The 72,089-nt window shown below is 38.7% G+C and overlaps 3 pseudogenes; all 3 read right to left on the reverse strand.

The window, feature by feature from the left end:
- LOC149161248 (L-type lectin-domain containing receptor kinase IV.1 pseudogene) overlaps nucleotides 1–1,363 on the reverse strand; it is a 1,992-nt pseudogene extending 629 nt beyond the window's left edge.
- A 33,693-nt stretch (nucleotides 1,364–35,056) lies between these two features.
- LOC149161249 (disease resistance protein RPS2-like) lies at nucleotides 35,057–44,282 on the reverse strand (annotated as a pseudogene).
- A 5,573-nt stretch (nucleotides 44,283–49,855) lies between these two features.
- On the reverse strand, nucleotides 49,856–51,449 carry LOC149161250 (L-type lectin-domain containing receptor kinase SIT2 pseudogene; annotated as a pseudogene).
- Nucleotides 51,450–72,089: the final 20,640 nt, after the last annotated feature.

Raw genomic sequence — 72,089 nt, forward strand, 5'->3', positions numbered from 1 at the left:
CGCCCTTCAAGATCGCGTATCGCCGAGGCCATGGCAAGATGGTCTTCGGGTTGCCGAATAGGAGTTTATCGAGGCTGCGGTTTGGCATGTAGTCGTAAACGATGAATAGCTGCTTGTGCTTCCTGCACCACCCGAGGAGAGGAACCAGGCTCCTATGCTGCAGGCGCCCCATCGTCGAGATCTCTGCGACGAAACCCTTCATTCCCTCGTTTAACTCCTTCGTTATACATTTCACCGCCACTTCCAGGCCGCTTCCCGGGAGAACGCCCCTGTAAACTCTGCCGAAACCCCCCGCGCCCAAAATGTTTTCATCCGAGAATCCGTTTGTGGCGGTGTCGAGCTCCTTGTAACTGAATCTATGTGGCCAGAACTCATGCTCCCATTCTTCTATTATTTCTCTGTTCTTGTATTTTATGAAAAACACGGCCGCAACTATCAGGAAGAAGAGAACCAGAGCGGCCACTATAACGCCGGCTATCCATCCCCGACTGGGACGCTTGGAATACATTTTATCAAACGAAGGGAGACGCGAGATATCTAGGGGGTGCGCCATGCCTTCTGTGTTAAAGCTCCACGCGAGAATGTAATGGTCCTCAGCCAAAGTCCCCGTAGCCGCTGAAAAGCCAACGAACATCTTCTCTTGCAGAACGCTCTGCAGATCGATTTTCTGAGATATAAGCGGCGTCTGCGGTCTGGGCAAGCCGGCCAACGTTATGGTAACGTTGATCTGGCTTTGCAAATGGTCGTAATCGATCCAGGCCTGTATGTTGCGTCCGCTCTTGAGGCTGATTCTATGGAACTTCTGCGTGCCATTCCAATAGCCGGCAGTCTCGGTCTGCACTGAGATGAGGCTGTTAATGTTCACCCCCACGTGGTTGTCGTTGCGGTCATCCATATCCACACTTTGGACCGTATCGAACTCCACTGCGAGCAAGTGATTGTATTGTTGCCCGTTGCTAGTAATGTTGAGCAACCCCAGATACTCGGATGACAGACCGCTGCTAACAGTTGCGCGGGGCGTGATGACGAAGGTCAATCCGTGCCCCCCTTCGACAGAGGGGTGTTGCACGATGCAGAAAACGAAGGTAGTGCTGAAGGAGGAAAGCGTGTCGTTGCGTTTCATCGACACCGGAGTTGAATACAACGCCCTGCCGAGCACCCAGCGCGTTTGATTTGTGAGGGCTAACACAGATTGAGAGGGGATAAGTGAAGCACCTGCCTCCAAAATCAAGTTGCTTCCATTGAATCCGTCGAAGACAAAATTTGTAGGCAAAACTGGTATGACAAGGAAGAAGAAGGCTATAAGAGTAAGGCTGCTCACACAGCATGTCGGAAAAACAGGAGAGACACAAACTCTCGCCATTTTGTGTGTTCTTTACATATATTATGAGCTCGCCATATTTTTATATATACACTTTGGACACAATCAACACACAACGATATCAACAACGCAGGGAGAAAGTCGACCACACAATCTCTTTTATCAGTTCCGTCAAAGCAGGGACACGCTCGCCATGTTATTCAAGCAGCCTGCGATAAGCAAAAGTCCCCCCCACGTTTTTGAAAATAATCCCCGCATACTAACTTTCTAGAACCACAACATTGCGAATTCCGGAGACACCCTTGACAAGGGCGAGTTTAATTATTTGACCTAGACGAATTTTAATTATCTGACCTTGCTCATTTTCGTGGGATACTGGATACATTGGAAACAGTCAACCACACAATGATATAAGCAATCGGGAAAGGAAAGTCGGCCAAAACTCCTTTCCTGAAGAAAGGCACTTCATTATAATCAAATTTAATTGAAATAATGTCCAAGAGTAAGTTTGGTTTCATCCTATAATGATGAAAATAGCTTAATATCTTTCATTTATACCTATAAAAATCAAAATTAAAATTAAAACAAATAATAATCTACACATATTTAATAAAAGAAAATACTTTTTAACATACCAACACACATTTAATAAAAAAATTGATTTTTTACATAATAACAAACTAAAAGAAAAATCATTTTACGAAAATAAAAATCCCGACAAGATAACATTTTACAGCTTTATGGATACATGCAGAATCAATGGAGTCACTAACACAGTGAGTTTGATGTGTAGGGCTGAGATTGAAAGCCTTTATCAGACAGGGACAGCATGTAGAAAATGGAGGTAGTGATGAGGGAGGAATGTCATTGCTTTTCATCCCCACAAAAATCAAATACAACTCTTGACCAAGATTAAAACAAGTGTGAGTCGTGAGGACGAAAATGGGAAGAGGGTAAGTGAAGCACGCGACCACAAGTTCGACTTAGTTCCAAGGAATCTACGGAAGACAAAAGTGGTAGGAAAAATCCGTTTGATAAAGAGAAGAAGCCTATGATTGTGAGGCTGCAGATGCATGGTCTGGGAAGAAAAACAAAAATGGTAGGCATAATCCGATATGATAAGGTTGAAGCATGGAATAATTGTGAGGTCACATATGCATGGTATAATTGTGAGGTTACAGATGCATGGTCATAGAAGACAAACCAGAGAGACACAATTTATATATATATATATGTGTTTTTAATCTTAATTTTTTTTTTGCAATTGCCCCAAAAGTGACAGAAGTGGGCTATAAATTTTAAAAAAAGAAAAATTTGTATTTTAATTTCCATAATCTAGTAAATAATAATAATTAAGAAATAACAATTGATATATTAAATTTAAGTTTTTTAGTATTTTTTTTAATCTTTATAGACTGTATTTTTGGTTTGAAATCTCTTCTCAATATTAGGATATAGCATATTAATGTTGAATTGAAGATGTTATCTTTTGACAATGTTTATTTACAACATCAAGTTGCCAAAAGATTTAATAAAGTTACTTGTGACCTGTATATATAAAAACAATAACTTCATATGTCCATTTTAGCTACTTTCACCACCATATCAAAATCTAGATAAATCCTATTGCAAAGATAAGACTCATACCAAACTTCATACCAAACTCGCTATGTAAAAGATTTGCATATATAATGAATAACATGAAAATATATAAAATGGATTTTATTCATATTTGTTTTGGGAAACTTTTTCTAAAACATTAAAATAGAATATTTATTAATTTATTCTCTTTTAATCATTTAATGATTATATAAATTTGATTTTTTATTAAATTTTTGACTCTCTTATTTATATATATATATATATGTAAACCGTTAATGTGAAATATAACTATATATATTCCCTTATATACATGTCTGATAAACAAACTAGTAATTAACAAGGATATATTGATCCATATCAATGTTTATGAAAGCCTTTACTATTGGATTATTTCCATTAATTTCTAGATTAACGGATACCACTACACTTCAAGTCAATTACTAGAAGTAATGGCAGATCTGTTTGATGGAGATTTCTATAATAATAAATTATCTTATCCTTCTCCATATTGGACCCACAATCATAGCGAGTATGGGGTAGATCTCACGTAAACAAGTAAATGTAAACATAATGTTTAACATTTAATATTTGAAAAATCAATCTAATTATTATTATCTATAAACACAATATAAATTTAAATATAAAGAAGTTTAGGAACAATAAAAAAAGAAATATTTAAAATATAAAGAGGTTTAGGAACACTAAAAAAAAGATATATTTAAAATATAAAAAGGTTTAGAAACACTAAAAAAAAGGTATGGTAAATAAATAAAGATATATATATATATATATATATATATATATATATATATATATATATATATATATATATATATATATTAATTTTTATATTTACTCCAGGCGTATGGTAAATAAGTAAAAATATAAATAAACTAGAGATATGGTAAATAAATCAGACCTTTTCTTATATTACTCCATAAAAAGAGGTTTTATTTAGGTGAAGCCTATGGGCCAAATACCATAGGTCAAATACCATATTTATAAAGAGGTATGGTAAATAAATAAATATAAAAGAGCTATGGTAAATAAATAAAAATATATCAAATAGGATTAGAAATCAACATCTAATTATATACCAAACGTGTGGACCAATGCCATGGGCTAGATTGTTATTAATACCATGCAAAAAATATTATTAACCCTAATATTAATATTAAAAGATTAAAATTATTACTATTATTAAATCTAATATTCATATTAATATATATATATATATATATATATTAACTTTAGATATATATGGGATGGAAGAACAAAGACATAGAGTGATAGAGGTGGAGAGATAGGGGGAGTGGCAAGGGAGAGATGAAGATAAAATGAAGGAGAGTGGAGAGGAGGAATTAAGAGAGAGAGAGAGAGAGAGAGAGAGAGGTAGAGAAGGGTAGAGCGGGAGAGGGAGTGTTTCCAGGTGTTGTGCTCTACAACAACCCCCTATTTCTTATCATTTTATTCACAAAATTATCATATGCAATGGGTCCCTTTAGAGTATGATTGGTATCAATATTGCATTATTTAAAAAAGGTCTGAAAACCAAATGAAAACACTATAAAACCCTTTTTGGAAAATCCCATTTTTATCAAATAAATCAATCTTTATCATTGTGATAAAGCGATCGCAAGATCGCATATCGCAATGACATAAGGTACATAAATAAGTGGCACATTGGTCTCCGCCGATGCGATATCGCTATCGGCTATCGGCAATACTCTATGCACATTTTAAAGCGCCCCCATGCCATTGGCCCCGATGCGATGTGATATCGGCGATCGACGATATACTATATATGTCTCATATGATGCCAATACTCCTGATGCGATGCGATATCGCTATCGGCGATCGGGGTTTTCAAAAGATGTCAATATAAAAGGTTTAAGCTTGCCCCGATCGCCGATTGCGATAAAGCGCAGATTTCAAAAAGCCATTGGAATAAAGGGATATCACGATTTATTCATATTAAAGGCTTGATCCGTCCAACAATGATTCACCTGCGCTCAACCGCCAAAACATCTACAGCACGCTTAAATGAATCATTCGGCCGATTAATGATATAATGGGCATTTAAAGAATGGCAGGTTTTAAACAACCATTTAATGTGATTGTAAGTCCTAAAATCCTCCCATGGATTGTATCCGCGCCCATTTTAAAAGCTAATCCCTTATCACGCATCAGTCAATATATCTCATCACTTTGAAGTTTTCATTGCCAATTCTCCGTGTTACGTTTATTCTCGCCTCTGTGCAGAATTCATCCAAAGGAGAAAGCTCAAGCAAAATGGGGAAGAAATCCAAGAAGACCACAGGCGCTTCCGTTGTGCCAACTGCAGGACAAGCTGTCGCTGACAAAAAGAAAGGATTGATTTCGGATACCACATGTTCTGGTCTCGGAAGAACTACTTGGTAGAGTACCTACAACTTGATCGAAATCGAAGAACCTAAAGTGACAACAGTAGAAGCTACTACAGATTCTACTCGGAAATTTGAGGGTACTCTTAAGGACTTAGCTGACTCCTTCCTTCACCGAATAGTAGCTAGGGAACAAATTCTCCCATACATAGATGTAGTGCGGTGGGCAATTGAAGAAATCCCAATCCTGGATAGAACCTTCAGCACCAGAGACGGGAGAATTTTCGGGTCATTCAAAGCGGATGATCTGAGGCAAATGTATCATTTGCCTGAGCCAGAGAAGATATACAATAAGGCGTTCCTGGAAAAATTCTCAAACGAGAACGAAGTTGAATCCGAACCCATCCGGGATTGGAGACAAAATCCGGCAAAGCACAAACATGAGTCTTCTGGTAAGTACTCGGTTGATTCCCTGGCTTCTCCTTATTGCTACGCTGGAATAATGATGTGTAGATTGTGGGGATTGCATGACTCTTCTAATTTCACTATAGAAATGGTCCCCTTAATGGAAGCTGCATGCAACAGTATAATAATGGATTGGGCCACTATTCTCTCAGATAAACTAGCCAAAGCTGTTCTTGAGTTTAGGAATAAAACTTACATCTCTGAAAGGATAGTTCCCCCATTCTATTACAGTGCATATATTTTAGATACATTGTGTTTCAATTCTGAATTTCCCGTGCTCGGCTGGAGGTGGACGCCACAAGACCCCACGGCTATCCACATATACCATCAGAAATTATGGAAATCCTCTTACAAGCACCATCTGTACCAAGTCTGCAATGGCTTTATGGTGCCTATTTATTATTCTATTTTTGATAAACCCTTTCCCAAGATTTCCTACCAAGCTGGGATTGATTTAACAGCGGTAAGGAGTTGGTTTGGAGAGGAGAAATTCACTTATATAAGAGTTTTCGGTAGCCAAGCCGAACCTCATGTTCTCCCTTTATACATACCGGATAAACTGTTGGCAAGAGAAATCTCTTACCAGATTATTGTTGAGAGTGTTACATAGACTCTCAAGAAAAATAAGAAGCAGGCCTGGCCCTCTTTTCCCTTGAGATATGGTGTCTATACTCTGCATGATCTCAAACATGCAGAAAAGGAAGCCACGAAGATTAAATCATTAACTCTGGCGACTCTCCCAAATAGGCAGTTTGATCCAAACAAAGTTTCCTATAATGCACTAGAACAGGCCAAATTGTCAAAATTTGAGCATAAAGAAGATATGTTTGATGACCTGTTCTCTTCAGCTGAGACAATAATGCAGGTTAAAGCATTGGCCAAAATGAAATATAATGATGAAGGGCTGACTGAATTTAATAAACTTAGAGAACAGAGGTTGCAAACTCTGCCTCTAGATCTACTAGCGACAACCCCAGCGACATCATCAAGCGAGCCTGATCGGCAACAGTCAAAGGAACCTCTGGTTATAACGAAAGAACAAGAGAAGCCACAGGAGGAAAATCGGAAGAAAGAACAAGAGGAAAATCGGAAGAAAGAACAGGAGGAAAAGCAGAGAAGAGAGAAAGACGAAAGGCAAAAGAGAGAGCAGGAGGAAAAGCAAAAGAGAGAGCAAGAAAAAGTGCGGAAGGAGACCCAAGCTGAAAAGGAAAAACAAACCACCATTGATGTCAATGTGGATACTCATATTGACCCTAAATTTCTCCAGGAATGGAAGCAATTTGATTCCATTATTAGTGGTTTGGAATGTTCAAAGGACACAGACACTTCTAAGGTAACACACACACAGGAAGTCACTTCACCACAGGTTCTGAGTGGAACCAGCGGCCAACCCATTTCTAAAGAGGTAGAGATAATACCAAAGGACCCCTCCGACCAAATCATTTTGCAAGTAGAAGATATTCCTCCCCTGGATGTCTTCTACAGCGCAAGGCATAAAATGGTGGTTAAACGACAAAGGAAAAGAAGAAGGACTGATCAACCTTCCCTTTTCCCAGAGCAAACTGTCACGGGCAATGTGGTTTGGAAGGAGGAATTTGATCCCTCCGATGACCTGACAAAACTGTCACAGTATGCGGGAGCTTATTCGGCAGCGACAATAGATAAGGCATCGGAGGTAAGCCTTTTACTGAAAACAAAGGATCAAGAGATTTTCTTATTACAGGCACAGTTAGCTGAAACAAAGCAGAAAGCGGAGCAGGCAGAGCAGCAATTGTTGACGCAACAACAATTAAACAATCGACTAACTCAACAATTGCAGGCAGAAAAGCAAAGGATTGACCAAAGCACGATCCAGAAGCATAAAGAATTATCAGAGGCATTGGCACAATTAAAGGCAGCAAATGAGCAAATGGTGAAAACAAAAGATGAGCAAATTGCTCAATTATCATCACAGCTCGAAAAAATAAAGGGCGTTCCACAAGTGGCTGAATTTAGAGCAGAAGCATTACAAATAAATACTGCATTAATATCCCAAATTAAGCTTCTGTGTCAACAAATCGCCCAGGCAGAGCCACTATGTGAATTAACGGCATCCATAAATAAGCAGGTAGAAAAGGCCAAAACTGAATTGGATCAAGCCGAAGAAACAATAGCTGCATTTCTCGACTGGCAAGATTCTGATCAAGGACAAGCGGCGAATTTACCCAGGATCTTAGAATCACATAAAGATATACTTTTCACAGAATGGCAGTCCCAGTTAATGAAAGCAGAGAGGGAGGCTTCAAGATGTAAATCAACTTCTAGCAATTTAGTTGAATTAGTCAGTAACACTCTCTACTTATCAAACATGATTTCCCAATGCACACCAGGAAAGTTGACAACTATGAAAACATTGGAGCAATCATGTTATCCAGATCTAGAAGAAAAGGGGAGATTAATCACTGGGATTAACAGTTTAACCTGGGACACCTATTGGTTCTTCCTGGTAAAGCCGCACACACAGAGAGCCGCCCTCAAATGCCTTACGGATGCAATCGGGTATATTATCCCTGATATTCAGGATGCCACCTATGCCGCCCAGCTCAGCTCGCGCCTCAACAAACCACCTGAAGTGGAGCCAATGCTTGCGATAAGTCAGCTCAGATATAAAGGCAAGCAGCCTACTTGATGAATCATGCTGCCGACTGCCAGATCGCTAAAGAAAATAGGAGCAAGATTTATTGATACCAATTAAGTAGGATTTCTGTTTTATAGATAGGTAGATTAGTTAAGTATTTATAGACCCTTTCATTTTTTTGGAAAGGGTCGTAAAGTTTTGTACCTGACTTAAAGACTAAAGTCGCACTATTGTGCTTCAGTCATATTCTTTTATGAAACTGGACCAGTTGGTCTTAGTTCGACAAGGAAGCTTTTTATGCAATTGTGCACTATTGTCTTTGTTTGAAAGTGTTTCTGCGTTGAAGGAAGAATTACAAGTAGCGATTGATATTGGGAGTGTCAAGCAGCTCATATGGTATTTCTATCTATGTCTGAATTCATTCCTTTCATATGAATTGTTATTTGATTATCCTTGCTATTATCGATTATATGCATGTGCTTTAACAGCAGTTCTATATTCCTTCCACTATTGGATGTTTTATGATGTGCTTTTCTTTTAATCATGTATGTGTCGATGATATAAATGATGAGTGTAGTAATATCGCTTTAATCGCTTTGCTTAACTATTTAAGCACAGTAATCCCGAATGAAATAATGTCCATGTCTGTTAGATGGAGTCATCTATATGCCTGTTTATAGACACAGACTATCAAGCGCTACACTTTAAAGCTCAATAAGTTCCCGGGATAGGTCATAGTTCTTGTATTCTTGTTAATAGATTTAGTTATTCGCCCATCATTAGCTTAGTTAATCAATCATCCATTCATCCCGTTTATCCACTTTTGGGAAACTGGTCCCATTATCCCCAGTCGGAGCCACCATTCCAAACGGAAAAGGAGTTGTACTAAGGTCCGGACCGGGTGGTTATCCCCAATGTTGTTGCAGCGATTTTCGAGGCATCAACATTTTTGGCGCTAGAAGGAGGGCCTGACTGTGAATGGCACATAAACCAAAATCTATAAGCCATTCTAAGAGTAATTCTCCCTCCGTATCCCCTCAAACTTCTCATTCGCATGCTGGTTCTCCAGTATCCAAACAAGAAGAAGAGGAATCAACTACCACTTCTCAAACCCATCATACTCCAGAACAATTAAGTCTTGAATCACCTGAAGTCCAGTCTCTTATCCACAAACTTCAGAGCTTCTCGATTTCACCATAGAAATCTGAGGTATCACAAAGCAGTGCGACTTCGCAGTTCAATTTACCTCACCCTCTCACCAGACTTCAGAGCGAAAAGCTCGGTATTGAACCCACTGAGTTCCCTTTACCCAAAAGGAAAAAGGCGAAGAAATATACTGAAGGATCTAATAGTGAAGAGCTTTCATCCACATCCTCCATTGCATCTTCCCCTCTGCAAAGTCAACCATCCACCCCCCCCCATTACATATTCTTGTTTACCAGCGATTAGGATCTTCAACATCCCAACCTGCTCACTCCTCAACATTATTTCCTTCCCAGACATCTGGAGTCCCAACAGTAGTATCAACCACTACTGCTATTATAATGGCAGATCCATGGACCAGACCTGGTGCAGTCAATATGCCTGCACCATTGCATCCATTACCAGATGCTCCTAAAAAATGGCTACCTAAATTTAATCTAGATGATGGGACCCAGGCTGAGGAACATATTAATAATTTCATGTTGGCAGTCAATTTGAAAGGAGTAATAGAACAAGATGTTGTTGTTAGACTTTTCCCTTACACCTTGCAAGGATCAGCAAGATCCTGGTATTTTTCTTTACCCTCTGGTTCCATTACTAGTTGGAACACTTGCCAAGAGCAGTTTCTTACCAAATATGGAGATGATAGGTCTTTGGCTACCCTAATAAACGATCTCTCCAATCTTAGGATAGAGCCTAGGGAACCAATTAAGGAATTTAATGCTTGATTCAATAAACTCCTGAACAAAATCCCGACGACCTCCAAACCAAGTGAACAAATTCGAAGCGAATGGTATATAACCGCCCTACCCGCCAATATAGCCATTTTTGTGGATATGGCCGGGAAACCTACCTTAGCCGAAAACATGAGGGAAGCACTTGCTGTGGAGAAACGTATCAATGCTCTAGAAAAGAAAGCTGCTCTGGAAGACAGAAAAGCGAAAAAAGTCTCGTTTAAAGATGACTCAAGAAAGAAAACCCCAAAAGATCCGTATGACATGGAGGGTTTGCAAAAAGTCCTAAAAACTTTATCAAATGAAATGGTCGAAATAAAGAAACAGGTAGCCGAGACCTCAACCAAAAGACCCTTTAGGACTTATAAGAAAAATGAATCAAAGCCACCGAATGTCATATCTAATGCAGATTCAGAGCAAGAAGAAGAAGAAGAGGAAACATTCTCACCAACTGATGATGAAGAAGAAGTAGTAGAATGTCATGGAATGTGGGATTTTATACTCCCCAACTCCGATACCGATAATGAAGAAGAAGCGTTCCCGGTTACTACTAGGAGTAAAAGTACTTCCGAACCTGTTCAGGTAACGTCAAAGAAAAGGAGTGCAGGTGCCGCTACAACCAAAGAAAAAATACCTGCAAAGAAATCACCTGTAGCAGTTCCCCAAAACCAGCCTTCAACTTCTAATACTCCTTCAACATCTAAAACATTAGTGGTATCCGATTCAATGGAGTACAACATTGTTGATGACATGAAGAAAAATAAAGCAAACATTATTATGTTTGAACTTAGTAAATTAAAACATCAACAGAAATTTCTTCTCAAAGAATTGAATGTTGTTCCTTCTACACCTCTTCCCAGTGCAAAAGCTGCTAATGATTCAGGCCAACCTCCTCCCGGTATGGTTGAAGCTACCGATTCAGTTCTGATTGGAGATAGATCTAATTCTCATACTCCACCCTTCCTTCTGACCTATGAGATCTACAACAGAAACCTGCACAACTGTTTGATTGACTCAGGGGCATCTTCTAACATAATGCCAGCCTCAGTTTGTTCCAAACTGAATATTGAACCCCAAAAGTCTGCTATTCATATTGTACAGTTGGATAGGACCAAAGTACAGGTTGTGGGAGAGATTAATTTCGTAACTATCAGGTTATCTGCTGATCCTAGAGTAGTACAAAGGATTGATATCCTGATAGCCGATATACCTGAATTTTATGGTTTAATCTTGAGTAGGGATTGGTCTGAAAAACTGCATGGGTATATTTCTACTGATTGGTCACATATGTGGCTTCCCTATAAGGGTAAGCCAAATCAAATAAGGATTGATCGAGAAAAACATATGATCCATACAGTTACTGAATTTGAGCAAGAAAACCAACCTGTAGCATTTAATAACAATATTTTGGGGAATTATGCATCTGAGTCATTCTTTGGTAACTTTACTGCCCAGTCATCCCCTTTTTCAGTCAATCATTTTTCATCTCAGATTGAGAATTTTTCACAAACAGATAAGTCTAGATGTTTCAATGATACTGAGAAGTCTGTAAATAAAATTGTTAATACTTCCTTATTTTGGTCATTATATTTCGATGGGTCCAAATCTAGTGAGGGCTCAGGAGCAGGATGTATTTTGGTTAGCCCACTAGGAGAAAAAACAATGTTGTCTTGTAGGCTGGAATTTGAATGCACTAACAATACAGCTGAATATGAAGCCTTAGTCCAGGGACTGTATAAAGCGATCGGCCTTAAAGTACAATATTTAAAAGTATTCGGCGATTCTGAAATTATTATCAAACAGGTGAGAAATACAATTCATTGTCTTTCAAATCATCTTAAACATTATCAATCGCTAGTACAAGAACTCACTTCACACTTTTTGGCATTCAATATTTCCGCCATCCCTAGATCTCAAAACTCGGCAGCCGACCTGCTAGCCAATGTAGCTTCCAAACTCCTACCTTCTGAAGACTACAGCCCAGATAGATTTTCAGTAGAATTGCTTTTTAGGCCTTCAATTCCTGACAATGTCACTAATTGGAGAGTGTTCAATCATGATGAGGATATTTTACAATTCTTAACTTCTGAAAAGTCCTATGATAATCAAATTATTGAGGAAAATGAGCATGAATTTCAAATGAGAGAAACACCTCAGGAAAATTCAATTCCTAAGCCTGTGGTAAAGCTGGAGGATCTTTATGATATTAAGGACAGGTTTAAACCTGTAACTACTGCAAAGCTCCAAAGCTCTACCCTAAGGTTTGAATTGATAAATCTAGGTACTGAGCAAGCTCCTCAAAATATTAATTTAGGATTAGGAATTTCCTTGGAAGAGAAAGAGGCATTCATTAAACTGTTAAGGAAAAATAAACAGGTTTTTGCTTGGAAATATGATGATTTGAAGACATATGATACATCCATTATCCAGCATACCATTCCAGTGCTTCCCAATCAGAAACCAATTCAACAGAAGTTAAGAAAAATACATCCAAGTTTAGAGAGTCAAATAAAGACTGAACTTAACAAACTCTTGAAAGCCAAGATTATTTTTCCAGTCCGACACTCAAACTGGGTCTCCAATATGGTGCCAGTCAGAAAGAAAAATGGCGACATTTGGATTTGTATTGATTTCAGAAATTTGAACAAAGCAAGCTTAAAAGACAATTTCCCATTACCTACCATGGAGCAGATACTCCAATCAGTAGCAGGCTCTGAATTAATGTCTTTTCTAGACGGTTTCTCAGGATATAACCAAGTTTTGGTCCATCCTGATGACCAGCTTAAAACCACATTCAGAACCAAATGGGGAACATATGCATATCAAAAAATTCCCTTCGGACTTATTAATGCAGGAGCAACATTCCAAAGAGTGATGGATACAGCTTTTAGAGGGATGATTAATAGAACAGTAGTCGTCTATCTAGACGATATTACTGTATTCTCTAAAAAGAAGTCCAATCATTTGCATGACCTGAATCAAATCTTTCAACGCTGCAAAAGATATGGTATTTCTCTTAACCCTAAAAAATCTTTCTTTGCTCTTGACCAAGGAAAGCTCTTAGGCTTTATTGTGTCTAAAGATGGAATTTATATTGATCCTGATCGGATCAAAGAAATCTCTGAAATCCCTTTCCCGCACAATAAGAAATCCATGCAGTCATTTTTAGGCCAAATCAATTTTGTTAAAAGATTTGTTCCAGATTTTTCTCAAATTATTTTGCCACTTCAAACTATGATTAAGAAGAATTCAGTCTTTAAGTGGGGATCAGCAGAGAAAGAAGCGTTTGATTTAATCAAACAATCAATAATCGATGCCCCAGCCTTAAATACTCCCAATTTTTCTAATCATTTTACATTATACACTATCGCCTCCACCTCGTCTTATGCAGCAGTACTCACGCAACTCAATGATCACAAATTGGAAGCACCCATTTTATTTTTTAGTTCAAATCTTCAGGGTGCTGAATTGAATTACTCCGAAGTAGAAAAACAAGCCTTTGCTGTATTTAAAGCAATCAAACATTATAGACCCTTCCTTTTGAAAACCCACACAAAAGTTATAGTTCCTTTCCCTTCTGTTAGACAACTATTAATCCAAAAAGAACTGGGTGAAAAGAGAGCAAACTGGGTCACAACGCTTCAAGAATATGATTTAGAAATTAAGCCAGCAAAGATTGTTAGGGGCCAAGGTTTTTGCAGGATATTGGCAGGAGCGTTCAACATTCCAGAATCAAGTGATACAGATCAAACTGAAGAAATCAACCAGATAAGTGTTACTGATTCTGAATCTCAATATGCAGATTTAATCTTTTATTTAAAAAATGGTTATGCACCTCCAAACCTGTCTTACAAAAACAAAAGGGCCATTAGGTTAAAAGCAAAGAATTTTACAATTATTGATGATGTGCTTTTTAAGCAGAATTATGATTCCATCTTATTAAGATGCCTTGAGAAACCTGAAGCACAAAAGGTTTTGCAGGAGTTACATGATGGACCAGCAGGAGGACATTTTGGAGCTAATACAACAGCTCACAAAATTATTCATGCTGGATATTATTGGCCCACTCTGTTTAGAGATGCCCACGAGTATGTAAGGAAATGCCTCAATTGTCAAACTTCTAGTGGAAGACAACGTAAACCAGCTTTCCCTCTGCAACCAGTCAACATTGAACAACCATTTGAGCAATGGGGATTGGACATCATTGGGGAAATTACTCCACCGTATTCCAAACAGCATAAGTATATCCTTACTGCTACCGATTATTTTACTAAGTGGGTTGAGGCAATTCCTTTGAAGACAGCAAATTCTGAAGCAATCATTGAGTTCATAGATCAATTCATCATTACCAGGTTTGGTGTCCCAAATGCTCTTGTTTTTTATAATGCATCTTATTTCTCAGGCAATGCTATGTTTGATTTCGCTATTAAAAGAGGATTTAAATTGAAATATTCTGCTAATTACTACCCCCAGGGTAATGGTTTAGCAGAGTCTACTAATAAGAATCTGATCAAAATAATTAAGCGAACTATCGAACAGAATCATAAAAACTGGCACAAATCCTTAATGTTTGCATTATGGGCTGATAGGATAACGCAGAAAGCTTCCATGGGATCTTCCCCATTCAACCTTGTGTATGGAAAAGAAGCAGTACTGCCCACAAATCTTGTTCTTCCTTCTCTAGCCCTAATTCAGTTCATTGAGGAAAGTCCTTCCTCTTCTATTCAGCTTAGACATGATCAAATTCTAAAATTAGAAGACGAAAGAGAAAAAGCCAAGGTTATTCATGCCAAACATCAGCAAATCATCAAGGCAGCTTTTGATTCAGTCTCATCCGGTTCAAAACAATTTCAAGTCGGTGATTTAGTTCTGAAATGGGACAAAGCCCATGAGGACAAGGGAAAACACACCAAGTTCCAAACAATGTGGCTTGGACCATTTCAGATCTGTGAGAAGATAGGCCATTCAACCTTTATATTGCAAGATTTATCAGGTTTGAGAGATTCTCTCCCTGTTAATGGCCTTATCTTGAAGAAATTCTTTAATTCAGGAGGTAACCCCTTCTCCTTTTAGTTTGATAGAGTTTTGTAGTTTGTAGGATTTTTAGAAAATAATGTTGTAAGGTATCTTCCATTGACCTTTGCTGTGTTTGAAAACTTAATCCATAAAAGTAGTATGATATTTGCTTTTAAAATAATAGAAGTCTTAACCAAAAGGGATAATTTCTAGGAAATTAGGTATCATTGTATTCTGAAACCACACTTCAAGTTTTTTTAACACCTCTCAAAGTTTAAAAGTATTATAAATCATTTTCTGTTTTTAAAATTGGTCATAAAAGGTTATCACTATCAAGATAGAAGCTAATCCAACTTCAGCATCTTCAACTCTTACCCTGTCATCCATCTACTCTTAAAAGAGAAAATTTTCCATCCCATTCACCAAAGTGTATGATTACTCAGAGTGTAATTCTAAAAATTTTGATATAAAAAGATAAGAGGTCTTATTACAAGCCTGCTTACCATGATCATAGGGAAATAGTTTAACCGACATTACCAATACTGCATACCATAACAGGGTAATGGCTTAGCAATTATAAGACAAGGGGTCTCATTACGAGCCAGCTTGTTCGGTTAGATTGCTACCAGTGAATGGCATTGTCAATAGCTGGCTACCAAACCAGGACAATGGCTTTTTATCTTATCAATAACAGGAAAAGAAAGAAATACAAAATATGAAAACATATTTTGAATTCATGCTGTTAATCACACTCTTAAATTGGATGGGACAATGGACAATAACATGGTTAAAAGGTATCCCTGTCGAAACTATGAACGTTTGCTGGCAGCAGAGGCTCTACCTATGACAGACGAGTTCATTATAAAAGCTGATTTGGAAAGGTTTTCTATTTTATCATTATAAACCAATAAAGGCTTATTTAAAACTTAGAATGTATCTATTATCTTAAAAAAGAGAGGAAATTAACAAAATAGTTTCATTTTACTCGGAATGCATTTATACCTAGTTATATTAGATTTTTCCCTTTTGATTAGAACTCTATTTTGAAAAAGTTTAAGTATTTCTATACTTTTCAGAGATAACTGTTTCTTCCAGTGAATCGCCAATTGTTGTGCTCTACAACAACCCCCCATTTCTTATCATTTTATTCACAAAATTATCATATGAAATGGGTCCCTTTAGAGTTTGATTGGTATCAATATTGCATTATTTAAAAAAGCTCTGAAAACCAAATGAAAACACTATAAAACCCTTTTTGGAAAATCTCATTTTTATCAAATAAATCAATCTTTATCATTGCAATAAAGCGATCGCAAGATCGCATATCGCAATGACATAAGGTACATAAATAAGTGGCACATTGGTCTCCGTCGATGCGATATTGCTATCGGCTATCGGCAATACTCTATGCACATTTTAAAGCGCCCCCATGCCATTGGCCCCGATGCGATGCGATATCGGCGATCGGCGATCGACGATATACTATATATGTCTCATATGATGCCAATACTCCCGATGCGATGCGATATCGCTATCGGCGATCGGGGTTTTCAAAAGATGTCAATATAAAAGGTTTAAGCTTGCCCCGATCGCCGATTGCGATAAAGCGCAGATTTCAAAAAGCCGTTGGAATAAAGGGATATCACGATTTATTCATATTAAAGGCTTGATCGGTCCAACAATGATTCACCTGCGCTCAACCGCAAAAACATCTACAACATGCTTAAATGAATCATTCGGCCGATTAATGATATAATGGGCATTTAAAGAATGGCAGGTTTTAAACAACCATTTAATGTGATTGTAAGTCCTAAAATCCTCCCATGGATTGTATCTGCGCCCATTTTAAAAGCTAATCCCTTATCACGCATCAGTCAATATATCTCATCACTTTGAAGTTTTCATTGCCAATTCTTCGTGTTACGTTTATTCTCGCCTCTGTGCAGAATTCATCCAAAGGAGAAAGCTCAAGCAAAATGGGGAAGAAATCCAAGAAGACCACAGGCGCTTCCGCTGCGCCAGCTGCAGGACAAGCTGTTGCTGACAAAAAGAAAGGATTGATTTCGGATACCACATGTTCTGGTCTCGGCAGAACTACTTGGCAGAGTACCTACAACTTGATCGAAATCGAAGAACCTAAAGTGACAACAGTAGAAGCTACTATAGATTCTACTCGGAAATTTGATGGTACTCTTAAGGACTTAGCTGACTCCTTCCTTCACCGGATAGCGGCTAGGGAACAAATTCTCCCATACACAGATGTAGTGCGGTGGGCAATTGAAGAAATCCCAATCTTGGATAGAACCTTCAGCACCAGAGACGGGAGAATTTTCGGGTCATTCAAAGCGGATGATCTGAGGCAAATGTATCATTTGCCTGAGCCAGAGAAGATATACAATAAGGCGTTCCTGGAAAAATTCTAAAACGAGAACGAAGTTGAATCCGAACCCATCCGGGATTGGAGACAAAATCCGGCAAAGCACAAACATGAGTCTTCTGGTAAGTACTCAGTTGATTCCCTGGCTTCTCCTTATTGCTACGCTGGAATAATGATGTGTAGATTGTGGGGATTGCATGACTCTTCTAATTTCACTATAGAAATGGTCCCCTTAATGGAAGCTACATGCAACAGTATAATAATGGATTGGGCCACTATTCTCTCAGATAAACTAGCCAAAGCTGTTCTTGAGTTTAGGAATAAGACTTGCATCTCTGAAAGGATAGTTCCCCCATTCTATTACAGTGCATATATTTTAGATACATTGTGTTTCAATTCTGAATTTCCCGTGCTCGGCTGGAGGTGGACGCCACAAGACCCCACGGCTATCCACATATACCATCAGAAATTATGGAAATCCTCTTACAAGCACCATCTGTACCAAGTCTGCAATGGCTTTATGGTGCCTATTTATTATTCTATTTTTGATAAACCCATTCCCAAGATTTCCTACCAAGCTGGGATTGATTTAACAGCGGTAGGGAGTTGGTTTGGAGAGGAGAAATTCACTTATATAAGAGTTTTCGGTAGCCAAGCCGAACCTCATGTTCTCCCTTTATACATACCGGATAAACTGTTGGCAAGAGAAATCTCTTACCAGATTATTGTTGAGAGTGTTACACAGACTCTCAAGAAAAATAAGAAGCAGGGCTGGCCCTCTTTTCCCTTGAGATGTGGTGTCTATACTCTGCATGATCTCAAACATGCAGAAAAGGAAGCCACGAAGATTAAATCATTAACTCTGGTGACTCTCCCAAATAGGCAGTTTGATCCAAACAAAGTTGCCTATAATGCACTAGAACAGGCCAAATTGTCAAAATTTGAGCATAAAGAAGATATGTTTGACGACCTGTTCTCTTCAGCTGAGACAATAATGCAGGTTAAAGCATTGGCCAAAATGAAATATAATGATGAAGGGCTGACTGAATTTAATAAACTTAGAGAACAGAGGTTGCAAACTCTGCCTCTAGATCTACTAGCGATAACCCCAGTGACATCATCAAGCGAGCCTGATCGGCAACAGTCAAAGGAACCTCCGGTTATAACGAAAGAACAAGAGAAGCCACAGGAGGAAAATCGGAAGAAAGAACAGGAGGAAAAGCAGAGAAGAGAGAAAGACGAAAGGCAAAAGAGAGAGCAGGAGGAAAAGCAGAAGAGAGAGCAAGAAAAAGTGTGGAAGGAGACCCAAGCTGAAAAGGAAAAACAAACCACCATTGATGTCAATGTGGATACTCATATTGACCCTAAATTGCTCCAGGAATGGAAGCAATTTGATTCCATTATCAGTGGTTTGGAATGTTCAAAGGACACAGACACTTCTAAGGTAACGGACACACATGAAATCACTTCACCACAGGTTCTGAGTGGAACCAGCGGCCCACCCATTTCTAAAGAGGTAGAGATAATACCAAAGGACCCCTCCGACCAAATCATTTTGCAAGTAGAAGATATTCCTCCCCTGGATGTCTTCTACAGCCCAAGGCATAAAGCGGTGGTTAAGCGACAAAGGAAAAGAAGAAGGACTGATCAACCTTCCCTTTTCCCAGAGCAAACTGTCACGGGCAATGTGGTTTGGAAGGAGGAATTTGATCCCTCCGATGACCTGACAAAACTGTCACAGTATGCGGGAGCTTATTTGGAAGCGACAATAGATAAGGCATCGGAGGTAAGCCTTTTACTGAAAACAAAGGATCAAGAGATTTTCTCATTACAGGCACAGTTAGCTGAAACAAAGCAAAAAGCGGAGCAGGCAGAGCAGCAATTGTTGACGCAACAACAATTAAACAGTCAACTAACTCAACAATTGCAGGCAGAAAAGCAAAGGATTGACCAAAGTGCAATCCAGAAGCAGAAAGAATTATCAGAGGCATTGGCACAATTAAAGGCAGCAAATGAGCAAATGGTGAAAACAAAAGATGAGCAAATTGCTCAATTATCATCACAGCTTGAAAAAATAAAGGGCGTTCCACAAGTGGCTGAATTTAGAGCAGAAGCATTACAAATAAATACTGCATTAATATCCCAAATTAAGCTTCTGTGTCAACAAATCGCCCAGGCAGAGCCACTATGTGAATTAACGACATCCATAAATAAGCAGGTAGAAAAGGCCAAAATTGAATTGGATCAAGCCGAAGAAACAATAGCTGCATTTCTCGACTGGCAAGATTCTGATCAAGGACAAGCGGCGAATTTACCCAGGATCTTAGAATCACGTAAAGATATACTTTTCACATAATGGCAGTCCCAGTTAATGAAAGCAGAGAGGGCGGCTTCAAGATGTAAATCAACTTCTAGCAATTTAGTTGAATTAGTCAATAACACTCTCTACTTATCAAACATGATTTCCCAATGCACACCAGGAAAGTTGACAACTATGAAAAAATTGGAGCAATCATGTTATCCTGATCTAGAAGAAAAGGGGAGATTAATCACTGGGATTAACAGTTTAACCTGGGACACCTATTGGTTCTTCCTGGTAAAGCCGCACACACAAAGAGCCGCCCTCAAATGCCTTACGGATGCAATCGGGTATATTATCCCCGATATTCAGGATGCCACCTATGCCACCCAGCTCAGCTCGCGCCTCAACAAACCACCTGAAGTGGAGCCAATGCTTGCGATAAGTCAGCTCAGATATAAAGGCAAGCAGCCTACTTGATGAATCATGTCGCCGAATGCCAGATTGCTCAAGAAAATAGGAGCAAGATTTATTGATACCAATTAAGTAGGATTTCTGTTTTATAGATAGGTAGATTAATTAAGTATTTATAGACCCTTTCATTGTTTTGGAAAGGGTCGTAAAGTTTTGTACCTGACTTAAAGACTGAAGTTGCACTATTTTGCTTCAGTCATATTCTTTTATGAAACTGGACCAGTTGTTCTTAATTCGACAAGGAAGCTTTTTATGCAATTGTGCACTATTGTCTTTGTTTGAAAGTGTTTATGCGTTGAAGGAAGAATTACAAGTAGCGATTGATATTGGGAGTGTCAAGCAGCTCATATGGTATTTCTATCTATGTCTAAATTCATTCCTTTCATATGAATTGTTATTTGATTATCCTTGCTATTATCGATTATATGCATGTGCTTTAACAGCAGTTCTATATTCCTTCCACTATTGGATGTTTTATGATGTGCTTTTCTTTTAATCATGTATGTGTCGATGATATAAATGATGAGTGTAGTAATATTGCTTTAATCGCTTTGCTTAACTATTTAAGCACAGTAATCCCGAATGAAATAATGTCCATGTCTGTTAGATGGAGTCATCTATATGCCTGTTTATAGACACAGACTATCAAGCGCTACACTTTAAAGCTCAATAAGTTCCCGGGATAGGTCATAGTTCTTGTATTCTTGTTAATAGATTTAGTTATTCGCCCATCATTAGCTTAGTTAATCAATCATCCATTCATCTCGTTTATCCACTTTTGGGAAACTGGTCCCATTATCCCCAGTCAGAGCCACCATTCCAAACGGAAAAGGAGCTGTAGTAAGGTCCGGACTGGGTGGTTATCCCCAATGTTGTTGCAGCGATTTTCGAGGCATCAACACCAGGAAAACTAATGTCTTTTCGATCTGCTAGCCCTCTAGGATTGGAAGCTATCCTAGAAACAAACAATCAAAGCAATTTGGGATTTCCTCTATGTATGATAGATAAGAAAGAGGCAAGGGAACCAACCTGGATCTTTCACTTGACTCCTTGCTTAATATCTCTCCCCCTTGACAGAGCTTGTAACTCGTCTCCTACTTATCCCACTTAGAGAATACCTGTAGAGACAAAGTAACAAAACACCATCAAAGCACCTTGATCTATTATATCATAAGAATTTCAGAATGAAAAATACAATGAACATACAATGGCATTCACAAATAACAACATTCACAAATACACGATTGTATCGAGGAAAACTCAAAGAACTTTATTAAAATAGAAGGGAGAATTACAACCCAGCTGTCTAATCCAGCATCAAAGCCCTCTTCACCTCATGAAAAGCAAGATCACATAAACAATACAATGCCCTTTCTCCACCTCAAACTATCAGCACTTCCTTACAAATTACAAAATTCCAGCCTCAAGATCTCTCAAATGAGGGATCCATTTATAGATGTGTGTAAGGGTGTGAGTCATCTCTGGGTTTTTGATTAGTGTCATTCCACTTGTTGTTTTTGGTTCCACTTAGAGATTTCTTGGTTCTCTTACTCATCCCTGGGCGAATTTAGAAGGGCAAGTGTCATAAGAGAAGTTTCTAGAAGATTCCATGAGCATCCACTTAGCAAACTGTGTCGGACATTTCTCCAACCTCACTCATCGCACTCTATAGAAGGCCTCTTCAGTATGCATCACACCTGGCTAGTGTAGGGGTCAGTATGCATTGCACCCTGACAGTGGAGCAGTCAGTATGGTCCTGTTTTGGCCAGTTCTAGATGGTTTTTCAGGTGGAACTTTTGGGGAATGATGTAATCAGTTGACCATGATCCTTTAGGTTATGAAACAACAATTTTAGGGTTTAAAGAGCCCTAGTTTATCGACATATAAGATTGGGGTTGAAATGCCCAAATATGTCTATAATAGTTGCCCCCCTAAAGCATGAAGTCGTAAATATTTTGATGTCGGGTGAAATGATTTATCATGAGGATCCGAGGTTTTCAAAACTGGAAGGTGACCTATATAAGATACAACACAATACATCATCATCATAATATAATCTTCATGATCTAGTCGAGGTGGGAATTCCCATGCTCAACTTTATAAATTCATTTACATGTACATAGGATAGATAATCATCTACAATTGCAGACTAGTGATTCTTTAGAGTCATCATCCCTGGCTCGGATGACTATCTGTGCAGCTTCTATGTACATTTGATGCCTTTATGTCCGTGAATATATCGCAGCCCAGATGGATAAAACTAGATACGGGGTCTTCAAACTCGTTCAATCTTTCCCTGATGTACAAGTCGATCCATGTGAAGAGAGGTTTTGAAATCGAACACAGAAAGACATCACCTGATTACCGGCCAATAATGTAAGTTGTTAACAGACGCGAGAGGAATCACCAATAAATATAATGACCCTCAAGGTACTATAGTACAATTCACGTGGTGTGAATATATGATCTGATGTCACACACCATGCAAAATCGTTCTGTCAAAGGCCATTGATGTCAACCTGTCACTGGAAATGAGAAACTTACCATTGAAGCATGCATGTTTCAAAGTACTAAAAGGGTTGTTCCTAAGTCAACTTCTTGGATAATGAGCTGATGTCGAGAAGAGTGACCCGTCGTAGGAGGTCCTTAATGTATCCCACATCAATGACACGAAACAAAGAAAATGATTTTCTAGAGGTGAAAATGATCTGACGACACAAGGTTCAAGAATGGCGGTCATGAAAAATGGAGGGTGAAGGTATTGTAGTGGATGAGGCATTAACTGGGTCGTGGTTTCTCAATTGAATGGCTTCTCTTGAACATATCGACGACACTGAGATGGATTGGTAGCGTTAACCCCAAAAGATGGATGGTGTGGAAGACCTATGGTGATATGACCGGTGAACGGAATAACCCAACTCGACTCAATCATGGTGATGGAGTGAAAGTGTCATGTTCAAGAGCGACCTGCTACCATAAAATTCTTCAAGTTTTCTTCCCTTTTTCCCCAGTCATTGCTGACCAATACCTCTTTATTTTTGTCAAGTTTGAGGAGGATAACATATACTTGTTCTATAATTTACCCTTCAAGCAAACCTGTCGCTATATTTTAGTGAGTCTAGCGACAATGAAATTCATTCTTGTCTAGGTGGACAAGTTTGTCGCTATTGTTTTAACGAGTTTAACGACAAAGAAAACTCAGTCCTTTTCATGTTTAGAGAGTTTGAAAAAGATAAAAAGGAAACTCTAGCAGTTCTTTTTCATAGCATAATCCCTTAAGTTAGAAAAAGGATAAAATAATACAAAAGGGATGACTTTTCGATCACTTTAGCGAGCCGAAAAGACAAGCGCTCGAAATTTTTCGTGAGATAATCCCTCAAGTCCGAAAAAGATTAAAATATACAGGAGGGATGGCACTTCCCATTACTTTAACGAGCTGGAAAGGCCAATAGCTTAACAATCTTTTCATAATTAACGAGTCTGAAAAGAGTTTAAAGGAGACTCGTTTTTTGAGGAATGAGTGGTGTTTAGGGTAGCAACTAGTTCCGGGTAAGCTTGGAACTTCTCAAAACAAGCTGATTTGAAGAGGGTGGCTAACAGGACCACTCGTAGCAGCTATTCATCAAAAAGGTAAACAATCAAGCGGAAGCGTATGATCGGCCAAAAGGATGGAGGTGATGGTAGGAACACAACCAAGGCTCAAAAGGCTGATAGCATGGCAATCACAAGGGTTATTTACCGAAGGCAGGTTCATTTTTTAATGAGCTTGAATTGTGGGGGAACTATGCTCAGTGGTAGGTTTATTATTTAACGAGCTTGAACCATCCAATAACTATGCTTCAGAGGTAGGTTTTTTTTTTAACGAGCTTGAACCATGCGATATCATTGCTCAGGGGTAGGTTTATTTTTTGACGAGCTTGAACCATTTGATGACATTGCTCAGGGATAGGTTCATTTTTTAATGAGATTGAACCATACGATAACATAAGCTCAGTTTTTAGTTTTCTTTTTATGTAACCTAGAAACGACCAAACTAAAAAGTTAAAAAAGCTAGAAAAACTAGAAAGCTAAGGAACTACTAAGGTTAGGTAGGATGGTTTCATCCACGGAGCAAACAAAACACTTCCTTTGCTTCGTCCACCAAATAGACAAAGGTGAATGGTGTGTCAGACCAATCACCTAACCTAAGAAGCTTAAAAGCTAAAAAGCTAAAAAGCTAAAAAAAATGAAATTGGTCACTTTTAGTTTGCATAAAAAGGTTTACATGCCCCCAGGCATCGATAAAAGGAAAGTCTCCAGTAACCACATGGAAATCACTATGGTTAAGCAGGATTCTTTTTGTCAGCGGTTAGACAAAATACTTCCTTGGCTTTGTCCATCAAATAGACAAAGGTGAATGGTGTGAGATAACACTTCCAATCACATAACTTATAAGGAAACCTATCTTTTCAGCTAGGTTCGTCTGCCAAAGCAGACAAGGGTGTTACAGGGAAAAGTGTCTATGCAAAACTGCTAATCCCACTAAGGTGTGGTAGCTACCTTAGAAACAAACAAAGTAAAGCTACTTTCATTTTTCCTTTATGAAATATAGATGAGAGAAGAATAAAGGAGACCAACCTCTGTCTTGCGCTTGGTTCCTAGTTCGATTCCTCTCTCTTCTGATAGTCCTTTGCTACTTGCTTCCTTGTACGCCCAGCTTTACAGAGTACCTGTAGAATCAAAGTAGCATAACACTATACAAGAACATGGATCTATAATCATAAACAATCTAGGATCATATGTAAATTGATCATACAAATGCATAAAACATAAATGACACAAGCGTATGGAGGAAACCTTGAATAACTTTATTGATAATCAAGAAAGAGCCAAGAGAGTTACAACCAGTTGTTCTGACCCAGCATCATCCTCTCAGCAAGTAAGCCCTTCTTCACCTCATGCAAAGCTTAGATCACCCAACACTAAGATGTTAACTCAAGAAACCAACAGCAATTCCTTACAAGATGCAAAATTCCAGCCTCTGGATCTCTGGGATGAGGGATCCATATATAGATATCTGTAAGGGAGATGAGTCAGCTTGTGATTTGATTAGTGTCTTCCCTCTAATAGTTCTTGCTTCCACTTGGAGATTGATGATCTCTTACTCATCCTTGGTCGAATTCAGAGAGGCAAGTGTCACAGGAGAAGTTTCTGGAAGATTCCATGCTTCTCCACCTCGCGGATTGACACTGCCATTTGTCACTTCTCGTCCATCGCACCCCATAGAAGGGATTTTTAAAATGCAACACACCCACAGAGTGTACTTAGGTGAGATGCAACGCACTATGCCTATAGAGCAGGTGAAATGATCCTGTTTTGACCAGTTCTGAGTGGTTTTTCATGGAGAACTTCTGGGAGAAGCTGTAATCAGTTGACCTTGTTCCTTTAGGGGTTAGAACAACACTTTTAGGGACTTAGGAGCCCTTGGTTTATGGACATTTTATGCTTGGGGTTGTAATGCCCAAAAATGTCTATAACAGTTGCCCCCTAAAGCATGAGGTCGTTAATCTTTTTTGATGTCGGGGTGAAATGCTTTATCATGAGGATCCGAAGTTCTTTCAAGTTGGGAGGAGACCTGTAATAAGATACAATACAATACATTATCTTCATAATATTTTCATGATCTAGCTAAGGCGGGCATTCCCATGCTCAACTTTATAAATTCATTTTTATGTACATAGGATAGACAATCGTCTGAGTGTAGACTGATGATTCTTGTAGAGCCATCATCCCTTTGATTGGATGATTATCTGTGTAGCAATGATGTACATTTGATGTCTTTATTTCCCTGAATATATATCGCAGCCCGGATGGATGAAACTAGATCCGGGGTCTTCAATCTCGTTCGATCTTCACTCGAAGTACAAGTCGATCCATGTGAGAGATGTTCTGGAGTCGAACATGGAAAGACATCACCTGATTACCAGCCAATGATGTAAGCTATTAACAGGCGCGAGAGGAATCACCGATAATGATAGTGACCCTCAAGGTACTGCAGTACAATTCACGTGGTGTGAATAAAGGACTTGGCGTCGAACACCACGCAAAATCTTTCGGTCGAAGGCCATTAATGTAAACCTGTCGCCGGAAGTGAGAAACTTGCCATTGAGGCATGCAAGCTTCAAAGTACTGAAAGGGGTGTTCCTAGAACAACTTCTTGGATAATGAGCTGATGTCGACAAGAAGCGATCCGTCATAGGAGGGCCTTAATGAATCCCACATCAATGACACAGAACGGAGCAAATGATTTTAATGGAGTTGAAAACGATCTGGTGATATAAGATCCAAGGTGGCGGTCATGAAAGAATGGAGCGTAAATGTATTGTAGCGGGTGAGACACAGGTGAATTCTCTGAATGACTTCTCTTGAACATATCGGCGACACTGACGTGATGGATCGGTAGCATTAACCCCAAATGTGGATGGTGTGATGGGACCATGGTGATGTGACCGGTGAATGAAACAACCCAACCCGACTTGGATGCGGAGTGAAAGTGTCATGTTCAAGAGCGACTTGCTACCAACAAAGTTTCTTCAAGTTTTCTTCCCAATTTTTCCCCAGTCATTGCTGACCAGTACCTCTTTATCTTTGTCAAGCTTGAGGAGGATAACATATGCTTGTTCTATAATTTTCCCTTCGGGCAAACCCATCGCTATGTTTTAACGAGCCTAATGATAGTGAAACTCGTTCTTGTCTACTATGGACAAGTTTGTCGCTATTAGGTTTTAACAAGTTTAACGACAAAGATAACTCGGTCCTTTTCATTTTTAGAGAGTCTAAAAAGGGACGTAAAGGAAACTCCAAAATTCCTTTTTCGTTATCTAATCCCTTAAGTCCGAAAAGGTATAAAAAAATATAGAAGGGATGAATTTTCGATACTTTTAACGAGCCGAACAAAACAAGCGCTCGATCTTTTTGTGTAATAGTCCCTCAGGTCCAAAGAGATTAAAATCTAAAGGAGGGATAGCGCTTCCGGTCCTTTTAACGAGCTGGAGAGGCCAATGGCTCGGCAATCTTTTCATATTTTATGAGTCAGTTGAAAAGATCTTAAAGGAGACTCGTCTTTTGAGGGGAACGAGTGATAAAATTGGGTAGCAGCTGATTCCAAGTAAGGGTTGGAATTTTCCAATCACGGCAGTGTTACAAGGATGGCTAGTGGGATCACTCTTTGCAACTATTCCTCAAAAGGGGTAAAAAATCAAATGGAGGTTGAATGATCGGCCAATACAGAGTGAAGGTGATGATGAGAACACGACCAAGGCTTTAAAGGCTGAAGTACTACATTCACGATGGTTATTTACCGGGAAATAGTTCATTTTTAATGAGCTTAAACGCGAGGAGAAACATTTGCTCATGACTTATGTTTAATTTTTAACGAGCTTGAACTATGTGCTAAAATTGCTCAATTAATCGAGTTGTAAAATAAGAATGTCTCATATATGAAAACGGAAATTTTTAGAGTTTTGCTCCACATCCTTTCTTTATGCAAGTTAGGAAATGACCAATCCAAAAAACAGATAAATGATCACTCTTCGCTTGCGCGCCAAAAGGTTTGCATGCCCCCAGGTATAAAACAGAGTTTCAAGGTCACCTTTCAAATCTCCAACAAAACATTTGTTTTATCAGGAAAGGTCTACCTCTTTCAGGTTACCAAATATTGTTCTATTCATAGCGCAAACAAAACACTTCTTCGGCGATGTCTATCGAAATAGACAAAGGTGAGACAATCCACTCACATAACTTTGACGAGGGAATATTATTCCAGTCTAACCCCCTTTTCCAATCACGGATGGGAGTACAAACTAGTCATATATCTCTCGCGGAAACCTACCCTATACCCAAAGTTTTCCTGCCGAAGCAAACCAGGGTGCATGCCCCCTGGGTTTCAGTCATGTCCCTCGAATCATTCGCGCTCATCAGGTGGACAGAATGGGGATTGATGAGACATTCCTTGTGTGAAAATACCATTCAGGGATGGTATATGACTATTTTCTATGTGTGATCCGAGAAATGAAAGTTGGTCTACGAGCTTGACCACTCTTCCTTCGTGCGGAAAACACATTACTCTAAAGAGTGATGAGACAATGGCTCCCATGCAATAAATATAGTCTCGTCTAAGGAGTAGATTATAATCCAAGGGTCCTTGGACTACCATTACGTTCATATGAACAGTTTTCCCTCTCAATGTTATGAACACATTGGGAAGGATCCCTAACAGTCTACTGGTTCCTTTGTCAAAGCCTGTTAGATTTCTCATCTCAGGCAAAAGCGATGGCGAACCAAGTGCTTTCCAAGCAGTCGAGGAAAGGATACTCATAGAAGCCCCTTCATCTATGATGGTACCAGCCATAACCATTCTATATATTTGAGCAATAATTCGGAATGGTACAGTAGCCGATAAACGGGGTCTGCGTAGTTGATTCCAGTCGAAGGAAACAACTAGGTTGCTTGGAGGTGGGACCGAATAGACGGCCGGGTACGACTCTAACGAACTTCCTTCCTGCGGTAAAGGAATGGGTAAATTTCCTCCATGTTCATCGGAGTCTGTGCTTACGAAAAGAATTTGGACGATGTCATCCTTATTCTCTTCTGTGACTGTATCATCTGAAGATGGAACCTCTGAAGGCAAGACCGGGTCAACTGCCACCTCGACCTTTTGAATTTCGTCTGGTATGGGTTCAGATGGTTTGTCTTCAATGATAGATGCTTCGGCCGACCACATGGGCGGGTCAGCCGGATTTTCAACTAGTGACGAACTCGGCAAGAGTTTTTTATATCCAGGAGGAAGTCGTAACGGTGAAACCGGACGATCATCCAAAACTCTTTTAGCCTCATCTAAGAAGGGACAACGGTGGACGACATGATCGCCTTCGCATAGTTTACAAGGAAATCTATATTTTCCTTTCTGTCCTGGGGCTTCACTTTCACTAGTCGACGGTGTGCTTTCAACATGATCATTAAAGGTTGACGACGCTGGGTTGTGCAAACGAGGAGACCAGTCCCTTAAGATCCGAGGGATGCATGGACAATCTCTATCATAGTGGTCTCCTTTGCAAATGACACATGGCGATTTAGTCCTGGTCGGTGCAGTGTGTGGATTTTCGCTAGACGATGCTTGGTTACCCCCTTTCGCTTTTGGCTCCTTCTTCCTTTTCTCTTTCTTCTTCTTTTCCTTCTTCTTCTCAGATACTTGATTTTTGGCTTTACCAACCCCATCAAGGGAAGAGGAAGGAGGAGAGGAAGAATTGGAGGAAGTAGAGGGTTGGGGGGTAACTCTAGATTCATCTAGGTGCTGACTTGATTGTTCAGGAATTGCGGTGTTCTGAATGACAGAGGTTGAGAAGAGCCATACGGGCAAGCCGATTGTCAATCCTAGAAGCGACAATGTGGCCATATGGGGTGCACCAACATCTCCCCAAGAGGAGAAGGGACTAGGATTTCCTCCAAGGGGAATTCCTTGGTTGGTGGATTCCATTTTCTCAACCTAAGATCAACGTAGGAAAGGGTGATGATTATTCCGTTTAAAATAAATTTTAGACGTTTTGACACAACTTGTTTTTTCAATTTTTAAGAGTCGAGAAAAAACAAAATATGACTCTAGTCACCTTCGATTTTTAATGAGCCTGAAGTGACAAGTGCTCAGATGAACCTTTTCCGTTAAGGAGTCTGAAAAGGAATGAAAGGGACTGCTCTGGAAATCTAGGTAGAGGGATTACCAAACCAATCGCAAAACTGCAGAATACTTTTTACGGTACGGCAGTCAATCTTCCCGAATGTTGTGTTCAGTGCATTGCGATCGATAGGGCAGCAGACACGGCTTCCTATGGATAAAGGATTAAGCCTATTGTGGTCTCCCAAAATATACTCGACGATACGTGGGAGCACAAGTCCGTACTGGCACTTATCGTCTCAAAGTGGAGGAATCACCCAACCATCAGTGAGAACAACAGTTACCAGGCTTTACGACGCTGGAATACATCTCTAGCCTAGACTTCTAGATGTTGTGCGTTAGGTTCCAAAGCGCTGTTAGATTCATTAAATTTATTTTATAGTTGATCTTGCTTAAGAAATTTGCCTTTTAGGTTCACCGTGTGATGTAGATGTACAATTCCTAAAATTCAATCTAAGATGATAAACAGTCTTTTATCTTCTTTGTGCAATGAAAATCCTAGCTACTAAGGAAAGAGAGACAGTATTCTTTCACAAAGAGCAAAGAGCACACACTATATGCACTGTCCTAAATCAAACAAATCAAACAGCCTAAATGCAAATGCACATGCATGTATTTGTTTTCAGCCTTCTTAATATGTGAATGATAAAAAGAAAGCTAATGCGCAAATCTGAATTACTTTTCAAGCGACAATTACTAACAAGTTTCTTTTCAAAATAAAAAATGAAGATAATGACAACACTTTGCGATTTGGAAATGAATACTTGCTTTCGACACTAGAAAAACTACAAATCCAGATCAAATACAACAGTAATAGGGTAATCGACTATCAAGAGCAATCAGACTCTCTTCTACGACTGAAAACGACACTTGCAACACTTTCAAATCAAGAAACGACAGCACAATTACGTTACTTTTTTGCAAAGGAGAACTGAAAATGACTCAACAAATACACAAAAACATTTACAGTTCTTTGCACAATGGAGGCGGAATAATAGCAAGGAAAAGGGGTTTCAAACAGAGGTATACTGACTACAGGCAGCAAAATTCATGAATAGAACTGAAAAGAATGAACACAGAAACCAAAACTGAGGAACAATGCCTAGTCTGATCAGCACACCTGTAACACAATGAACTTGAAATGCAGCGCACCTACTACTCTCGGGAAGTGCATTGAATTTTAGATTCACAGAACAGAGACTGCGCTGGGCCAGAGATGAGACTTTGCTTGGGTTCCAGGTCACAGTTTGCAGTTCAGTTCAGGGATTTTGGCCGAGCAAGTGGTAATCAGTAAATCAACAACAGGGGTAGATCTAAGGAGGTTACTAGAGCCACCACAAGGGCAATTAGAGAGTTTGTAAATCAGTTGTTTAATTCATAAACAAAACCCGGAGATTGACTGAAGTGACGTTTATCTACTTTGCATTCGCATAGCAAACGCAGTTCGAAAGCTACCTAGCTCGACTTCAGGCTCCGTCTGTAAGTTTATAAAATAAATAATAAGGTAGATAAACAAACAACCTAGTCGCTCCCCAGCGGAGTCGCCTTTTTGTTACAGGGAAAAGTGTCTACGCAGAACTGCTAATCCCACGAAGGTGTGGTAGCTACCTTAGAAACAAACAAAGTAAAGCTACTTTCATTTTTCCTTTATGAAATATAGATGAGAGAAGAATAAAGGAGACCAACCTCTGTCTTGCGCTTAGTTCCTAGTTCGATTCCTCTCTCTTCTGATAGTCCTTTGCTACTTGCTTCCTTGTACACCCAGCTTTAGAGAGTACCTGTAGAATCAAAGTAGCATAACACTATACAAGAACATGGATCTATAATCATAAACAATCTAGGATCAGATGTAAATTGATCATACAAATGCATAAAACATAAATGACACAAGAGTATGGAGGAAAACTTGAATAACTTTATTGATAATCAAGAAAGAGCCAAGAGAGTTACAACTAGTTGTTCTGACCCAGCATCATCCTCTCAGCAGGTAAACCCTTCTTCACCTCATGCAAAGCTTAGATCACCCAACACTAAGATGTTGCCTCAAGAAACCAACAACAATTCCTTACAAGATGCAAAATTCCAGCCTCTGGATCTTTGGGATGAGGGATCCATATATAGATATCTGTAAGGGAGATGAGTTAGCTTGTGATTTGATTAGTGTCTTCCCTCTAATAGTTCTTGCTTCCACTTGGAGATTGATGATCTCTTACTCATCCTTGGTCGAATTCAGAGAGGCAAGTGTCACAGGAGAAGTTTCTGGAAGATTCCATGCTTCTCCACCTCGCGGATTGACACTGCCATTTGTCACTTCTTGCCCATCGCACCCCATAGAAGGGATTTTTGAAATGCAACGCACCCACAAAGTGTACTTAGGTGAGATGCAACACACTTTGCCTATGGAGTAGGTGAAATGATCCTGTTTTGACCAGTTCTGAGTGGTTTTTCATGGAGAACTTCTGGGAGAAGCTGTAATCAGTTGACCTTGTTCCTTTAGGGGTTAGAACAACACTTTTAGGGACTTAGGAGCCCTTGGTTTATGGACATTTTATGCTTGGGGTTGTAGTGCCCAAGATTATCTATAACAAAGGGTGCATGCCCCCTAAGCTTCGTTACATTCAGCAGACTACTCGCTGTAATTAAGTGGATGGAATGAAGGTTGAAGAGACATTCTCAATGCAAAAGGACCATTTAGGGATGATGTTTGACTTGAAGCTATGCTTGAATCAGGAAATGAAAGTTGGTAAACAGTGAAAATTTTGCCTTCATGCGGGAAACAAATCACTCGAAAGAGTGTTGAGACAATAGCTTCCATATTGTAAACATAGTCACGCCCAAGGAGTAGATTGTAATCTAACGGTCCTTGGACTACCATCACGTTCAAGTGAATGGTTTTCCTTCTCAAAGTAATCGGTAACTTAGGAAGGATCCCTAACAGTAGACTGGTTCCTTTTTTAAAGCCTGACAAATTCTGAGTAACAGGCACAAGCGATGGCGAACCAAGCACTTTCTAAGCAGTTGAGGAAAGGATACTCATTGATGCCCCTTCATCTATGCTAGTGCTAGACATGATCATTTTGTAAACTTGTATTATCATCCGGAATGGTACATTAGACAGAATGCGGGATCTTGCCAGTCGATTCCAATCGAAGGAAGTGACTAGACTACTTAGAGGGGGTATCGAATAAACGGTTGAAATAACCCCTTGAGTAGTGGGAACTGGGGGATTCTCTTCCTGTTGTGAAGGAATGGGTGGATTGCCCCCAAGTTCATCGGACTTTGAAGTAACAAAAAGAATTTGAACAGTATCGTTCTCACTCTATTTGGGAATGGTATCATCTGAAGGTGGATCTTCTGAAGGTAAAACTAGGTCAACTATCATCTCGACCTGTTGAATTTGGTTCGGTATGGACTTAGAAGATTTACTTTCAGTGATAGGTGCTTCGATCGATGGTTGAGTTATGTCAGTCAAATTTTCAACTAGTAAAGGTCTTGGGGAGAGTTTCCTGTATCCGGGTGGAAGTCGCTGCGGTGAAGCAGGACGGTTATGCAAGACTCTTTTGGCTTCATCCAAAAAAGGACAACAGGGAAGGGTATGGTCCCCTTCACATAAGCTACATGGAATTTTGACTCTTCCTTTCTGTCCACTATTACTAGTTGATGGTGTGCTGTCAACATGATCACTAGAGGTTGATGACACCTGTTGGTGTGAACAGGGGGACCATTCTCTCAGGATCCAAGGAATGCACGGACATTCTCGATGAAAATGGTCTCCTTTGCAAATTATGCATGGATGTATAGGTTTGGAAAGTTCAGTGTGTGGATTTTCACCGGATGCTGCATGGTTGCCCCCTTGCTTAACTGACTTCCTCTTCTTCTCCTTCCCTTTCTTCTTCTTCTTAGTCACCTGGTTACTAGCATTGCTACTTTCACCCAGTGAAGAGGAAGGAGGGGAGGGAGAAACAAATGAAGAAGAAGGTGAAAGGTTAACTTCAGTATCAACTGGTTGCTGATTCAATTGCTGAGGAATCACGGTATTTTGAACGACCGAGGTTGAGAATAGCCATACTAGAAGGCCAATTGTGGTTCTCGGAAGGGACAATGTGGCCATATATGGAGCACCAATATTTCCCCAAGAAGAAAATGTACTAGGATTCCCCTCAAAAGGGATTCCTTGATTGGTGGAGTCCATTATCTCAACCTAAGATCAACGAAGGAACAAGGATGTTATTCCGAATTTAATAAATTTTAATGACGCTTTGACACAACTTTGCTTTTTCAATATTTAAGAGTTGAGAAAAAGCTAAAGATGACTCTAGTCCCCTTCAATTTTTAATGAGCCTGGAGTGACAAGTGCTTAGATGGACCTTTTCTTTTAAGGAGTCGAAAAGGAATGAAAGTGACTACTCTGGAAATCTAGACAGATAGATTACCAAACCAATCACAAAACTGCAATATACACCTTGGTGATAAATTAAAGAGAAATTACCAAGGACTTATGTACGTCAGCCAATCTTATTCATATTTGTTTTGGAAATTTTTTTCTAAAACATTAAAATAGAGTATTTATTAATTTATTCTCTTTTAATTATATAAATTTGATTTTTTTATTAAAATTTTGACATATATATATATATATATATATAAACCCTTATTGTGAAATATAACTATATATATTCCCTTTATATACATGTCTGATAAACAAACAAGTAATTAACAAGGATATATTGCTATAAATTTTAATGAAAATATAAAGAGATCAGATTTTTGATAACACAATTTTTTTTGTAATTACATTGTGTCACCTTTACATTAAAACCATATATCAACTTCACATTAAACATATAAAATTTCCAACCCTCTTTTATATTAAATTTTAAAATACACAGCAGCAGCCCAATACAATTAATAATCTAGTGTAGAGAAAAAAACGGTGAGAAAGTCGAGCTTTCATTTCATCATTTTCCCAAACGATCCTTTCCCACCAAACTGATTCTCCTCTCATTTGTTTTAAATTACATAGTTTCTCTATTCCTACTGGCAATTTCCTTAATAACGGACACCCCGTTATCGTCAATGTTTGAAGGTTGTGCAACATTCCTTCATTCCATATATTTGAAGGCCCCCCTATACTCTCTAACATGGTTAGGTTGCACAATGTCAATTCCCTCAGCATTGGAAAACTCCTACTCCCAAAGTCCATTTCCTTCGACTCATCACAATTAGATATATCCACTTCCATTAAATTGGGCAGCTTCCCCATTGAAGCTAGCAGTGTCTCAGCAAATCGGCAATTATATATCTTCAAGTCTTTAAGATTGCGCATTGCTCTTTCATTGCACACATTAGATGGTCCTGCGAGACTCTCCAACTCGTATAGGCGATACAAAGTCAACTGCTCTAGCGCTGGAAAGCTAGCATCTGCACTCCCAATCTCCATGGCCGGAAACTCCCTTAATTGGTGACATCTGTGCAAATATAAGACCTTCAAGTTTCGGAAATCACAAATACAATTCGGTAAAGACAAGCCTCGATAATCAAATAGGCTTAATTCCTCCAATTTCCACATGTGCTTCATGCTCTCCGGAAGAACATCCTCTGCGACACCGAAGTCATCATCATCATGCATGTAGTTTAATTCCAAAATCCTCATGTCCGACCAGGGACCCAGTCTGCCTACTTCAATTCCTGCCTTTACCGATGCCCGTAGCTCCACCAGATTTGAGAAATTTGTGAGATCCTTTGCTCTAACCGTACAACTTGATTGCAGGCACAAAGTGTTCAATGAAGTAAGTTGAAAAATACCATCTGGAATTGTCACTAAGCTACCACACCCTTCTAATTTCAGATGCTTAAGCCTTTTAAGCTCTCTTATTCCAGTCGGCAATGAATGCAGGCTGCTACACCATTGAAGATTCAAAGTTTGAAGACGAGACAAATTGCATATGCTATCAGGCAAATCCCTCAAGTCGCGGCAGCCTCGCAAGCTAAGAAACTCAAGTTGTCCAAGTTGCCCCACTGATGATGGCAGCGAACTTATTTGACTGTGTGACAGTACAAGAACCCTGAGACACAGAAGGTTTAAAAGAAAGCCTTCGGGAACCTTTGACAAACTACTGTTCTCCATTAACCACAATTGAAATCCATTGGTAGATCACGAGCATCACTCCCAAAAATTGATATTCTTTTGCAGTCCTTAGTCTCTTCTTCAATAGGGAAACTCTGTAGATGTGGACCTGCTGAAAATAACCAGTTCTCCTCCTTTTGGCCGATATATATTGCCGTGTCGCGAAGAACATCATGAACCTTTAAATATCCGGTCCTCCTAACTTCATAAGGATTGAACACTTCAAAATGCTCGACCAAACCCCTGCTTACCAGTACATCTATGTACTGACGCCCAATATCCATAAAGTAACTTGTCCCTGTAAGCAACCCTTCAGCGCGCCACATTACCACGAGCCACTCTACAGGAATGTGGTAGTTCTCAAGAAACACAGCACAACATAGAAAACAAATCTTTAAATGTTAAATGTGTAATTTCAACGCAGCCGAAAACCACCAAACAAAACCACAAACCGGCTGAAGGGATATCGCACCGCTTTTCCGAAAAGGTTGTTTCCGTAAGGAAGGCTCCGAACACATTCACTTGCCGCCACGCGTCCCATGTACGAACGCCCAAAAACCACTTTCCCCGGACGGTAAAAGTCGTTTGGTTTGTCAGAGGAGGGTGTGCGAACCACGTCGGATCATCTGGGCGCTCAATCACAGCCGTTGACTTCTCGAAGGTGCACTGCCCGCGTCAAATCAATTTTTACGTGGAGTGAATGACTTTTCCGTTGACCGTCGTAGTGGAGTTAATGAATTTTAATGTTTGTTCGTAGTTTTTTTTTGGTAAGGCTTTTAATATGTTATGGGCATACGTCAAATGCCTTTAATATAGTCATGGGCATATTATATATTTTTTTTATGATGTAGTAAATAGACTACGTGTGGTAGTTTAGAGTAATTTTTTTTGTATGTATGTTTTATATAAAACATTTTGTCGTGCCCGTGTGTTAAGTAGTTTTTTTTTTATATTGTGAGCGGTGAGGCTACGCACAAGTGTGTGCATTTTCTTTTGGAGGCACAGCAGTGCTGTAATGTTTATCTACAAATGAAAAACATAGGAATGTTTTGAAAAACTGTTTATGTAATATCCATAGCAGTGGAAAACCTGTGAGAGCAGCAGAGTAGTTTTTTTTGTAATTCCCTCTTTGCACAGAGGAAGAAATATGTAACAGAATGCTTGTTTTAAATTAATAGAAATGTGTTGTGACTGTGTAATGGTGTCTTCTGAGTCATTTTGGTTTTAAGAGGTTCTCTGTCAAAAGATCCTGGACAGAGGAAACAGAGCATTGTCTCTGTGGTGTTTATTTTGCTGGTTTTGGTATTTCTCCATTTAAAAATACCCAACAGTGGTATCAGAGCAAGGCTTAGGCTCTTTAAAAGAAGTTAAAGAAGCTGAAGGGAGAAGGTTGTTGCTGCAGAAAAACCTCTCAGGCAGTTAGAAGACTCACACAGCTCAGGATTCAGGTATTCCCCAAAAGCATTTCTCTTGTTATTGCTGAAGACAGTTAGTTGTTTTAAAAAAAAAATCACAGTCAAGGATTTAAAACCATAGTTCAAGATGCAAGGAATGGCAAGCACAAGCATGGGTATGTTCAACACCCAGCTCCCACACTTTAATGGGAAGAACTATGACTACTGGTCTATAACCATGAGAGCTTTGTTCATCGCTCAAGATATATGGGAACTAGTAGAATATGGGTTTGAGGAACCAGCAGATGAAACTGAGTTCAATGCATTAACTCAGGGAGAGAAGGATCAGCTGAAGCTCAATAGGAAGAAGGATGCAAAGGCCATTGTCTTGTTGTATCAAGCAGTGGACCAGAGTATATTCCCAAGGATAGCAACAGCTACAACATCACACAATGCATGGCAAACCCTAAAAACTGCCTATCAAGGCATGGAGAGAGTGAAGACAGCAAAACTACAATTGCTGAGAAAGGATTTTGAAAACTTGAACATGAAGGAGTCAGACAACATTGAATCATTCTTCACTCATGTGATTGGTGTAATCACACAAATGAGAACTCATGGAGAAACAATTGAAGATAGAAGAATAGTGGAGAAAATATTGAGGGTCTTACCCTCAAGGTTCGATGCCATAGTCACAACCATTGAAGAGACAAAGGATCTCTCAAACTATTCAGTTGATGAGCTACATGCATCACTGATAACACATGAGCAGAGGTTGAGTAGGAATGAAAACTCATCTCTTGAGCAAGCCTTCAAGACCCAGATGTCCCTTGGAAGAGGAAGAGGTCAAGGAAGAGGAAACCGAAGAGGAAGAGGCAGAAGCCAGAACAGAGGTGGAAGGAACAGCCCAGCAAATGCACAAGGAAGAGGCAGCAATACAAATCAGAACCAAGGTCAAGGCAGCAGCCAACAAAGAGATCAGTATCATGCTCAAGGACAAAGGTATGATAAATCTAATGTTCAATGCTATTATTGCAAAAAGTATGGACATTATGCTAGTGATTGTAGAAAGAAACAGCATGATATGAACAGCAGACAAAATGCAAATGTTACAAGAGAAAACAGAAGTCAAGAAAATGTCCTGTTAGCTTGTAACATGGCTGAAACACATAGTGAGGACATATGGTTTTTAGACTCAGGTTGCAGCAACCATATGACAGGGAATATAGCCCTCTTTTCAGCCTTAAATCAAAATTGAAATCAGAGGTCACACTAGGAACTGACAGTAAAGTGTCTGTTATGGGAAAAGGGGAGGTAAAAATATTTACAAAGCAAGGAGAAAGGAAAACCATAGCAGATGTCTACTATGTCCCCGGAATGAGATGTAACCTATTGAGTGTTGGACAGCTTATCCAAAAGGGTTACAATGTTTACTTTGTAAATGATGTGTGCACCATCATGGACATACCACCCAGCAAAAGATGCATTGCTGAAGTGAAGATGACAAGGAACAAAATGTTCCCTCTCCGGATCAGGGCAGACTTGAAGAACAAAAGGGAAATGGCAACAGTCACCCAAGAGGCCTTCCAAAGCGTGCCAAAGGATGAAAATTGGTTATGGCACTTGAGATTCGGGCATCTAAACTTTGGAGGTCTAAACTTATTGAGCAGAAAAGGAATGGTAAGAGGATTACCATTAATAGAGAAGCCGGACAGCCTTTGTGAAGGTTGTATATTGGGCAAACAACATAGAGAGAGTTTTCCATCAAGGAAAAGTATAAGGGCAAAGGCACCCTTAGAGATTATCCACTCAGATTTGTGTGGACCAATGCAAGCTCCATCATTAGCTGGCAGCCTATATTTCTTGACATTCATTGATGATTTTACAAGAAAGACTTGGATATATTTCCTCAAGAACAAAAGTGAAGTCTTTGAGAAATTCCAAAACTTCAAAGCACTTGTGGAGAACCAAAGCGGGCTGCACATAAAAGTATTGAGAACTGATAGAGGAGGTGAGTATATCTCAAATGAATTCCTAAAGTTTTGTAGAGAAAATGGAATACACAAACAGTTCACAACTCGGTACACCCCACAGCAAAATGGAGTTGCTGAAAGGAAGAATAGAACCATCATGGAGATGGCAAGGAGCATGTTGAAGGCAAAGCATTTGCCAAATGAGTATTGGGCTGAAGCTGTACATTGTGCAGTGTATATTTTGAACAGATGTCCTACAAAAGCAGTCATGAACAAAGTGCCAGAAGAGGCATGGAGTGGGAGAAAGCAAGGAGTCATCCACATGAGAGTTTTTGGGTGTGTGGCCTATGCACACATTCCAGATCAGCTAAGGAGGAAGTTGGACAGCAAAGGGGAGAAATGCATCTTCATTGGATACAGTGATGAATCCAAAGCCTACAGGCTGTACATCCCATCTACCAAGAAGTTCTTTGTTAGCAGAGATGTTCAATTCATTGAAGAGGAAGCTTGGGATGGAAGCATAGAGAAAACAGTGAATGTTAAAAACTGTTTGTCTCATGATGAGGATGAAGAGGAGGTGGCTGAAATGAATCCCCAAACAGCAGCACCAACACAAGAACAGCAAGGTAAACCATTGAGGATCAATGAGAGTGCTTCTCCAAGCACACCACAAGGAGGAAACTCAAGTGCATCTTCAAGCACTCGCACACCAAGTGAAAGAGGTAAGAAGTTTAGAAATCTAAGTGAAATTTATGAAGAAGGAATGAATTCCTTATTTGCCTTGTTTTGTCATGTTGATGATCCTATCCATTTTGAAGAAGCTATTAAAGATAGGAAATGGATAGAAGCTATGGATGAGGAAATGAATGCCATAGAAAGAAACAAAACATGGGATTTGGTTGAATTACCAAAAGGCAAAGAAGTCATTGGTGTGAAATGGGTCTACAAGACCAAGAGCAATGCTGAAGGCAAGATTGAAAGGCATAAAGCAAGGCTGGTTGTCAAAGGCTACAAGCAGCAGTATGGGAGAGATTATGAGGAGACTTTCGCCCCAGTTGCAAGAATGGAAACCGTGAGAGCAGTGCTGTCCATAGCAGCTCAAAACAAATGGAAAGTCTACCAAATGGATGTGAAATCAGCATTCCTAAATGGAGTGTTAATGGAAGAGGTCTATGTGGAACAGCCTCTCGGATATGAGAAGAAAGGAGAAGAGCACAAAGTGTAAAAATTAAAGAAAGCACTTTATGGGCTGAAGCAAGCGCCAAGAGCATGGTACAGCAGGATAGATTCATATCTCTTGGATAATGAATTTGACAAATGTGAAGGAGAACCCACAGTCTACATCAAGGAAAAGGATGGTAAAATTTTAATTGTTGTCTTGTATGTAGATGATGTTATTTTCACTGGAAATGATATTTATCTTATTGAGAATTTTAAATCAGTCATGAAGAATGAATTTGAAATGACTGACATGGGTTTGTTGAGATACTTCTTAGGCATAGAAGTAGATCAAAATGAAAAAGGAATTTTTATCTCACAAGCAAGATATGTAAATCAAGTACTGAGCAGATTTAACATGCAAGAATGCAAGGCAGCAATCACTCCCACAGTGATGGGATTAAAGCTCAGCAGAGAGGACAGCAGCAAGGATTTTGATCCTAGTTTATGCAAAAGCATTGTGGGCAACCTTATGTATTTAACAACAACTAGGCTTGATTTAATGTATGCTGTTAGTTTAATTTCCAGATTTATGGAGAGGCCAAAGGAGGCACATTGGCAGGTAGCAAAGAGAATTTTGAGGTATGTCAAAGGTACCAAAATGTTTGGAATTCTATATCATGCCTCAGAACATTCAGATTTGGTTGGGTACACAGATAGCGATTGGGCTAGAAGTGTAGATGATCGGAAGAGCACTTCCGGTTATGTTTTCAATATGGGTTCAGGAGCCATTTCATGGGCTTCTAAGAAGCAATCCATTGTAGCGTTATCTACAGCAGAGGCAGAATATGTGGCAGCTACAGCAGCAGCATGTCAGGCAGTATGGATGAGAAGAATGTTGAGAAGCTTAGGCCAAGAGCAGGCAAAAGCAACAGTGGTCTTTTGTGACAATAGCTCTGCTATTGCTTTGTCAAAGAATTCAGTGTTTCATAAGAGAACGAAACACATTGATACAAGGTTTCACTACATCAGAGAATTAGTGAACAATGGAGAAATTGTCCTAGAACATTGCAGGACCCAGGAACAGGTTGCAGACATCTTGACAAAGCCACTAGTTCAGAAGAGTTTCGAATTTTTGAGGAAGTGTCTGGGTATGACCGAATGCCCAGCTGTTGAAATTAAAGGGGAGTGTTAAATGTGTAATTTCAACGCAGCCGAAAACCACCAAACAAAACCACAAACCAGCTAAAGGGATATCGCACCGCTTTTTCGAAAAGGTTGTTTCCGTAAGGAAGGCTCCGAACACATTCACTTGCCGCCACGCGTCCCATGTACGAACGCCCAAAAACCACTTTCCCCGGACGGTAAAAGTCGTTTGGTTTGCCGGAGGAGGGTGTGCGAACCACGTCGGATCATCTGGGCGCTCAATCACAGCCGTTGACTTCCCGAAGGTGCACTGCCCGCGTCAAATCAATTTTTACGTGGAGTGAATGACTTTTCCGTTGACCGCCGTAGTGGAGTTAATGAATTTTAATGTTTGTTCGTAGTTTTTTTTTGGTAAGGCTTTTAATATGTTATGGGCATACGTCAAATGCCTTTAATATAGTCATGGGCATATTATATATTTTTTTTATGATGTAGTAAATAGACTACGTGTGGTAGTTTAGAGTAATTTTTTTTGTATGTATGTTTTATATAAAACATTGTGTCATGCCCGTGTGTTAAGTAGTTTTTTTTTATGTTGTGAGCGGTGAGGCTACGCACGAGTGTGTGCATTTTCTTTTGGAGGCACAGCAGTGCTGTAATGTTTATCTGCAAATGAAAAACATAGGAATGTTTTGAAAAACTGTTTATGTAATATCCACAGCAGTGGAAAATCTGTGAGAGCAGCAGAGTAGTTTTTTTTGTAATTCCCTCTTTGCACAGAGGAAGAAATATGTAACAGAATGCTTGTTTTAAATTAATAGAAATGTGTTGTGACTGTGTAATGGTGTCTTCTGAGTCATTTTGGTTTTAAGAGGTTCTCTGTCAAAAGATCCTGGACAGAGGAAACAGAGCATTGTCTCTGTGGTGTTTATTTTGCTGGTTTTGGTATTTCTCCATTTAAAAATACCCAACATTAAATTAGGATCTGGCAAATCATTATAAGTCCATTTTAACTTTTGATACAGCTCTGCATCAATAGTCTCGTGAGTGATTGGAAAGGCGGGATCCGCATTTTTCATCATCATCAAAGCACGACTCCACTCATCATTCGTCTTTTTGGATCTCATCGCTGCAGCTACTACATTTATTGCCAACGGCAATCCTTTGCACTCATCGGCAATCTCTCTGGCTATAGCCTCCTCTATATTACTCCCAGTAACAACCCCATTCGTAAAAGCTCTACTTGTAAATAACTCCCAGCCTTCCTCTGTGGACAAGGGATGTATGCTCACTGAGTACTCAAGCGCCCCCATTCTTGCAATGATATTTCTGTTGCGACTGGACATTATGATTTTGCTCGGATTATCATTGCCAAATCCGACGCCCACTTCTTCCTGTAGATCGATTGAACTCCAGAAGTCGTCCAATACGATCAGAAATTTCTTGTTACTCTTTCGGAGAGATGCATACAATCTCATCTTCCTTTCTTCAACATTAGAAGTTTCCTCCAGATTTAATCCCACTTCCTTAGCAATGGAAGCCTGCAACTCCTTAATCTGGAAGTTCTGAGAAACAGTAAACCAAAGAACGACATGAAAGATACCACTGACCTGCTTCTTGTAGGTGTTGTAGATGACTTTCAACAACGATGTCTTGCCAACTCCCCCCATGCCGTACACACCAATCACGCGAGATTGGAAATGAGGGTCGGTGAGCCATGTCTGCAGCTGATCCTGGGCAGTTCGAATGCCGGACCCTTTGAAACCCGAGTCTGGCACAATTTGGAGCAGCAGGTCTGTCTGAGGTGCTGCAGTGGACACAAGCTGCGGAATCGAGGCATGTATTGAGCAGAACTTACTGAACTCTTCAATGAGGGCATCATATGCATCCTTCCAAGCTCTAACTTGCGTGGGGAGGTTGAGGTTCCAGAGGAGGCAACAACAACGCTGATACCACGCTCTCTGTCTATGTCGATTGGCCCGATTGATCAGATCTTCAGCCTCTCCAAGGGCTTTCTCCATCTTTGTTAACCATTTTTTCAATGGCTCCTCCAACATCTTCTGTTGAGCTTCAAACTGGTTGCGAATATTATTCAACATGTCCTGCACAGTGCTAAAGTCGGTTTCCAGAATTTCGCTGTTTCTCTCCAACCTTCTAACATCTTCCAACTTCTGGAAAATCGCAGCAAAAATGTTGCCTGTGACGTTGGTCGCCACTCCCCCAATAAAATTTCTTGCTATACCTGATAGAGGGACTGCCATAGCTGATACCAAAAGAATAACTAGCTGATACCAAAGGAAGAACCAGAATGGGTATTACTGGAAGGAAGGAAAGCGCTGAGAATAATTGAAGGACGTGGAGCAAAGTTAATCGCCGTAAGTTTGACGTATTGTTATTTTATTTATTGTCATTTAATTTAGTGGTCATTAGTGGTAGCCCCTTCGCAATTCTCACAAAAGAGAGTTGGTTGTCATTTTTTCTTTGAAGTAGATGAGAAACGGATGGGTGTGGACAAACAACAACGAAATATATTACGGTCGATTTTGACAAGGTTATCCCTCAACTCGTTTTGGTGGCCCAAAAGTTAAATCTATTCATTTTTATTTAATCATTAATTTTTTTTAATTAAAATTATTGTGGTTTTTTAATTAAAAAATATTATTTTCTAATTAAATTTTTAAATTTATAAAAATTTATATGATATTAAGTGTAATGTTTTTAAATAGACTCTAGAGAATGTGAAAGTGAATTACATAATAGATATGTAGGACGAGGTAATTGTTGAATTATTTCCCTGTTTTAATTTCTAATAAATCATTATCTTTTTTTTAGCATGAAAAAAGCTATATTTGTATTAATTAGATGGGCCATGTATATCATATTAGCATACATTTAAAAGAATCGTCATAATACCCAGATAATCTTGGTTGTATGTTTAGTCAGTTCCAAAAAAAAACCTTATACAAGCATGTACATTACAATGTGAAGAAATCAAATAAGAGTTACATATGGGAATATAGCAAGTGTATAAGAGATAAATTAAACCAGATAATTCCATTAGAAAAGTTAGTGAGGAAACCATATTTGTATCAATTAGATGGGCCATGGATATCATAGTAGCATACATTTACAAGAATCATCATAATACCCAGATAATCTTGGTTGTATGTTTAGTTAGTTCCAAAAAAAAAACCTTATACAAGCATGTACATTACAATGTGAAGAAATCAAATAAGAGTTGCATATGGGAATATAGCAAGTGTATAAGAGATAAATTAAACCAGATAATTCCATTAGAAAAGTTAGTGATGAAACCATATCAACCCATATTCATAGTGATTCTTATAAAAGTTTCTATTTCTCCCTCTATTGCCATTTTTCCTGTAATATACAAAAAACAAAATTGTTATACAAAAAAATAGATTATAGACAATTTGCATATACTATCCATGAAACGTGAATGACACTACCCCTATACTCTTATCTTCCATAACTATATCCATCTGCAGTTCTCCCATGTTTCCTTATAGGCCTTTTTTTGAGATCTCGTCCGCAATCTGATTGTGTTTTCTGCTAGTATGATTGATTGTGTTCTATGCTAGTATGATTGATTGTAGGTCTCCCTAGCCGAGTCTAGAGACATTCAATTCTCTTTAACCAACCAAGAAGAGCTGATTGTTTGATTTGAGCCTTACCTTTTACATGGTCCAAAATAATCTTTAAATCCCCATATATATGGATCTCAGGGATATTGAGAAATTTTGCAAGCCATAATATGTCCCAAAGAGCCAAACCCTCAGCCTTGTTATTTGATCCCAGGCCAGCATTCCAATGTGCTTTGTATTGTGAATCCTTTGACATTGCTATCCAGAATCCATAGCTGCCCCACATAATACATTATTTTGTGTCGGGCCATGTTTTATTTCAATAAATCAAATTTTATATCAAGTCAATCATCATCCTTATTTTACTTTACATAAAAATTCAAAATACCAAATTAAATAAACGAATAATCTCTTTTTACACATATTAATTACTTAGAGTTGTTTTATGAAGTGTGATACTCGTGATTTAAGAAATGATATTTTTCCTTTATAAATACACATAACCTTCATAGTTGTTTTGACATTGACAACTTTTTCTTCAGATAAATTGAAAAACATATATTAATTTGTATCATATTTAAATTGAACAATATATATTAATGAAACTTATATTTAATATTGCCGAGGCAGACTCTCTTATCCAAGATCTAGAGCATAAGAGAATTCTGGCATCCTTCTTGCCTGACCAACTAAGATGGGGAAAGAACACCGAAGGTAACTTTAACCTCAAAGAAGCCAAACAGGCAGTAACATGATTTAACTATCTAAATCTTGATCAATTTTGCAAGAAACTGTGGCAAAGCCCCCACTGGATGAAAATAAATTTATTCATCTGGCTAGTGCATCAAAGGAAAATCTTAATTTGGGAGAATCTCCTAAAAAATGGCTTCACTGGACCATCCAAATGTTACCTTTGTGGCTCAGAAGAGGAGACGATGGATCATCTTCTCAACCTCTGCCCTTTCACCTCCATCGTGTGGGAATGGGTGGCCTCAATCTTTAGACAAATAGATAGGGACAGACTCAACATCTCCAACACTTTGAAGAATTGGAGGAAAAACTTCTCAGGGAATGAAATCATTAATGGAGCATGGATTCTAGTTCCAGGCTTTGTTATCTGGAATGTTTGGAAAGAGCGCAATAGTCGAATCTTCAAGAAAAAAGCAAGCAAGCCCCAACACATAATTGACCAAATTTTAAGGCAACTCAAAGACACAGTCAAAAGCTTGTTAAGGACACTTCCTTAGGACCCTCCTCTACCCCAAGATGTGAGTATTCTACTACAATTGGGTCTCCAATCCATAAGCCCACAGGGCACAATCAAGGGAGTGAGCCAAATAAATGCAGATATAAACATTTGGAAGCCTCCTCCTTATGGTTTCCTAAAGTTCAATATAGACAGAGCATCTAAGGGCAACCCAGGGTTAGCTGGCTTTGGGGGTGTTATAAGAGATGAACAGGGTCAAATAAAGAAGATCTTTCATGGCCACTTGGGGAAGGCCACTAATAACATGGCAGAGCTCATGGCCCTAGAGCGATGCTTGAAAATCTTGGTAGATTCAAATTCACATAATGTAATCGTTGAAGCAGATTCAGAGTTGATTATCAGAGCGGCCAAGAAAATATGCAATGGCATAGCACCAGATAGAGTGTCAAAGCATTCAACACATATTTCATTAAAATTGGAAATATTTTATTACAAGGACATTATTAGAATTTAGCTTTTTGGTTATTTTGAAATTCTAAATCCACTATTTAATTCCAAATATAATTAAGTATGTGTTATTGGAGGCTTTCACAAGTCTTTCATCGTATCTACTCCCACCTGCAAACCTTAAAAACTGTAAGCTTTGTCCATGTAAAAAGAAAAGCTAACATGTTAGCGGATTGTTTGGCGAATGAAGGAGTAATCAATAAGGAAAGGGATACTCGGCATGCTTGGGAATTGTTAACCCCAGACAAATTGTTAGAGGATTGTCTTTGTCAGGCGGGAAAAGACATGGAGCTATGGATTGATAGGATGGATCGAAGAGGATCAGGGGACAAGCGAGAGGATAGGGAAACCTCAATTGTCCCCCTTTTTTGGCTGCAGTTCGAAGATGGTACTGGTCGTGGTCCAAAGATCATTATTCCATCAGATTTATGGAGAAGGTTGAGATCAGCAGAGGAAAACCAAGGACGCAGTGGCGTGAGGACCGACTCTGGAAGTGCTGCAGGTTGGATCGTCCTTTGACACATCGATTAAACAGAGTATGGCAGAGAAACTAGGAGGAAGGAACGAGAACCGTCTGATGGGTTTGATCGATGGTAATCGCTTGGTAGAAGAGCGTGCAAGTTAATTCGTGAGGGGATAGTTTCTTAAACCACAAGTGGTATTTTGGGCGGATCTAAGTGGTATCTAGTATTTCGAGGAAGGCCCTCAATTCCACTCCTCAAGCGACACGTAGCAGCGGGGAGGAAAGAGGAAACCGCTTTATCGAGCGGGTAATCCTCGAGCTACTTGCCCAACCGATATCGGCGTGGACCGTTGGATCCACGATGCGTTGATCAATAGTGGAGGCTAATCATGCATGTGGTGTTCAGCGATTCGGACCCGAAAAAGTTTAGAGAGATGACCTAAGGTTCTCTTCAGGTCTGTAAGAAAGGTTAATGTCTGGGATTGATGTTGGCGCGAAGGAAGCGTGTGACCCTTGGATCTTGGAAGGTCGGATCGCATGGTCTTTGAGCCAACAAGTTTAATGAAGATTAAGGTTGGTCTTTGGTTGCAGTTTTGGGGACCTATGACAGGTCACATGTGGCAGTATTGTGGGCCCCTGATTTGAGGTGTTCAGGTCTTCTTCTGTTGCACGACAGCACAACTAGCAGGTTTCCTGCTCGCTATATGTCCAAAGTGACTGGTATCAACTCCTCGACTGTCTTGTTCAGGTTTTTCATGGTTTCAGATGTTAGGTTCGAAATTCGGCTTGCCCAGCTGCGTGATGAACTCTCATAGAGCTGGTGCGACTCCATGTAAATTATGTGAACTCTCACAGAGCTAGTGCGGCTCCATATAAATTATGTATCTTGGCTAGATTAATAGAAGGTCTCACTCTTACTTAGCAAAAAAAAAAGAAACTTATATTTAATATTAAAAACAAAAAGTTAAGAAATACAAGAAGATGTGTTAGTTTTATGAATAATCATGTGAGTAACATAAACATCAAAATAATGTTATTGTGATCATGCTCATTATTGTTATTGAGAGGTCTATTATTATTATTGCAGTCTTTACACAATACAATATAAATCTACCAATTTTTTTTTTTTAAACCAATAATATAATTATCAAAAATTTTATTTAAAAATTTGTTTTTTTATAAATGAAATAAAAAACAGAAATCATTTTGACATGTGAATAAGTAAATATAAACAATTTTTAATTACTATATAATTATTTTCATGTAATTATTCTGTTATCAAATACTTTTTCCATAAAAAGCAAGTACTAAACAGGCCCTACCTACCTATTACACTTGTTATTGTTATTAAAATAAGATATTTTTTATTAAAAAAATATATCATAGGAATTGAACATAAAAGTTGTATTCCACCCTGCAGACGCATTTAGAAAAAGGAATTAATAGTATAAATTATGAATTCATTTGGAAAAGAGAAAATAATAATATGAATTATGAATTTTTACTCCTACTAAAGGATTCACAGTTTAGGAATATGCACATTATGATATGCATGCACACATTAGATACATAGATTAAATTCATTTTTCATGTGGTAGGATTGAGAATTCTAAACTGCATGTTTACTTATTTGGTTCAATTGGACTTCTAAACTAGAATTGGACTTGTAGTTGAGAATTCTAAACTACAGAGGTCGAATCGAGCCATCCGGATCAGGAGTGCCAGCACAGCTATTAACCCTAAACAAATCCATATGGACGTCACGGACGTCAGGGATAGGAGCTTCACCTTCCAGTATTTGACGCACCTGCTGTATACTCAGCCTCCTGTCCTCCTCGGAAAACGTATAATGGTTAGGCAACGTCCCAGCAGAACGACCATTAATCTTAAACGAATCCATATGGACGTCAGAGAGAGGAGCTTCACCTTCCAGTATTTGACACACCTGTCGTATCCCCGACCTTAACGTCAGTTATGTATTGGAACACAATAATCCCACTTTCAACACCTTATCCATTTCGAGCTCCTCGAATTCATTTCCCAGCTTCAGATCTGTCGCTTGGATAAGACTCGCATGGCCGTACATCTCCCACACCTAGTCAACCAAAAACAGTCGTTCAACGCCCAAGGTTAGGTCCACGGCTTTCCTCCCGCATGCCACTTCCAACAAAAGAACACCAAAGCTGAACATATCCGAGCTTGGAGTGGCCTTTGCCGTCTTTATGAGCTCCGACGCTATGTACCCCACCGTTCCCACCAACTGAGTTGTTCTAGGGTTCTCGCTGTGTTCATACAGCCGGGCGAGCCCGAAGTCCCCCAGCCTCCCGTTGAGCTCCGAATCCAACAGCACGTTACTCGACTTGATGTCTCTGTGGATGACCTTCTTTTGCCAACCTTCGTGAAGATATGCCAGGCCCGCCGCAACGCCCTTCAAGATAGTGTATCGCTGAGGCCATGGCAAGATGGTCCTCGGGTTGCCGAATAGGAGTTTATCAACGCTGCTGTTTGGCATGTAGTCGTAAACATGAATAGCTGCTTCTTCTTCCTGCACCACCCGAACCACCCGAGGAGAGGAACCAGGTTCCTATGCTGCAGGCGCCCCATCATCGAGATCTCTACGACGAAACCCTTCATTCCCTCGTTTAACTCCTTTGTTATACATTTCACCGCCACTTCCAGGCCGCTTCCCGGGAGAATGCCCCTGTAAACTCTGCCGAAACCCCCCGCACCCAAAATGTTTTCATCCCAGAATCCGTTTGTGGCGGTGTCAAGCTCCTTGTAACTGAATCTATGTGGCCAGAACTCATGCTCCCATTCTTCTATTATTTCTCTGTTCTTGTATTTTATGAAAAACACGGCCGCAACTATCAGCAAGAATAGAACCAGAGCGGCCAATATAACGCCAGCTATCCATCCCCGACTGGGAGGCTTGGAATGCATTTTAGCAAATGAAGGGAGACACAATATATCTAGGGGGTGTGCCATGCCTTCTGTATTAAAGCTCCACGCGAGAATGTAATGGTCCTCAGCCAAAGTCCCCGTAGCCGCTGAAAAGCCAACAAACATCTTCTCTTGCAGAACGCTCTGCAGATCGATTTTCTGAGATATAAGTGGCGTCTGCGGTCTGGGCAAGCCGGCCAACGTTATGGTAACGTTGATCTGGCTTTTCAAATGGTTGTAATCGATCCAGGCCTGTATGTTGTGTCTGCTCTTGAGGCTGATTCTATGGAACTTCTACGCGCCATTCCAATAGCCGACAGTCTCGGTCTGCAGTGAGATGAGGTTGTTAATGTTCACCCCCACGTGGTTGTCACTTGGGTCATCCATATCCACACTTTGGACCGTATCTGTAACGACTTGCAGGTTCATGCGAAGGCGCACACCCCTCTCACTTGAAAAACGACTAAGTCATGAAAGTGTGGTGGCTCGAACTTGCAAAGGCGTAGTCACATATGTGCGCGGAGATAGGAGAGCGCACGCACGGTTATAGGGCGACTGGATAGCTCGCCCCACACACAAGCCGACCGAAGGGTGGATTGAGCAAAGCCAACGGCATAAAGGCTTGAAGACACAACGGTTGGGCGATAAAGGGGTCGGCCATGGAGATGGTCGCTGCATGGAATGATGGTATAAACTCTTGATTGAGCACGCTCATTTGACAACAACAACTTCGCATTCTCTTCGCACATCTCAAGTGCGCACAAGAGGATGGCGCAGGTCTATCAACGACTCGCACTAAGGCAATGAGCCCGCCAAGCCGGGCGTAGGGTTGTAAGTGCACGGTGATAGGTTTGGAGGTTGCGGTGGTGCGCACGGGCGTCCACACAGGTATACGCTTAGATTGGGTTGAGGTTTGGGCACGGGTTGTGCATGGGTGCGCCCGCCCGCCCAACGCCAAGATTGTGTATGTATATTTGTATTACGGTGGATTATTGTGGCAGACCATCGTGCGCTCTTGCACGAGCGGGAGCCCTCTCATTTTATTAACACCGGTGGAGCGCAGCTCCCGGTCATTGTAAACTCTCATTATATAATAAAAGATCTCTTCTTTTATATTATTGTCGAGTTGTTATTATTCTTATATTGTTGATGGTTTCCGCACATTAATATTATGAATTCATGTTTATTATGAATTGTTGAAGGCGTAGTTCGCAAAGTTAATTAACGGTGAACAAGTTATTAACTTAGGCGGTGCCGCACCCGCTCAATTAAATGAAAAAAGAATTGGGGGCGTGACAGTTGGTATCGGAGCAGCCGATTCGGGCATTGAAGGTTGAAGCTACTACACAACTTCACCGAAGTGAAGTTGGTATCAGAGCTAGTCTGAAGACTTGGAGAAGTCTTGCAGGAATCTAGGTGAAGCAGGTGTATATACACTTGACAGTTGATATTTGAGCAAGGTTGCTCGTGACAGTGGAAGTAGGTATTTGCAGGTGAAGGAAGCTAGTTTCACATACCAGTGGAACAAGGGCCGTTTCATGGTTGCAGGGAACTTGGTGAAGCTAGTAAAGGTTGGAACCGGGTGTCATCGAATTGGGCAGGCGGTACTACATGCTGGTCATACGATTTGGGCACTTGTCAGGTGGGCAAGTGGGACTGCGTGTGGGCAGGTATACACGGTTTGGGCGTCTGTGGACCAAACGAAGTACGAACCAGGGAAGACGAAGTACAAGGCATCGCAAGTTTGGGAGAAGGTGAAGGGAAGCTCTTGCTTAACTTATACAGGTTGAAGAGGTCGAAGGAAGAGAATCCTCAGATCCGAGATAAGCTTGAAGTCTTGGAAAAGAATGTTGAAGGAGAGCTTCTTCAACTTGGTTGGACAATGGAGCAAGGTGAAGTTGCAGATTGTGCTATCAAGGAAGAGGAAGTGATGATGATTGAAGATGTTGCAGACATGACCATGATGGAGGATGAACTTGAGATTGATCAAGTTGGACCAGGATCGTGCAGTTTGCCAGCATGGATGGATGAGGATACTCATATGGAGGAACCTCATGACAATGATGATGAAGTAAGTATTGATACTTGTGTTTCATTTGGGCATTTGGTAGATGGACCGTATGCAGGGAAGGGCAAAGCCAGTTTGCCAATACTAGGGAGGATCTTACCATGGATGTCTATGATGGGACCTTGTATGGAGAAGCAAGGATTGTCGATTGTTGCAGGACTTGTTGGGGTTGCTTGTGACCTTGTGATGAAAGGTGCAAGGGCCCGTGACAAGGGAGGAACATGATGATCGTTGTGGAGGATTGGGTCATGCTTTAGCCACTTTGGTTAAGTGCCCGGCATGACTCATGGACAGGTTGAGGAGGGCACACATTTGATGATGCTTGGGTGGACTTCTCATGGCCGAGACCAAGAGATAGTCTTGGTGGAACTTTCAGTGGGGAAGCTATGATGGAAGGGACTTATGATGATGATATGGTTAGGTGACCGAGTTCACTAGACCGAAGATTGCAGACTTGGATGAGGGTGACCGATTGTTGTGATGGGTCTACTTGGTTGGACTACATGGGCAACTTAGTCATGGACATCAGGTTGGAAACATGGAGCTTGGTAGTCTTATGCAGGGACATTGTGCAGGAACACTTGTAGAGGTGTCACTTATGGGCATCCAATGAGGAGAGCCAAGGCAGGATGTTGTGCAGATGGATTTGCTGATGTGACATGGAGACTTATTACTTATGAGCCGATGGAGAGGTTGTACACTCTTGTGCAACAAGACCATGGACTTGGAGGGATTTGTGAGCAGACTATGGAGCATTCCTACTACATGGAGAGCTGAGGCATCTTGTAGAGACCTTTGGGCCGAGACTTGTATGCTTGCTAGAGTGTTGGTTGGGGATGACTTATGGAGCTCATGATGACATGAGGTTGTTGTGACTTTTGGGGACTCCATATATGGTGGAGGATCTGATGCATTGAGGAGCTGAGGTCAGGGACTTTGATATAGGTGCATACTTTCAAGTACATGCATGGGTGTGACTTGGAAGAGTGACTTGATGTAGAGGATCGATATGAGGCACTTTGAAGTGATGGTGTTACGATGATGATGATGCCTTGGTGGCAACACTTGGGCATGAGTTGAGCCGAAACTCAACTACCTTTTGACACATAGGAGCTGATTGATCTATGATCATGCGAAGCACATGGATAGATGAGGCAGGTGTATACTTGTTTCTATGGAGACTTGAGGGTTGACACATTGCAAATGTGATGGAGGTAGCTTCATGAACTTGGATGTGGCATACCGAGAGTTGGAGTTTGATGAGATGGTCTCTTCATATGGAGGAGGCACACATATGGATGATGTTGGGATAGATGTGGCTGATTTCATATAGCACATTGACACCAAACATCATGGATGACATGTTGCAGTTGAGATGAGGACTACTTCATGGACCTAAGCATGGTTTACTTATATGGATGGATTCTTGATCAAGTTCAGGATGTGACAGGATGCTTTGAGGAACAACTGATGGTGGCATGAGGATGTGCATTCTCATGGTTTGGGCGTGGCGGTTGGATTAGCTACCCAACTAGTTCAGACATGGGGGTTAACAGTGTGCAGAGATATGTTAGCATTGTGTTGGAGTATCATGGCAGCAGTTCACATGAGGACGACACATGATGAGATCGACACGATATGTTGCAGTGGGCATGTAGCTTGAGATGGAGGGACCAGCCTTCCACGATGGAGCAGCATGTGGAGATAGTGACATGATGGTTGATGATCATGGATTGAGATGACTTCTGATATATGACATATTGTTGAGATGAGATGTTGGCACATGGTTGAGGTGTGTTAGCACTTGTTGACATATCATGGGCAGTTTTGCACATGGTAGTGATGACATGATGGAGTTTGACACATTGTTGCGGTGGACATGTAGCTTGAATTGGAGGGATCAACCTTCCATGGTGGAGAGCAACATAGGGAGACTATGACAGGGTGGTTGATGATCATGGACATCTGATATATGACATACATTGGTATGGAGTATCTTGGTGACAGTTGGTTGCTAAGACGAGGCATGGTGGAGACGGTGACTCTACATATGTTGCAAGGATGTTGCTTTGTGTGGAGAAGTCAACATCATGGATGATGATGATCTTGGTGGATGGCTACCGAGATGGTATGTTGTCGAGGACGACAACGATTTCCAGTGGGGGAGAATGTAACGCCTCGCAGGTTAGTGTGAAGGCGCGCGCCCCTCTCACTTGAAAAACGACTAAGTCATGAAAGTGCGATGGCTCAAACTTGCGAAGGCGCAGTCACATATGCGCGCGGAGATAGGAGAGCGCTCGCACGGTTATAGGGCGACTGGATAGCTCGCCCCACACACAAGCCGACCGAAGGGCGGATTGAGCAAAGCCGACGGCATAAAGGCTTGAAGACACAACAGTTGGGCAATAAAGGGGTCGGCCATGGAGATGGTCGCCGCATGGAATGATGGTATAAACTCTTGATTGAGCACGCTCATTTGACAACAACTTCGCATTTTCTTCGCACATCTCAAGTGCGCACAAGAGGATGGCGCAGGTCTATCAACGACTCGCACTAAGGCAATGAGCCCGCCAAGCGGGGCGTAGGGTTGTAAGTGCACGGTGATAGGTTTGGAGGTTGCGGTGGTGCGCATGGGCGCCCACACCGGTATACGCTTAGATTGGGTTGAAGTTTGGGCACGGGTTGCGCATGGGTGCGCCCGCCCGCCCAACGCCAAGATTGTGTATGTATATTTGTATTACGGTGGATTATTGTGGCAGACCGTCGTGTGCTCTGGCACGGGCGGGCACCCTCTCATTTTATTAACGCCAGTGGAGCGCAGCTCCCGGTCATTATAAGCTCTCATTATATAATAAAAGATCTCTTCTTTTATATTATTGTTGAGTTGTTATTATTCTTATATTGTTGATGGTTTCCGCACATTAATAATATGAATTCATGTTTATTATGAATTGTTGAAGGCGTAGTGCGCAAAGTTAATTAACGGTGAACAAGTCACTAACTTAGGCGGTGCCGCACCCAACGAAAAAAGAATTGGGGACTTGAAAGTATCGAACTCCATTGCAAGCAAGTGATTGTATTGTTGCCCGTTGCTACTAATGTTGAGCAACCCCAGATACTGGTTTGAACCGCCGCTAACAGTTGCGCGGGGCGTGACGACGAAGGTCAATCCGTGCCCCCCTTCGCTAGAGGGGGGATGCACCATGCAGAAAACAAAGGTAGTGCTGAAGGAGGAAAGCGTGTAGTTGTGTTTCATCCAGACAGGAGTTGAATACAACGCCCGGCCGAGCACCCAACGCGTGTGATTAGTGAGTTGTAACACAGATTGAGAGGGGATAAGTGAAGCACCGGCCTCCAAAATCAAGTTGCTTCCATTGAATCCGTCGAAGACAAAAGTTGTAGGCAAAACTGGTATGACAAGGAAAAAGAAGGCTGTAAGAGTAAGGCTGCCCACACAGCATGTCGGAAAAACAGGAGAGACGTGAATTATTTTCGAAGAATCCATCTCTATTTTTTTCTGTGTTCTTTATGAGCTCGCCATATTTTTATATATACACTTTGGACACAATCAACACACAACGATATCAACGACATAGGTAGAAAGTCGACCACACAATCTCTTTTATCAGTTCCGTTAGAGCAGGGACACGCTCGCCATGTTATTCAAGCAGCCTGCAAAAAGCAAAAGTTCGCCCCACGCTTTTGAAAATAATCCCCACATACTAACTTTCTAGAACCACTTCATTGCGAATTCCGGAGACACCCTTGACAATGGCGAGTTTAATTATTTGACCTAGACAAATTTTAATTATCTGACCTTGCCCATTTTCGTGGGATACTGGATACATTGGAAACAGTCAACCACACAATGATATAAGCAATCGGGAAAGGAAAGTCGGCCAAAACTCTTTCCTTAAGAAAGGCACCTCATTATAATCAGATTTAAATGAAATAATGACTAACGGTAAGTTTGGTTTCATCCTATAATGATGAAAATAGCTTAATATCTTTCATTTATACCTATAAAAATAAAAACTAAAATTAAAACAAATAATAATCTACACTTATTTAGTAAAAGAAAATACTTTTTAACATACTGACACACATTTAATAATTTTTTTTTTTTACATAATAACACACTAAAAGAAAAATCATTTTACGAAAATAAAAATCCCGACAAGATAACATTGTACAGCATTATGGATACATGCATAGAGTCAATGTAGTCACTAACTCAGTGAGTTTGATGTGTAGGGTCTGAGATTGAAAGCCTTTATTAGACAGGGACAGCATGTAGAAAATGGAGGTAGTGATGAGGGAGGAATATCATTGCTTTTCATCCGTACAAACCTCAAATACAACTCTTGACCAAGATTAAAACAGTGTGAATCGTGAGCGCGAAAATGGGACCAGGTAAGTGAAGCACCCGACCACACGTTCGACTTAGTTCCCTTGAATCTACAGAAGACAAAGGTGGTAGGAAAAATCCGTTTGATAAGGAGAAGAAGCCTATGATTGTGAGGCTGCAGATGCATGGTAGTGGAAGAAAAACAAAAATGGTAGGCATAATCCGATATGATAAGGTTGAAGCATGGAATAATTGTGAGGTCACAGAGGCATGGTATAATGGTGAGGTCACAGATGCATGGTCTCAGAAGACAAACAAGAGAGACACAATTTATATACATATATGTGTTTTTAATCTTAAATATTTTTTTGTATAATTAAAATTAGCAATTGCCTTAAAAAGTGACAAAAGAGGCCGATAGATTTTTAAAATTGAAAAAATTGTATTTTAATTTCCGTAATCAAGTAAATAACAATAATTAAGAAATGACAATTTATATATTAAATTTAAGTTTTTTTAGTGTATTTTTTTAATGTTTATAGATTATATTTTTGGTTTTAAATCTTTTCTCAATATTAAGATATAGCATATTAATGTTGAATTAAAGATGTTATCTTTTGACAATGTTTATTTACAACATCAAGTTGTCAAAAGATTTAATAAAGTTACTTGTGACTTGTATATATAAAAGCAATAACTTCATATATCCATTTTAGCTACTTTCACCACCATATAAAAATCTAGATAAATCCTATTGCAAAGATAAGATTCATACCAAACTTCATACCAAACTCAATTTGCATATATAATGAATAACATGAAAATATATAAAATGGGTTTATTCATATTTGTTTTCAGAAATTTTTTCTAAAACATTAAAATAGAATATTTATTAATTTATTCTCTTCTAATCATTTAATGATTATATAAATTTGATTTTTTTATTAAATTATATATATATATATATATATATATATATATATATAAACCCTTATTGTGAAATATAACTATATATTCCCTTTATATACATGACCGAGAAACAAACAAGTAATTAACAACGAAATATTGATTCATATCAATGTTTATGAAAGCCTTTACTGTTGGATTATTTCCATTAATTTCTAGACTGACTAATACCATTACACTTCAAGTCAATTACCAGAAGTAATGGATGTTTCTATAATAGAAATCATCAACATTGTTTTTTGACATTTCTATAATAATAAATTATCTTATCATTCTCCATATTGGACCCACAATCATAGCCTAGTATGGGGTAGACCTCACTAATCTCACTATTTCCACTAATTTCTAGATTGACTAATACCACTACACTTCAAATCAATTACCAGAAGTAATGGGGATTTCTATAATAAAAATCATCAACATTGTTTCTTGACATTTCTATAATAATAAATTATCTTATCATTCTCCATATTGGACCCACAATCATAGCCCAGTATGGGGTAGATCTCATGTAAACACGTAAATGTAAACATAATGTTTAGCATTTAACATTTTAAAAATCAATCTAATTATTATTATGTATAAACACAATATAAATTTAAAATATAAAGAGGTTTAGGAACATTAAAAAAAGAGGTATTTAAAATAAAAAAAGGTTTCCGAACACTCAAAAACGAGGTATGGTAAATAAATATAAATATAGGTAAACTAGAGGTATAAATAAATAAAACCTTTTTTTATATTTACTCCAAAGGTATGGTAAATAAGTAAAAATATAAATAAACTAGAGGTATGGTAAATAAATCAAACCTCTTCTTATATTTACTCCATAAACCTCTCTATATTTACCAAAACTCAAAAAAGAGGTTTTATTTAGGTGAAGCCTATGGGCCAAATACCATGGGTCAAATACCATATTTATAAAAGAGGTATGGTAAATAAATAAATATAAAAGAGGTATAAGTAGCTAATAAAAATATATCAAATAGGATTAGAAATCAACATCTAATTATATACCAAGCGTATGGACCAAATACCATGGGCCAAATTATTATTAATAACATGCAAAAAAACATTATAAACCCTAATATTAATATTAAAAGATTATAATTATTATTACTAGCATTTGCACTAGATGTTGCAAAGGAAACGCGTAAGGCATAAATTGAAGAACATAAATACAACAAAAGAATACTTTGATAAAGAATAAAAATATATTGAATGCTCAAATCAATGCCCCATTAACTGGAACCACTTAGTAGACATATCTATCAACATTAGGATTATACACAATGATCAAGAAATTTCCCATATACAAACAACACCTTCCACAACAACCTTTTGTCACATCCACATTTTAAAAAATGCCTTGGAACGTGATTGGAATCTCCCATATTGGAATTAGTATGGTGTAACATCCCATAGCCAATTCGAATTACCTGTCAAGAAAGAAATCAGAGTCAGAAATGGAAATCAACGCCGAGATTCATAAGAAGGAGAAGCTAATCATTAAACAGTCCAGGAGTGGGAAGGCATGACAATTATCAAAGTATTCTTTTGTTGTATTTGTGTTCTTCAATTTATGCCTTACTACGTTTCCTTTGCAACATCTGGTGCAAATGTTAGTACTAAAATTTATTATTTTAATAAATAAGATCATAATGAAATTACTGTAGTTTTCTTTCAAAATTGAAGAGATTTCTTCCACTAGATCTTTATATTGCATGATATTAATTTAGTGAATTTTAATATTTTATTAAATAAAATTATAATGAAATTATTGTAGTTTTTTCCCATTTAATTGTTTTTATTGTTCTAATACTAGATATATTAGTAAAAATCTTATTTAAAACATATTTATTATTTTTAATAGTGAAATGTTTTATATTCTTTTCATTATATCAAATTTATTATATTTTCCATTTTTAACATAAAATATCACCTATTGTTAAAAGTACGATCTATTTATATTGTGTATTAAATTCAAAATTGTCATACCTCCATCTTAAACATTAGTCAACAAAAACTGGATTAAATATAACAATTAAAAAAAAACAAATGAAACCAGTGAAACTTTGGTTGGAAAGCTAAACTACTATTCCGACAAATCTATTACTTGGGTTTTGGTCGGAGTTCAAATCTTACTGTTCAATCTTTACCCTGATATTTTAATACGACTATTGTACCATAATCTGTGCTATAAGGAACACTTATCCATGTGTACTGCACCTGTATTAAATACCCATAACTGACCGATGTGAAGAATTTAATTTTAACCAAGGCTTAACTATCTCTGCACTGTTCGTTTGCGTTTTTTTTTAACATTGACTCTGGCTCTGCCATGGATTTGTGGCACGAGCAGGCCGCCCCTCCTTAGCTGGACGCCTCAAGATTCTCCCTTCCATCATCGGTGGTGTGCTCAGCTCTTTGATCCAAGGGCTATGATCTGTTCGGTGGATTTAATCATTCAGGGTTGCTGGAATTTGGCTCATTCGTTTCCCAACTCTTGGCGCCTGTTCAACCTTTACTCCTCCCACCTCTGTCTGATTCTTCGGAAGTAGCAGGAACTCTTTCTCATGGGCCAGCCACGAAAGCTGGAGCTACTCTTTTAACAGTAAGCGGTTGACTTCTCCCAATTCAGTCTCGGTGTTATAGTTTTCTTAAATCTGATGTTTTCTTTTTTTCAGAGAATTCAGAGTTATATTTGGAAACCGTAAGAGGTGTTGGAAAGCTGGTTCAGAGAGTTAACTAATGATAGAGGTCATAATTTCCTATGTGCAAGTTCAGTCTGTCTAAATCACTGTGTAATTGACTTCTTCCTTCTCATTCCTAATAAAATGGTCGCCCATCTTGAAAGTGGACCCGGAGACGTAGTCCATCAAGGACGAACTCCGTAATCAATCTTGTTGTCTGGTATATCTGTGTTTTCGCTATTTTCACTTATGTTTTGCATCTTAATTATGGTTTACTAGCTGTCGTAAAGTGTTCTTCTCTAGCAGTTTACCTCTATTTTCGTGCTTTCGGTTATCATTCAAATCACTAATGGCTAATCAATTCTACTTCACTTTTTAGTATATGGTCATATCAGATCAAAATTCTTGTACCAAATCAAACTGATGTATGGAAACTATTCTTTGATGGTTCTTGTACAAATGATGGAGCAGGAGCTGAGGTATTTTTAATTTCACCAGAAAAAGAAAATATTACCCAATCATGCAAACTCAACATCGAAGTTACAAATAATGTGGTTGAATATGAAGCTTTCCTTTTAGGATTGCAGTTAGCCAAAATCTTAAAGTTCAAAACTTAATTGTTTTTACTAACTCAGAACTTATTGTCAAACAAGTGAGAAATATTTGCTAGACCAAGCATCCTAGGCTTAGGTCTTACCAAAATGAAGTTTGGGATTCAGTTGAAAATTTCTTTAATGCTTTTAATTTGACTTATATTCCAAGAGATCAGAATATTCATGCAAATTCCTTAGCTGTTTATGCAAGTTCATTTAAAATTCCTGATCAGACTAATGTAATCTATCATATACAAGTCAAATAAAGACCATCTATCCCAGATAATCTCAAATACTGGCAGATATTTGAAGATGATCAATAGTTGAAATCTTTTCTGCGGGTTATAGATGAATTTTTAGTTCTATAAATTAATGAAGATAGAATAGAAATAAATGAAAATACAAATGAAAATGATACTTCAAATTTAAATTCAAAAATTGTTGATCATGATATCATTCAATTATCCAACAATTTTATTCCCAAAGGTCTCATTCCTTTAGAAAAATTGTTTGATCAAAATGATGTCCTCACAAACCCTCAGTCCATTTCTTCACAAGATGACATAGAAGAAATTAACATTGGAACAAATGATGATATTGAAAACAACAAAATCTGTGCATCTTTAAACTCAGAGATCGAAGCTCAGTACCTCCACTTACTTGAAAAATGCAAGGATGTTTTTGCATGGACTTATGTTGATTTAAAGACTTATGACACTTCATTGATACAACGTAAGATTCCTTTGAAACCAGAAGCAAAACCTTATCAAAAAAAACTTAGGAGGATAAATCCAACTCTTCTACCAACTATAGAAAAGGAAATTAAGAAAATGTTGGATGCCCATATTATTCTCCCTCTTAGGTATTCTAATTGGGTTGCAAATTTAGTTCTTGTTAGAAAGAAGAATGGAGAAATCAGATTGTGTGTGGAATTTAGAAATTTGAATAAAGCATCATCTAAAGAAAACTATCCTTTACCGAAAATCGATCAATTACTTTAGATGGTTTCAGGAGCACAAAGACTTTCTATGCTTGATGGTTTTTCAGACTATAATAAGGTAAATGTTGATCCAGCAAACAAAGAGAAGACAACCTTTACTACACCCTCTAGTACATTTATATACTCTAGAATTCCCTTTGGCTTATTTAATGTTGGAGCAACATTTCAGAGAGCTATGGACATAGCTTTTGTGGGTCAGGTAAATAAGTTTGTATTTATTTATCTTAATGACATAACTGTTTTTTCTAACTCTAATCAGAAACATCTAAAGCACTTGACAAAGGTTTTTGACAGGTGTAGAAAATTTGGAATATCACTGAATCTCAAAAAGTCTCTGTTTGCTATCAAAGAAGGAAAACTATTGGGCCACATAATTTCAAAGGAATTAGTGGTGATTGATCCTAAGCCTGTGTTTGTCATTAAAACATTAACCTTACCTAGAAACAAGAAGGAGATTCAATATTTTCTAGGTAAGATTAATTTTTTGAGGAGATTCATCCCAAATTATGCTGAAATTGTAAAAGATATAAATGATATGCTATGAAAGGATCATGAAGTTAAATGGACTGTCTCTTCTAGGCATGCATTTGATCAGATCAATAAATCTATCTCTGAAGCTCCTACCTTGGCCACCCCTGATTACACTAAACCATTCAGTATCTTTTCCTTTGCCTCTGAAACAACCCTTGCTACTATTTTATTACAAAAGAATGAAGATTCCCATGACCAATCCATAGCCTTTTTTAGTAAGGTAATGAGATATGTCGATCTTAAGTATGACATCATTGAGAAGAAAGCCTATGCCCTAATTCAAGCCCTAAAATCATTCAGGATGTATGTCCTACATCCACCTATTACTGCTTATGTCCCTAACAGTGCTGTGAAAATTGCTTTAACCCAACCTGACACTGATGGGAAGAGAGGTAGATGGATCACTCAAATACTAGAGTTTGATCTAACTATCAAAACCACACAGATGGTAAAGGGTCAAGGATTAGCTAAGCTTCTAGCTGAATCCAACTGTAAAGTGCTGAGAATAAACTCTGTTTTAGAAATACAAGGGAAGAATCCACAAGAACCTTTACCTTCAGATCAGATCATCCCTTTACACATTGATGAGAAATTTATGTTGTTAAATTGGTATCAAGACATTGTAAATTTCTTAATCCACTTTGAATGTCCAGCATTTTTCTCCAAAAGCTAGTGTAAAACTCTCAAATTAAAAGTAGTCAAGTACTGTATCATAAATGCAAATTTGTACTAGAAAGATCCACTAAACATTTTGTTATTGTGTTTAATAGAATCAGAAACTAAAGGAATCATTGATCAGTTTCATACAAGATTTTGTAGAGGGCATTATGCTTTGAGAGCAATAACATATAAGATATTAAGGGCAAGATTTTATTGGTCAACATTGTTCTTACAAGTAGAAGCAAAGGTCAGAGGTTTTGTTCCATGTTAGATGTTTGCTAGTAAGCATAAATTAGCAGCTCTTTCATTGGTTCCATCAATAGGCTCAACACCTTTTTCTCCAATGGGAATTAGATTTTGCTGGAGAGATTCATCCCACTTCAAGTAATCAGCATAGATGGATCCTCACTGCAACAGACTATTTCACTAAATGGGTAGAAGCAATTATAGTAATAAATGCTACTGATGAAGTGGTAATTAAGTTCATTGAGGAAAATATCTTATCTAGGTTTGGTTGTCCAACTCAAATTGTCACTGATAATGCAACAACTTTTTCTAGTGTTAAATGGATAGATTTTTGCCAGAAATATTAGATTCTGTTACATCATTCAACTCCATATTACCCTTAAGGTAATGGCCTTGCAGAATCCTCAAATAAAAGTATGGTAAAGGTAATAAAAAAGACTCTAGTAGATCATAAAAAGTGCTAGGACTCTCATTTAATTTATGCAGTATGGGGAAATAGAATTACTCCAAAAAGATCTACTAGAAAATCTCCTTTTCAATTAGTCTATGGGAAAGATGAAATCTTCCCCACCAATTTGGCCTTTCCTGTTTTAAAATTTCTGCAGGATTCAATAGATGAACCTGATGATTTTTCAAGAAGAATAAATCATATTATTGAACTAAATGAAAACAAAGATGAAGTTCAATACAAATTGAAAAAGTATCAGAATAATATGTAGAGTCTATTTGACAGAAGAGCCAAGGAAAGAGACTTCAAGGAAGGTAATCTAGTTTTAAGGTGGGATGCTAGAAGAGAAGATAAGGGAAAACATGACAAGTTTGACAACCTGTGGTTTGGACCTTTAGCAATTGCTGAAGTGAAGGGAAACAACACTTTTGTGCTACAAAATCTGGAGGGACAGCATTCGACTTATCCTGTAAATGGAAGGTTTCTCAAACATTACATTTAGTACCGAGAGGTTGAAGTAGAGTTCATTACTACAATTGTAAAAATCCGATTTATTTTACTTTCAAAGCTGTCAGTGTGATTTTTTATGGCAAAGACTCCATAGCCCGAGGAGAAGGCACATGGCTCTGCAGGTTCTCTGCATTCTACAGGAGAAAGCGATCCCCAGTTGGAGCCAATGTTGTAGCATTTTTTGGTTTTGGTAAGTTAGAATCAATTAGTCAAAAAATGAAAAATATATTTTAAAAATTTTGAAGTTAGGATATGGAAAAAGAGAATATTGAATAAATTTTTTTAGGAAATATTTTGATAAATATTTCCATATCAAACAAAATGTTAGAATAGATGGTCTAAAAAATGAAGGCAAAGATAAAATGTTAGGTTAGAGAGAAAATCAAAAAACAATAAACTCTAAAAGTGTTGCAAATCTAAATGCCACTACTTTACTCTAATTCAATTTTGTAAATAATAGTTGTGTGCAGTTTGTTTAGATGTCACGCTAGTTTATCTAATCCAATTATACACTTTAATCATGATTGGATTTGATTTAAATTGATTGTCATAAGTAGAAAATAAAATTGGCTCAATAGTTTAATCTGAGCCAATGGTGGAAATAAGGTATAGAGGTAGATTAGGCATAAAAAGAAAATGTTGAGCTATTAGCTTATATGCACTCTGAAAGATAAGTGAAAATGTTAGGAGTAAAAGGGTAGGTAGACATGTGAAATCAAATTGAAGCATCAAATGTTTTAACCCTAAGTTGTAACATTGGGAAAACATATATATGACAGGTTTTAATTAACCAAAAAGTTTCATAAGCCAATGTTATTTTATTTAATCCCCATGACCCACAGTTGTCACATCCGCCCTCGAAGTCATGACCCCACCATTCACTTCCTATCATATGTTAAATACCCCCCACCTCACCACTCATTCCCCACACTCCTCCATGATCTGATGGCCCATGGCCCTCCCGACCCTCATTCACCGTTCGAACTTTATCGGTTGCGGGGGTGGGGGTCCGAAATGGGAAGTTTCCCATACCACCCATATCAACTCCTTTTTCTGTTTTTAGTGTTTCGGGACTAAAAATCTCGAAACTTCTTACCACCTCACCTTAGCCCCGAACAACGTATATTAAAGGACCGTTTTTCGCCGCTCCATGTCATACTCCATTTTATGTCTATCGTCCAATCAATTGTCGCCTATCCATTGCCCATTCAATTCCGCTCCCACGAATTTATGACTCAAACATTCGTTAATTAATCCGTTGGATAATTAATGTAAATTCAAATGTTCAGTACCACTCCTGCTCCACTTTTTCATTTATAAACACTGTGCTATGCATGAGAATGGTTACATAGTGAGTTTCTACAACCAGACTAATTATTGAAGTTTTCTTGCCTACAGCTCAACCATTGTCCCACATTAAAGAAAGCATTCGTCTTGTTCACAAATCCGACATCCAGGTCCACTTGCCTCTTGTTCAGTTATTTGTTTTCACTCTGATCACTCTTTTTCAGACCAATCTCTGTCATTTATAATATGCAATTTCTTTAACAAAATGCCTCCCAAGGGAAAAGAAATCGTAGAAGTCCCAAATCCTCTTATTCACCCACAAGTCGACTTCCATCATACGCCATTGGTCGAAAAAGATTGCAAAATCATTGAGACTTCTTCTCAATTTGATCTATATGAAATTTATTGCTGGATGGAAGATTGGCTAATTGACCAGACAGATGAAATAAGGCTCTAGAACTCTCAATTACCTCATTACATTTTCCCATAGATACACAGAGCACCTAAATTTGTAAGAAAATGCCATGAATCTTATGATTCAATCCAGAGAACAATTATTTCACCCACAGGAGAAATCCTCTTTTCAATCAATTCTGATTCCATTGAAAAAATGTTGCAGGCGCCTTCTACTACACCAACCCATCTTTTTCCCATGAAAACCTGATAGAAGCTTATCAAAAACTAGATTTTACTAAAAGATCCGAGACCCTTGAATTGTTTCTAGCTATTAATAGTCCTTTACCAAAAAGAGATACTCCTTATGATTCATCCATTTTTCCTGATAGAACCAAGCCAATTACAACTATTTTGTCCTATTTTCTTGGTTATAACTTTGATCAGTCTACCAAGGACGCCATACTTGGGTTTCTTATCCATGTTTTCTATTGATTCTAAACCCACTGTTATTTATGATTTTAGTAATTTCATTGTTGAAGCCATACATGAGCAATTTGTCAATTTCAATACTGAAGAAGTATTCAAGTATGCTTCAGTACTTGTTTACCTTTTTATATATTTTTAGGGAGACAAATTCCCATTTTATTTACAAAAGTTAGATGAGGAAGGAAATCAACAATCAATGATATTCTAGACTTCAATGGGGATGAAGGGAAAAGAAGAGTTTACATATAAACATCTCATAGAGCTGTTTAGTCATCCTGTTATCAGTCTTATGAGCAGCATTCCAGTACTTAGGATCAGTGAGGATATTATTAAAGAATTAGAGTTGGTTGATCAAGCTACAATAGGGGATTGGTATTGTTACCAAAACTACACAGAGATTAGGGTGTATGGTTGTGATCTTCCACCCTACAAACTGCCCAAGTACCTCCCTATCAAAATATTTGCACTATAATACTTAAGGTAGAGGCTAAATGCAGATGAAGTACACTTTGTGGCTACCAAGAAGAAATCACAATTCAAGCTGAAAGCCAAAGTTGGCCCATTCATCCGTAACACCAGGGCAACACGAGAGGGAGCAAACAAATTACTAAAGGAGATGAAGTTTGGTCTTAGTTTCACTTGGTTTTATGACCCATTGGGAGTGATTTCCAAACTTATGGTGGAGAATAAATTTACACCATATCATCACACAGCTAGGCCTGAGATAGAACAATATAAAAATTAGTTGGAATGGACAGATAACATCCTCCAAGAGGCTGAAGAGTAGGCAGTTTCTACATCTAATGTGCAAACTCCACTTACACAAGAAAAGACAGCCAAGAGAGGGAGGGAATAACAGTCTTCACCTACAACTGAAGCAACAAGTCAAGGCTTTAGGATTGTACACAGGAAAAAGAGACCTAGGATCTTTGTGATTGTGGGTGCCACAAATGAACCTCAAAAGACATCAATTCATGGATTCGGGGAGACCATACTTTATACATAGTATGGTGGACAATCTACACAGTCCCTAACTCATTCTACTAATTCTCATGAATAGTAGGTAGTTCACACTAGTGGGGGAATTCCAAAAGATAAGGAGGAAGACATTTTTCATGTATTTAGTGAGATCAAAAGGAAGAATGAAGAATTAAAATTGAAGACCTACACCCAGTTCTGGAAGCATTCTTCTAGATCTCAAGCTAGGATTCTTTCAGTCTTCGATTTTGAGAAGCGAAAGATGCAGATGGCTTTCTTACAAGCCCAAGTTCCACAACCTAGGACTACTGCTCAATATCAAAACAGACTTCTTTGAGTTCAATGTGAAGGATGTGCATCCAATTGACCAAATTGAGATGCACAAACAAACTAGGAAGATGATTGCTTCCACCTTGACAAACACTGCCATGAGTTTGTAAAAAATGCAGGTTACCCTGGCCAACACTCAGTCACAGCTAAAGTTGGAGAAAGTCTTCTCATTAGCAAAGGATACCAAGACCCAATCCTTGGAGAATCTAGTGCTGAGGATGGGATATGATCCATCAAACATAAATGTTGCATAAGAGATCATTAAGAAGAAGAATGTTGAAGATACAACATTAAAGAAATAGCTAAAATTGTCAGCCTCTTAAGAACCAATGGCCCAAGAAATCCAGGAGACAGAAACTCAAAAATCTGACATGATGAACCTTATCATAGAGCAGAATCTGTAGATTAAACAAATGGAAGAGAAGATGGAGAAATTGGTAAAGGAAAAATAGGAAGATGTTAGCATGGCTCAAACTCCAATGGATATAGTCCCCCTTATAGCAATTCCCACCACCAAAGTTTCCACTTCAGCTACAACATCGACTACAGGTACAACAGAAGGAGCTGAACAACTTGCTGAAGTTATTCAGAACCTGTCTATCCAGATAGGAGAAATTAAGAAACTAAAGGATGAACTCAAGGAGTTACAACTTATGAAGTTAGTAGCTGACAATTCACATGCAGTTGAATTGAACAGAGTCAAAGGTCAGATTGAAGTATTATAGAGGGAACTCAAAGAATCCTTCGTAGGAAACAAATTGGGTTTAGCAAAGGAAATCCCGTGGGAAGAAATTATAGAATCAATCAAGGATATTTCGCCCTTTATCAAGATAGTGTTTGATCAGAGAGATCTCTTAGAAAAAGCCCATGAATCAATGGAGACTATAACCAAGGAGCTGGAGGATATGCTAGAAATTGCCTCTAATATAATCAAATTTCTAAATTCCAAAGATGGATATGAGCTTGAGGAATTAGGCATAAGTGATAAAACTGCAACTATATTGGAGGTAAAGAATATCATCACCAACCAAATCTCACCCTTCAGCTACAGGAAAAGTGCAGCAATGTCAATACCATATTTAAGAGGTTTTTTAGCAGAATAGAACCCTTGACGAGCAAGGGTTTACCCTCTATGCTTGTAATTAATGATAAGTTGATGCCAATTGAAGATTATGTTCAAAAGCTAAAAGAGGTGGGAAAACATGCAGCTTTAGTTTCAAACATCAGAGGTTCAGTAACACTAGCACTAATAGTAAATACACTCCAGGATACTTTCTTTATTTTAAATGAAATCAAACACATATTTTTAGTAAAGCCCACTTTTACTAAATATAAAGAGATGGATGAAGTTTACAGGAGGGTAACCAAGATTTCTATCCCATATAAGAAACGTCGGGAAGAATTGACAGATTTACTTGACTGAAGCATGATCTAACAACATTCAGTTTTTGGTGGAACAGTCATCCAGCTTTAACAGTTTTCAGTTTTTTCGGCAACAGTCATCAACAACTTGGCATCGAAAAAGTGCCAGATCAACTAGCAGTTTTTATTTTGATTTTGTAATAATCTATTTTGTAAAAACAGTTTAGGATATTTTCTCAATTCAATTGTTGTATAAATAACTCTCTTTACGAGTTACTAAGGGTTGCACCCTTGAAGAAGCTTTTTAAAGCATTTGATGTACTTGACTTTTCTAGATCAAAAGCAAAGGATTCTGAATTCTGATTTACACAGTTTTGTGCTTCCTATAAGTTTTTCTAGTATTATTTATTATGTTTTTCTTCATATTTTTATGTCTTACAGAGATAACTAGGTAGGAATAATTGGGTTTCAATCTATTCCTATAAGCTTCTGAAATGATAATCTGTAAAGAGAATGAATTAATGAAATGTTTGTTTAATTAATTCCCTCTAAATCAATAAATCAGCATCTTTTGTAAGCTTAAACATATTCTGTTAACCCTTTTAGACATAGTTTAAAGGTTTTCAAACTTATGATTATTTAATTTTCAATCTAAAAACTGTGATAATCATATCATTTCTCTGTTTCTTCTCACCACCATACAATTTGTATCACTGTGTGAATTTTAATAGAAGCCCTATGTTTTAATATTAATATTACTCAAAAGGTTAGGCATTACAGTCTTACATTTGTTTCATACATTAGTCCTCCAAATTAAAACAAAACCCCTAAAACAATTATCTTAGATGTCCGGGCATGATAGCTGATCACTATCATCTTAGAGATACAACAAATGCATTGAGTAGGAAGCTACAACGTGTTTATGAGATAAAATCTAGTGTAGTGGAACCTAAGGTCTCATAACCAATAAACGAAGAAACAAATTGAGACCTTGGATACAAATTATTATGGTAGAAAACCAAACAAGACCATAGTGTTGGGAATCGAACTGAGTTTCATATCAACAGTGAAAATTTGTTGACATTTAAAGGAATAATTTATGTGCCCAATCAGCTAACAATTAAGCGGTTACTGTTAGATGAATTCCACCAGAATCCTTATGCCATACACCCGGGATACGAAAAAAATTATTTGTTGTAAAAAGAAAATATTTTTGGCGTCAAATGCAGAAAGACATTATGGAATATTTGGCTAAGTGTTTAGAATTTCAGAAAGTAAAAGTAGAGCACCAACATCCAACTGGTTTTCTCCATCCCTTACCCATATATGAGTGGAAGTGGGAAACCATCATGATGGATTTTGTAACTGGTTTACCAAAGACGCAAAAACACAATGACTTTATTATGGTAGTGGTGGATAAATTGAGTAAGGTAGCTCACTTTATCCCTGTTAAATCTACATACAATGATGTACAAATTGCAATCATATTCATGAAAGAAATATTTTGGCTCCATTGAATACCTAAGCTATACTGTCTCATAGAGACGCAAAGTTCACTTCCACCTTTTGGAAAGCTCTCTTCATAGGATTGGGAACTCAAATCATACTTAGTATGGCTTACCACCCTCAAACAGATGGCCAAACAGATCAGGTCAATCAAGTGTTAGAAGACATCATACATATGTACGTAATGCAACAACCCAGTAAGTGGGAAGAATACCTTCGCATAGTGGAATTTGCGTACAACAATAATTACAATGAATCATTAAAGTTGAGCCCGTTTGAAGTGTTGTATGGAAGAAGGTGTAAAACCTGAGTAATTTGGAATAGTCCAAAAAATAGGCCAATGTTTGGCCCAGATATGTTAATTGAAATGGAACAAGCAGTAAGAAAGGTAGAGAATAATTTACAAGCAGCGTAGGACAGACGAAAATCCTACGTTGGTAAGAAGCGAACCTTCAAAGAATTTCATATTGGAGATCATGTTTATGTCAAGGTTAAACCTAAGAGAAGTACTCTAAGATGGACCAGTTGCACCAATTTAAGCCCTCCGTATTGCGGACCCTTTCAAGTCCTAGAAATAATAAGGTTTGTAGCTTATAGGCTTGCATCGCCAAGCTATATGTGGGTGAACAACATATTTCACGTCTCTTTAAAAAAAAATTATTCATATGATCTTTGTTCATATTATAAATTTGAAAGAGGTGTAGGTAAATATGTGATAACGACATGGTATCCTTGTTGATTCGAAATTAATTCTATTTTATTATATTTTCTGTTAAAAAAAAAATTGAATCACAATAAAATGTAGGTAGAATCAGACGAAGAGTTTTTGGTAGAACCATTGTGTATCCTAGATTGGAAAGAAGTAATGTTGCGGAAACGAGCTATCAACCAAGTCAAGGTGTAGTGGAAACACTTTAGCCCAGAGGAGGCGACTTGGGAAGATGAAAGTGTGATTCTGCAAGCATATCCGTATTTTTTTTC

The sequence above is a fragment of the Pinus tabuliformis genome, chromosome 5_2 (genome assembly GCF_031772625.1).
Source record: "Pinus tabuliformis cultivar Carrire ecotype Pingquan chromosome 5_2, CPIR1, whole genome shotgun sequence".
NCBI lineage: Eukaryota > Viridiplantae > Streptophyta > Pinopsida > Pinales > Pinaceae > Pinus > Pinus tabuliformis.